The sequence below is a fragment of the Acanthochromis polyacanthus genome, chromosome 9 (assembly GCF_021347895.1).
Source record: "Acanthochromis polyacanthus isolate Apoly-LR-REF ecotype Palm Island chromosome 9, KAUST_Apoly_ChrSc, whole genome shotgun sequence".
NCBI classification, from domain to species: Eukaryota; Metazoa; Chordata; class Actinopteri; family Pomacentridae; genus Acanthochromis; species Acanthochromis polyacanthus.
The window spans coordinates 31,570,135-31,624,676 of record NC_067121.1 but is presented as its reverse complement, the minus strand read 5'-3'; the positions used below and the strand labels follow the sequence as shown (position 1 = coordinate 31,624,676).

Genomic DNA, 54,542 nt, shown 5'->3' with positions numbered 1-54,542 from the left:
CTGTTCCACTGTCATCATGAACAGACATTAAATGAGACCTGAATAATGCTCCTTTCAGTGATTTATCAATTATTTGCTAATTAAAGTTCCTGCCCAGAACTCAAAGTACTATTTAATGTTAAAGTGATGTAAAATCCATGTTTCAATCACGATGTTCCAGTTTGCAACCTTCTAGAATATGTGAAACTGACTGCCAAGACTACAGATTGTCTAAAATGGGCTCTTTTTGTGCATTTGTGTGTATTTGTGTGTACTCAGCAAGGAAAACACAACAGCAACAGCAGCTCCCCAAAAACAGCTTAATCCATGTGTAGTTTTTGGTGAAACAAATTCATTAAATCTCTTTTTATATAGAGCATACTGCATATATTCACATAACAGCTTGTTGTTCTGAACTTCTTTCACTTTCCTCCGACATCTCATTGCGACATTTTGGGCTCGTTTAGTGGGCGGCAGAAGGCATTTTTCTTTCTCATTTCCTCCTCACTCACCACTGCTATATTTGCTTTATGACTAGGCTGAGGAACAACACAGACATTGTCTGAGCTTTCTCAGACTGACAGTGGTTTCTGGAGGCTAAAAGGGACAAGGAAGTTAAATTGACACTTTACAGGAAATCTATTAATCATTTAAAAAAATGGACTTCATTAACTGGCTTTTATTATATATCTTTAATTTATTTTGTTTAGTTTAGTTTCATTTTTTCCTATATTTTGGTTTATATAAGTATATTATTATTTACTTTTTTCAATTTAATTATATTTTTCTCATTTTATTATACATATATAATTTTAGTTTTATTTTATTTTGTTGCAAATTTTTTCTACATTTGGGTTTTTAGATAGATAGATAGATAGATAGATAGATAGATAGATAGATAGATAGATAGATAGATAGATAGATAGATAGATAGATAGATAGATAGGAGAAAAATGAGCAAAAAATATAATAAAACTGAAAAAAGTACATAATAATATATAAACTCAAATACAGAAAAAATATAATAAAAACATATATATATATATTATTTATATGATGTATTTATATTTTATATATATTTAAATGTATATTTTTAAGTATATTATTATTTATTTTTTCAGTTTAATTATATTTTTCTCATATATATATATATATATATATATATATATATATATATATATATATATATATATATATATTTGTTTTATTTATTTATTTGCTGCTCATTTTTTTCTACATCTGGGTCTTACAGGGTTAAATACATGAATAGGTAGTGCGTTCTAATTCATGTGCATTATAAAGGCTCCTCCTGTTTAATGACTGGCTGTATGATCTGATGTCACACTCAGAGGTGTTATTATATTACATTATATTAGTTGACTCTGTGGGACAGTTGTTAAGATGCAGGAGAGTCATGTGCACAGTGAAGGGGCTAATCTAAATTACACCTAAGCCTAAAATGTGACATAAAGTCTTATGTGTGAGATTTACTATTCTCAAAAGAGAACAAACAATATAAGGGAACTGCAGTTGTTTTATGTCCCATTAATTCATGGTGGATCTAATCTACTACATAAAATTATCTTTTTATGTAAACCCTAGTGCCAATTTAAGATTTAATAGCCGAACCTGCTAATTCAGCTGCTTAAAAATCAACCATCTGAGTGCATCTTCAGGACAAAAAGCTCGACATATGTTTTTCAGATAGCATTTATTCACCTAAGACCATTTAACCGGTATTGACAGACTCTGTTGTCGCCTCAAACAGCTTCCCTCCATCCTACCTCTTTTCTGTGCTGTCTTTGGACACCGTTGCCATGACGCTGAAATGAGGGCCAGATAAGAAGGGGGCATTCAATAACCTCCTGTTAGAAGCACCGCGGTGGGCTACTGATCAAACGCAGGCCAGTGTTCATCTCCTGTCTCACAATATGCCTATAATTAGTGCATCTGCTCCGCTAACGCTTCCAGAGCAACTGGATGTTTGAAGGGCACTTGTGCAGCTATCGGTCTGGTTGTATTGATGCGAGCAGAAAAACAAAAACGGTTGTCACAGTCACAGATGAGATGGTGGATTGAGAGTGGTTTAAAAATAGTCACACTTAAATCGGTGCTGTTTTATGAGCATCCACATGCAGGTATAATGAGGTTTCGGTCTTCATATATTGTCTGGACAGTACCTGACTGCTCTATGTGGTATTTATTATGTACGTATTGATCGTCAGCTGTGAAAAACAAGAGATATTGACTGGGACAAGACTGGAAACTGGTGAAAATCTTTAGTAATCTCAGTTTATTCAGTCTACATTTATTTAAGAAACCAAACAAGCATTTATCAGCTATTAAATGTGCAAATGTAAATTTTTTAAACAGATTTATATTTTATTGTGGCACTCCTGTGACTCCATAATACTGCTTTGTCAAACAGCATGAAATCTGTAACCCAGTGAACCCTGTCATGTAGTCAGGTGTAGATTTCGCTGGGAGTTATACCTGTTAAATCTCATAACTGTAATGATGTGAGAGGGTGGGGCGTTGAGCAGGACCGTCTCAGTGTGACGCTGATCGGGTGCCAGGTCCAGACTTGTATTAATGAGACAGCGACACGTGGAGTCAGCAGGAGGAGCTCAGAGGGGAGCTGGACAATCCTCATCCTTCACAGCAGGAAATGACAGCAGGATGTACTGCACTTAAACCAACACACTGAGGCCAATATAAACACACACACACTTACACCACTACCTTGTGTATTATGGCAGTTATTTTCATACTAAACAAACAGTGAAGTCCATAAGTCTGTTTTTCTTTCACAGTACCATCATCCCTGTTGTCGTTTTAGTCATAAAAATTGATTCTCATTGTTATACAGAAAGAACCAGTTATGTTGCTGGCTGTCTGCTCATTCAGATTAAATCAGCAGTTGGTTACAAAAACTGGCTCTGATCTCATCGTCCTCCTGAGCAAAACTGGATTAAACATGTAATGATTCTCGTAGAAACTTGTTTCATTAGACTTAGACTGACTTTATTAATCCTCAGAGGGAGATTCAGTTGAAGAAAAAGTAGCATTAGAAACATTAGAAGTAGAAGCAGCAGAGTTGACAGTAGTACTCCTTGTAGTATTAGTAGAAGTAGTAGTAGCAGTAGTATTTATTTATTTAATTTATTTTTATTTCACCTTTATTTTACGAGGTAAGTTAGTTGAGAACTAGTTCTCATTTTTAATAACCCCCGGTTAAGAGGTGGTACACAACAAGATGAATAACAAAAGTAGTAGTAGTAGTAGTAACAGCAGAAGTAGTGATGATACTACAGCAGTAGTAGTAGCAGTAGCTGTAATAGTAGCAGTAGTAGTCGCAGTTGAAGTAGTACCAGCAGTAGTAGTAGCATTAGTGGTTGAAGCGGTAGTAGCAGTAACAGTAGCAATTGTAGCAGCAGTAGTAGTGGTGATGGTTGTCGTAGTGGTAGTGGTAGCAGTAGTAGTGATGACAGTAGCAGTGGTAGTAGTAGTAGTAGTAGTACTAGGACTAGTAGTAGCAGTAGTAGTGGTGGCGGTGGTAGTGGTAGTGGTAGTAGTAGTAGTAATAGTAGTAGCAGTAGTAGTGGTGGTTGCAGGAGTCCTAGTCGTAGCAATAGTAGTGGTGGTAGTAGTAACAGTAGGAGTAATTGTGGGGGTAGTAGTAGTGGTGATAATAGTAGTAAGAACAGCAGGAACAGCAGGGACAGCAGTAAGAGCAGTAGTAGTAGTAGTAGTGGTGGTCGTTGTAGTAATAACAAGATGACATGGTCATCAATATCCCCCGCGACATGTGATGTCTATGAGTCTATATCCAAAATAGTGATCAAGGGCCATAACTCTGTTAAATATTATCGCACAGGTCTCATTTTCGAACTTGATCAAGGTGTCCATGGTGTGAAGTTACACACTAAATTTCGTAATCCTAGCTGTAATAGTTTCCGAGAAAAGCTGTCCCCTTCATCTCGGACGGACGGACGGACGGACGGATGGAGGCCAAACCCCTATTATCCCCCTTTTCCACTTCGTGGAGGCGGGAGATAATAATAAAAGCAGTGCTGGCTCTGTACCTTTAAGGATTCTCCCGCGCTGCTCTTCAAACCCGGAAATGACGGGGAAGTGCTGAAATATTCGCGCCAAATTGAAACGTCAAAGCATCAGTCTGAGCAGCAGGAGGCACGAGCTGAGGCAGCGTCACCACCAGGCTCCACTTCAGACCATCACGGTTCCTCACACAAGTGTGTTCATTAATTTCACATTAACATGTAAACAACTTGAACGTTTCGTTTATGTGAGAAGCTTCAAGCTGAACTCAGCCGCCCAAACTGTTTTTTTTTTTATTTCCAGTATTTGAACGAACATGGAGGAGGCCAACAAGCTCATCTTGGCAGGCAAGGAGCACCTGGTGATGGGGAAGGCGGTGGAGGCGGTGGGCGCCCTGCAGGAGGCCTGTGGCATGCTGTGAGTTAAACTACCACACAGCAGCAGCTGCTAATTGGATTTAATTAGTCAGTAATTCAGTCTTGTTTTGAATTTGATGTACATAGAGGTACAGGAGCCTCATTCATTTTTATTTTATGTAGCTTTTAAAGTCGTAGGCGTCCACATGATTTTATTTTATTACATACAACAGAAAATCAGCACAAAGGGAATAAGAAAAGTAAATTATATAGAAGCTAATAACCCAGAAAACAAAACTGTTAACTTGAGGACTTTAATTTTATTAAAGCTGATTGTCAACATGTGTGCAGGTTGATGCAATTAAAACCATGATTGCAGCAAGTGTTGGGTTCTTGGTGTTGAAAATTAATAAAACTGGCACTTTCAATTGAAATTAAAGTGCTTCACAAGCAAAGGTCAGAATCTTAGAAAGTGATTTTTACGGCTAATATGCACTGAAACTGTTTTACAAGACGACATAAGGGATGTGCAGTTTTGCTGATAAATACAAATGTGTGTGTTTTAAAGTGACTGCTATGCTGACCGAACTATCCTAAATTATTATACACATTTGAGAAAATGAGACCAAAAGGAACAAAAGTTCCTATTAACTGTCATAAAAATAATGTGAAATATTACCCACAATACAGGGATCTTGGTAAAACAGTAAAATTGGAATAAATAAATGAAGAGAAACTATTTTAAATACTGGAGCCATGAAATTAGCCACTGACGAGATGAATTTACGGTTAAAATATTAGAATTTTTAGCCGTTCTAGCGTCCTCTGGAAACCTGTTCCAGCAGCTTGCAGTGTTAATGGCTTAAAAGTTGTTGTTTTTTTTTTTGTGTTGTAACCCTCAAGAGAATAAATGCAGGATCTGAGGGGCTTTCCTGGTTCGTAGACTTAACATTTTAGAGGTAGTCTGGTGCAAAGTTATGCAGAGCCTCACAAACTAATGAAAGAATTGTAACATCAACAGAAAAACTGAAGTTTTACTGGACTTCAAAATGGGCATAATGTGTGCTTTAGTAGGAGTTTCGGTTGTAATATGCAAATAATGGGAACTGAATGCCTTTTTGCAAATATGCAAAGAACAAAATGCAGTAGCTTCCCCTGAAGAAGCACCGCTGAAGAAGAGGCGTCTGCTGTCACACTGATCTGATGTCTTATTTCAGAGCTAAAGAATATGGAGACACCGCAGATGAGTGTGGAGAGGCTTTCTTCTGGTGCGGCAAAGCGCTGCTGGATTTGGCACGGTACGCTTGTTAATGTCAGCTTTACTTTTTAAACTCCATCAGCCTTGGGTCATTAGTTTATAAAAATATACTGTTTAGTCCTTTCCAGTGGCACATTGTGGATTTAACTTTAGGAAAGAGGGCACTGATAACCGATAGTGCTGTTGCAGGATGGAGAACTCAGTCCTGGGTAACGCTCTGGAAGGAGTCCCTGTGGAGGATGAAGATGAACCCGAAGATTCCAACTGTGAGAGCACAGAAGATGTTGATGGTAAGGAAACTGTCGTATTCTACTTCATTGTTTGTTTGTTTTTTGACTTTATAAGGCTGGTTGTTAGCATGGCTTCTCTTTTATAGAGAAGACCAGAGATGAGCTGAGGGTTCAGGTGTATGACGCCATGGCAGAGAAGAAAACTGAAGAAAAGGCTGAAGAGAAGCAGAGCGAAGATGCAGAGATGATGGAGACAGCTGATGAACAACAGGAGACAGAAAATGGAGAGGAGGTTGATGGAAGCAAACCTGCAGCAACTGAAGACAAGGAGGCTGAGAAAGAACCAGCTGATGAGGACAAAGCAGCCGAAAAGGAAGAATCGGGCGACCAGAAGGGGGAATCGGCGGACAAAAAGGGAGAATCGGGCGACCAGAAGGGGGAATCGGCGGACAAAAAGGGAGAATCGGGCGACCAGAAGGGGGAATCGGCGGACAAAAAGGGAGAATCGGGCGACCAGAAGCGGGAATCTGTGGACAAAAAGGGAGAATCGGGCAACCAGAAGGGGGAATCTGTGGACAAAAAGGGAGAATCGGGCGACCAGAAGGGGCAATCGGCGGACAAAAAGGGAGAATCGGGCGACCAGAAGGGGCAATCGGCGGACAAAAAGGGAGAATCGGGCGACCAGAAGGGGCAATCGGCGGACAAAAAGGGAGAATCGGGCGACCAGAAGGGGCAATCGGCAGATAAAAAGGGAGAATCGGCAGACAATAAGGAAGAATCAGAAGACAAGTCAGAAGCAGAAGGTGACTTTTCCCTTCTCTCCATCAACAGATCTTGATTATAATAGCTGCTCTAAGTGACAGTTTATCTAAATACATGGAATTTACTTGATGCTAGATGGTGAGGAAGGTGAGGAGGAGGAAGAAGGTGAAGATGTAGAAATGGAGGGCGAGGCTGAAGGTGAAGGAGCTGCCACTGCTGAGAAGGTACAAAACAATCGGCTGAAGTCCACTTCAGGATGACTTTGGTGTGATTTAAGTGTCTATTTTAAAGTCTGCTGGTGTGTTTTCAGGACAGTGAGGATGAGGTGGGAAACCTGCAGCTGGCCTGGGAGATGCTGGAAGTAGCTAAAATCATCTACAAAAGGTGATCAACGCTGACGTGTCGCGATTGTTGGGGTGTGAAGTTTATATACGTGGAGGTGTAACTTTTTCTTTTTTTAATTATTAGGAAAGAGACAAAGGAGGGTCAGCTGATGATGGCTCAGACTCACCTGAAACTGGGAGAAGTTTCTGTTGAATCAGGTACTATGAAGCTGCACAATATGGCTGCTTGTCATTCTACTGTATTCTTTCTCCTGCGATCTGGAGACCATTCTTGTCTGCCACCATGGAGGATCTTCCAATTATTTAAACGCACCTCGAGAAGCTTAGCACGAGGAGAACAGGTGTATCAATGCAGAAGTTTTTATGAAGTGGTGTCGTGTATAAATGTGTCTGTTCGATTTGATGAGTGAAACAACCGAGCAACGCTTTAAGTACCGTGTGTGAAAAGATGAAAAAATAAATAATGAAGGGAGTTCCTGCTCCTGTCATGAGTCTTCACCTCCTCACTGGTTAGAACAGAGATGTGGAAAAAAGCAAGGACACAAGTTAGCATAATGAAAAGGGCCCAGTCTGTATATAAAAACCCCTCAGTTCACCAATCTTTGAGGCAGTTAGAAATGGATCTAGTTTATTTTTGTGCGACTTAAGTGATTAGTAGTTTGGTTAAAAGCAAATGACATGGATTCATAAATGTGATTTTTAATTGTAAAACCTACAAGCTCAAGTCTTCTTTTGGCCACTTGGGGGCAGCCTAAATGTGTTGTCAACACAACATTGCCACAGCATCACCAATAAGGTTGAATTTTTAAGCAAACAGCTGCTAATTATTTGAAAGTTGTACAGCAGCATAATCATTGAGGTGGTGCATCTGTTCCCCCTCTTATCTGTTCTCTCCTCATAATGGGGAAATATCAGACTCACTGTCCAGCAGCTAGGCTGTCTGTTCACTATTTAGTGGGTGTACTGTGGGATATTTAGAGCTTCCTCACTGCAAACAGCTGCCTGTTGCAAATCAGAGTGCAGTAAAACTCTCTGGGAACATTTTCCACCTAAAACTGTCTCGTTTTAAAATATTGAGTGTCGAGTTTCTCGCCTTCTCTTCTCAGGAAATTACACACAAGCTCTGGAGGATTTCCAGGAGTGTCTGCAGCTGCAGGTGAATCACTTGGAGCCGGACAGCCGCCTGCTGGCTGAGACTCACTACCAGCTCGGTCTGACCTACAGCCTGAACCTGCAGTACAGTGAGGCCATCGAGTCGCTCAGCAGCTCCATCGCCGTCATAAAGAGCAGGCTGGGTAAGAGCTGGCTGCTGCACTGACTCCTCACTTAACCCACTTTTTTGTGTTTTAGATTCCTTGTTTTTGTTTCACATTTCTGCTTTGTGTCTTTCAGAGAAACTGCAGGAGGTGCTGGACAAAGCCGAGGGTCCAGATGATCTGCCAGAAGAGAGGAAGGAGATGGAGGAGCTGAAGGCTCTGCTGCCAGAGATCCAGGAGAAGGTGGAGGACGCCAAAGAAAATCTGAAATCAGCGAGCACCACTGCTGAGACTGTGAAGGACGGGATGGTGAGTTAGAGATGAGGATGCAATATTCTGTACAAAAACACACCTAGTAGTCGACTTGATATTGGTGGTATATTTGTGGTATTGCTAATGGCTGTGAAATGGGGCTTTATGCTGAAAATGGGTCTTCTGGTAGAACAAAAACCTGCAGTGAGGCAGCATTTTCTTATTGTACGGCCCACATCTCTGGAGCAGCTTAGAGCAGTGTTTGTAGCCTAGCCGCGCTACGCAACCCACGGCAACGAATTTAATTCTCTGCCAGGGTGGGTCTAGTTACCCTCCATAAGGCTCGAGGCTGGATTCTCCTAAAACTGGCCGGACCAATCACCATGAAGTGTAGAGTCAGAAGGCGGGCATAACGACAGAGGCGTGACGATTCTGACAGAAACAACCGGCGCACAATAAACAGTTATCTTTTGACTCGGCTTTGGCCACAGCCCTTAAAGATTTGAAGCTAAAATTCAACTTGAAAGATAAACAAAGGACGGCACTGAAGTGTTTCATTGAGAAGAAAGACGTATTTGGACTTATGCCGACGGGATATGGCAAATCCTTAATATACCAGTTGGCTCTGCTGGTTGGGAAGCTAATGGGACTTAGCCACAATCCGCCGGTGCTCTCGGAACTACGTCAGCCTATTTGTTGCGTTGATTGGTTGTATACCTACCCAATTGCTGCAGAGGGATTTGAAAGACAACCTTTTAGCCCGCCTCCCTCCCTGTCGAGCTTCCCTAGACCCTTGTGCCGTCAGAAACATGGGTGTAGCATGGCTAGGCTACAGTGTTGGTATTTTTAAAAGTAAACTGAAGACATACCTTTTAAATCAGGTTTTTATTGATTTGCCACATAGTTTTCTAATTAAAATATTCACATCATTTACAGTTATAAGTTTTTATGTTCCTCATTGTGCTAAATTAAAACAACCTGCCTGCGATCGGTTCATTTTGTGCAGAAAACGAGTCAAATGATGCCTTAAACTCTCCTGTTTGTGTAGATGAGCTTGAAGCAGAAAGCCCGATTTAACAAACTTGAAAACTGCCTTCATACCTGTTAACTCTGACTGCGGTTTTAGTTTTTGTTGAGTGGATTCACACAGAAAACGTCAAACTGTCTTCATTGTTCATCCTCTGCTCTGCTAAATGCCGTAGACACGAGAAAAGCTGCGCCGGTTGAAATGGAAGTGTCCTGTCAAATTTAAAATCCTCTTATAATTTGTTGACTATAGGTCCAAGCCAGTAAAGGATGAAGTCTGGGTCTGGACTCAAACCACCAGTTAGTGACCTGGGTCTTGTATGTAGTGGATTAAATGACGCCTAGATTCAGACAATTTTGCCTCAAGGAATAACTCAAATCATTTCAGCCCTGAGCTCAGAGCATTTGTACATTTCAACTACCTCTGTGGATAACTAGGGTCACAAGCTTTGGGGCAGAAAGAAGAGCTCCAGTATAGGGGACCTCCACTCATGAAAGTAATCACTGGACTTCACCAGCATAGATATACTATATAGTTCCAACATTGTGCCAAGTTCAGGGTTTCTGCTCCATTTTTGCCACCTGTTCACTCCATTTGTCTTCATGCAGTGAGAAAACACTTTAAGACAGTCAGCTGTGAGCTCCATATTCAAACTTGATGTTCTTTCAGGATCGAGGCTCCACTGGTTCCACTCCACAGATCAAGTCCTCATCTAGTTTAGCAGTCAGTTTGCATGGTGTACGCATTGTTGTTGTTTTTTCGTCTGTTGCTGCTCGTACAGACATGACTCCCTGGTTAATTTTTTGGTTTTGCTGTGTACTAGACTAAAGACACGTCAAGAACTGAAGTCATCCCCACCAAAGGACAAATCTCCACTTCTCCAGCCTCAGACATCTCCCACCTGGTCAGAAAGAAGGTAAGAGAGCAACGAATTTTCATAGTTTAATAAAAAACAAAACTGATCTGTTGAAATTACACTATAGTTCTGTCATTTCAATGAACCTGTGGTCTGTATTTCAGAGGAAACCGGAGAGTCCAGTGAAGGAGGACGCGAAGAAAGCGAAGCAGGACAACACTCTGATGGATGAAGTGAAGGAAACTAACACGCACGCCGACAAAATGGACACTGATGGGTAAGGTGTTCGCTGAGCACTACCTCTGGCTAATATACAGGGTGTCCCAAAAAAATTGACTTCATTTTGCAGGCCAGTAATTTTGGCAATTCTAGTTGAAATAACCTCAAATTTTCACAGAATGTACAGAAACAGATCAAGATAGTATATTTAATGTTTTGTTTTTGTTCTGCTTTCAGGTTGAGCCGTGCCGTTCACTCCCAAACAGAAGTCACTTTGCATCTTGGAATAAACTGATGTTGATGTCTACCAAATCCTTTAGCTCTGCATGAGCAGCCTTCCTCTTTAAATTTCTGTTATCAAGTCCAAATGTGTTTGCCATTTGAAGTTTTTCCAAATTTTGTCTTGAAGACACGCTGCACAGTCTTGGGTGACTGTTTTCCAAGACGCAAAGTGACTTCTGTTTGGGAGTGAACGGCATGGCTCAACCTGAAAACAGAACAAAAACAAAACATTAAATATACAATCTTGATCTGTTTCTATACATTCTGTGAAAATTTGAGGTTATTTCAACAAGAGTTGCCAAAATTATTGGCCTTTGAAATGATCTCCAATTTTTTGGGACACCCTGTTAAAGTGATATTTGATAAACTGACTCGTTTAAACGTCAAACTCTTCTCGTCTCTTTCAGTCCATGAAGCCAGACTGCTGCCTCAGTTCAAGGAAGGATTCACCAACGTGCCAAACTCTTCCTCTTGATAAGCTCCTGTTTGCTGTTGTAAATATGTGTATCTTTTTCTATGCCTGTTTTTGTCACTGTTTGTACACATATGTAACCTATGAAGTTGAATAAAGATACTATGGATAGACCTTTTTGTCTAGGAGAGCTTCGAAAGCAACGGCAGCAGGGACAAACTGAAATCAGCAGCTCCAGGTCTTTAGCTGTGGGCATAAAACTAACCTTGTGCAAAGTAGTTCTTCCAAAGCTTTTTTTCATCATTATTTAAATGACTTCACTGATCAGTTCATTTGTGGAGGAGGTGGACAAGCTTTCCTGGCTGTTTTGAACTGATCCTAGTGGGAATTTTCACCATTTCAGAGCCAAGAGTCACTGCTCTCAGGACAGCAGACGAGCATGCCCATGAACCGCCTCATAGTCGTAATGGGATTCATGGCTCAACCCCAGATTGACCCTGTTCAATGAGCTAAGAACCAAGGAGAACTGGAGGTACAGGAAAAGGTGCTCTAGACACTAGAAGTTGGTGAAACAGAAGGATCAGGAAAACCTCCAGCTCCTTAACTTGCTGTTGCAGGATTTACAGGCTGAATAACTGCCTCTGAAGAAAAGAGGAGCAGAGCAAAAGGCTCGGGCTGGTTTCTATGATCAGCTGTAAGAGGTTCTACAGAGATGAGCTGCACTAACCCGGCTGGAGTTCCGCCAACTCCTCCTGAGGCCAAACATACTTCACCTCAGGAGCCATGAGCTTAGCATGATGTGTACTAGACCCTGTTTAAGCTTTAAATATAGAATTATATGTTACTCAAGCACACTACAGCAGGGGTCGGCAATTAAGTTTGGCCTCGGGCCAGATTTTTTCCAAGCCATTACATGACGAGCCACAGCCAAAACAATTGTTAATTTATTGAGTTAATAGGGGAGGATGAAAATGATAGGCGCTCGTGAAATGACACAACAGACGTACTGAGACATTCAAGGTGGCTGATGTAGGTTAAATTTGCTGACTGGCCATTGGGGGCACTATTAATTATCTGCACGTTTGTTAAAAAACAACAACCACCCCACACACACATTTCCACGTGTTGCTATTAGCTGTGGAAAAAATGGCACTATCAAAAAATCTAAAGAGAAAAGTTAGCAGTGAAAACAGGATCTTTCATGACGAATGGACAGAGAACTATGCATTCATCCTGGCCAGTTTTATTAATGCAAAGTCCACCTGCCTGATCTGGAACCAAGTTGTCTCGGTATGCAAAGAATACAATATTAGACGGCACCACGGACACAGCAACAGGATCTTGGTGCGATGTCTCACATCCCAACAGAAGGTAACTAGCGCATCTCTAAAAGCGTCCTGGGTGCTCGCAAAGCACAACAAGCCATTCACTGACGCAGAGGTCTTTAAGGAGATGATGGTGACAGTTTTGGAGGAACTTGATGCCAACAAGTCGATGGATGGTGTGATCCAGTCAGTGAAACAGATGTCGCTCTCTGCCAGGTCAGCTGCCCGCCGCATAGAAGCGCTGTCTGATGCGGTGCAGGGTGTAATTATTGACGGTGTCAGTCACGCAAACTACTTTTCCTTAGCCATTGATGAGAGCACTGACAACTCGGATGTAGCCCAGTTGTGCGTCTACGTGAGATATTTTGATGGGAAGGATTTCAAGTTCCCTTCCACCTACAGGTGCGAGTCGTCCTTCTCAGCAATGAATGCAATAAAGACGCACCAGAGAAATAGATTGACTAACCAAAACCTCGAGAACTGCCTGAAGATTAAAGTGACGTCTATTTCACCAGATATAGTGACCAGCGGGAAATGACACTTTTCACACTAGACGAGTTATTGTGTCTGAAATCTGAACTGTATTTTTAATGAATGTGGCTGGACATAATTCAGGGCTACTGTAAGCATTTCTGCTCTGTCGTTTCCGGGCCGAGCCCGGCAGCCCACGGTCGAGTGGATTCAGCCTTTTTGCTCTGATTTGCTTCCGACAGTGCAATGCATTGTTAACGGTTTATATTTGTTGTGCCATCACAGTCATATAAAGGCCTAAATAACACGCATGTTATGTTTGAAACTCGTGCCACTCACATTTCTGTTCCTACACCTATGTTTGATGTCTGACCTGTTTGAAAGAAGTGTTTTAATTTTCAGAATAATATGACGCCTATGTCCGTTGTTTGAGTGACAACTTGTGTTCTAGAGACTATTAGAATTTCAGCACCCGGCGCTGTCCGCTGACGTCATTTGTTTTTGCATGTTGAGCGTCCACGCTTCACCTCGCTGATGCGCTTATTCACCCTCATATCACAAATAAGAATTTAGATAGATTGAAATGTTTCTGTTCTGAAAAATTAAGTTTCCAAATAAAGAGCTTTTTGAGACTGTTAGTCCGATTTTTAAAAAGTATAATTTATTTTGTTATTTTCATTCCCTAGTTCAAACAATCTCACGGGCCAGATGTTTTTGCTTGCGGGCCGCTAATTGCCGACCTATGCACTACAGGCATCTTGACTCCACCTGGTTAAATCCCAGACAGGGTGGAGTCCCCTACTGTGTCCCCACTGGCACAGACGGTTGGACGTACAATCACTGGATCAACTAAATAACATGAAGCATATCTGCAACTGTACCTGAAACCTGCATTACTGGTGGCAGCAGAGGGATGTTGTGCTGTTATGGTGATGACTGTTAAAGCACGTGTAAATCTACAGTTTAAACACTTGAGTCCAATCACTGGATATAGCCTGAAATACATTTATGTGACTGTGCATGAAATCTGTATTACTTGAAATATAATAATACATCTTTTAAAAACAACAAAAAAGTGAGAAATGCGTGAAAAAACAGTGTCAAAGGTCAAAAAGCCTTTCAGAGAAATCCAACAATTTGAGCTGTCAGTTGCCATTTGACGAATTAAACCTTTTTTCACCAGATTAAAGAGCTTTATTTTGAAAAACGTCACTGCTCATTTCTGAAGTTCACTTGTTGAATCTGGAGACAAGTTTCACGCCCTGGATGAGTGTGGCGGAGGTTTCCCTGGCTGTTTTGAGTTGATCATAATGGGAATTTTTTGCCACTTCAAACACAGATGTAAACAGATACAGCTTTGAGCTTTTCCTTCTATTAAAAGTCAAAACATCTGCTGCAAAAGCTGCATGAGCACATTTAACTTTCAAATAAGATTTAATAGGTTTTGTTTGATTGTAGGATTGGACACATGAGCTCCAGGGATCTTTTTCTAGAAAAAAAAATTGTATCAAATGCTGAGTTTTCTGCATTCTGGTCATCTTTTCTTGCACCAATTTGTGCTTTCTGTGCATGTATCTGTCTTGTAAGTCATTTTATGCTGTATTTAAGGGGGAAAAACACGTGAAATCTCACCATATGGGCACATAGGTCCCTGAGCAGCAGGTCCCAGGCTCACTTCCAAGCTGGTTGAACCACATTTTGCATGTTCTCGCTCCTGGGTTCTTCTGTCAAATAAAGGCAAAAAAGCTCCAACACAAATCCTTTTTTCTTGCACCTTTACAGGCATTATTTTCCAAAATCTGAATCTGACTCACAGCTAAAAAGAACATGATTACTGGCAGAGTTTTCTCCAAAATAAAAGTGCATCTTCACGTAAAAGATGCAATTTTGTCTCTTTATACGACACAAAATGTACAAAACTAATCAGCTTTCAATCTAAAATTAAAGCTAGCATTCCACAGTGATTCCAAAACCCCTCGCAGTGCTACATTTCTATTCCTGGTTGGAGAGGACGGAGCTGCTGCATAATTTGTTGAGAATAAAGACGGCAAAGTGGCATCATTTTGTGAGTGAAATGACACTTAAATTTAAAACACCACAGTAGCCAGATTCATATTGAAACATATCAGCTTGTCAGGAACCAATTTTTATTAATATCATTAATAATGTGTCATCAGCATCATCAATGAAATGAGTTAGTCTGTTTAAAGCAGAATCAAGTGTGCATTCATTGCCCTTCTTTCCTTGATGAACACTTCAGTTCCACAAAGCGAGGAAGAAAAAGGAAGGGGGGAGGAGGAGGGGGAGGAGGGTCAAACAGGGCTAAGGACTGCAGTGAAGGAGGAAACGCAGGGAAAACGACGTCTGGCGGAGCAGGAATCTCCCCCTTCACTGGGATATGATTGGTTTTTCCCTTGTGCAAGAACGACAACAAAAAAAAATAATCAAAAAAATTCAAAATGGTGCTCTAAAAACAAAGATGAGAGAGGAAGAGGGGGGATTGCTTGCTGGGATGTGGTGTTGGCTGTTGTGTTGTTGTTTTTCATTTTATTTTTGTTCCGTAAAGCCACGTTAGGATTTGATGCAGTCGTCGTCATCAGAGGTCTGGCTGCTGCTACTGGTTTCGGACTCGGAGCCCTCCTCGACATGCGCCTCCGCCACACTCCTCCAGGGGGTGAAGTGGAGGGTCACACCCCGCGTCCTCGGGAGAACCCCGTTTCTTTGCATGCCGTTCCTCTTCAGCTGCTCGAAGCACACAGACACGCGGTGAGGAAATGAGGCGCGTTCAATTATTTTCTCATCAAAATAGCAAGCGATGCCGCACCTAGTTGGACTAAAAGGGGAAATCTATTCCGGGATTTCCTCTGAGATCTCACCTGTTCAGTTTTAGTCTGGAACTCTCTCAGCTCGTCCTCTGTCAGAGGCAGGAAGTTGTCATCGTTTTCTGGGTACTCCTGCCAGCCCATGGCCTTCAGCAACCTGGATAAGCACAGTGATTTTCGGCTTAGCTGATGGTGTGTGTGTTTGTGTGAATGTTTAAGGCTGTTAGAGTCCTACCTGTGCTCTGCCTCCAGGGAGCTGGACAGGTGTTCGGTGTCTGAGTCACTGAGGGAGTAGGACAGACCATTCTCGTGGCAGACTTCCTCGCTGTAGGCTTTGGGCTCTGGGGTGCTGCTTTCACCCTGATGGAATTCACACAAACAGTCAGAAAGCTGAAGAAAATACAGCATATAATTGTGGGACATTTTGTAACAGTTTTTGCTGTTTTCAGGACAAAAATCAACATGGCCGCCTATAACGAAACACCACATGGCATTTTTAGAGAGAGAGATTCTTCCAAGTATTATTAATACAACTGAGTAAAATTGAAATTAAAGGTTATTTATAAAGACATTGTCGTAAACCTGTTGACATGCCATAAATCCACACTTGACTCTCACACTACTTTATATTAAAGAACTCAGAAAGCCTTGGAGTCTTCCAGTCTTTTCTTCAGGAGGAAATGACATCATGTGGAGCAGGTCATGTGATCTGGAATTAACACACTTCCTTCAGAGGTGTTTTTGTAATGGGTAACTTAGTAGAAAGTGATTTCTCAGACTCCGATACAATTTTTTATTTTCCATACAAAATTTGAAATATTGCCAAAAAATAAATATCTGTCATGATTATCTTAACTTAATAAAAAGAAGACAATCAAAGCTATTTCTGAATAAGCTCATTTTATTATTGTTTAGCTGATTGGAAGGTGATTGTTGTTAAATTCAGACGGTTATTTAGTTGATATTTTTGTAATATCCAGTCATTTTTTATGAACAAGTGATTGTTTCCATAATAAATAATTATGGGATTTGTAAAGACATGATAATAAAGAACATAAAAACATTAGTTTATTTACTTTATTATTACTATTTTATTTAAGATATATCCTATGGACTTCAAAAGTACCTCAATTATATATTGACCCAAAAATGACATTGCAAAGACTTTTCTAATGATGACTTAAAAAATACTGGACAATACATAATCGGTCGAGATCCTTTCTTTAGGGGATAGACCATAACAACCACCCAACAAGACGCTGAGCTACTAGGGGATAAAACCGAACTGAACCGGGAATAAAAAATGGTTTTGGTTTACTTTTTAGTCAAGGCAAATGCTGAAAAAAAAAAAAAAAATCGATGGAAAGTTGATGCAAGTGAGAATTCATGCATATCAGGGATCAAATGTGGATGTTGAGCCGTGAGTAATGAACAGAGTTGGAATAAGAAGGTGTTGAGCTGCTGAAATTGTCCGTATAACCGACTAGTGGTGCATGATTATGTCAAAAATGATAATGATTCAGTTGATTCACACTGAAACCACAATTTTAATCCTTTTAACAGCAACTATCCACTGGTTTTTAAGATAAAATGTATTATATTGCACTTTGACCTGTGAATAAACAGCACCACTTTCACTTCCATGTTTCTACAGTCCTGTTAATGCACAAATCTGCATCAAAATAAGACTTTTTCACCCAAATTCAGTGCATCTTTCATCGAGGCAACAAATAAATACAACTGTACTCAAAACTCTTCACTTGTTGAGCAGCTCCTTATAGACAGACGCTACAATTTCCTGATAATCCCTAAACGTCTCACGATTCCTTAATTAAAGCATAACTCAGACATGTTTCTGACCAAAATGTGATTTCATGTACAGAGGCTGATTTCTGAGTCACATTTTGAAACAATATCGCAGTTGATCTCATTCGTTTAATTTTGAGAAGCCAGATTCGTGATTCATATTCCCACAAGTTTCTATTTCTGAAACCCTGTCTTCTATTTTTTAGTGTTTCTTTCCTGATCATGGCTCATTTTCAAGTAAGAAAATAAAACCCTTAAATCAGGCTAAATCATGTTGTATTAGACTTTTCTTACAGACTAGCCATGTAAAAGAATTATTGTGCGAGTTTTCTCTTTATATCAAGCAGCAAATGAAGTTTTGACATGACGTTTTTGAGTTCATTTGCCTGATTTTACTTTGCAGGAATACTTTGGGGGAGACTTATCTCAAAATAAAGCTCCTTCATGTGCTGACAGAAACTATGGCTCCCAACCAGGATGATAAAAACTAAATGACACACGCAGAAAACAACCAGGCCATAAACTGACAGTACTTTCTTGCCCATCATTAGCTGAAACAACAGAGCAGTTCTGTGGGAAAGTTTCCAAACATCTGCCTACCTCTCCTGATGTTCCCGGGCTGCTGCTCGTTGTCAGCTCTCCAGTGCCCTCGTCCTTCAGAGCTCGCAGGAACTCGCTCTTACGATCCGGACCACGGCGCATCAGCTTCAGCCTTGACGGAGCGATATCTATGGGAGGAGTCGTGCTGGAAGGGTGCTGCATGTATGGAAAAGAGGAAAAACAACTTAATGGAATTAGTTTTTTCAATTGAGACATCAACGCTGGAGGAGGAAATACAATCTGCCATATTAACCCTTTAAGCTTCAGTCAATTCCAGCCGTTTTCAGTACAAAAAAAAATCGCTAATATTCTATTTTTAAATTAAAAAAATTACGAAAAATACAGGGAATATTGGAGGGGCATCGCGAGGTGCATTTCCTTGAAAATGACCGATTCGGGGATTTTATACCGACTTCAGGACATGTTTTGGATAAAATAGTTTACTGGCTTGTGTCATCTGGATGTAAAAGGTTGGATTATGGCCGTTTTTTGTGGAATATTTTTTTTTGTGTGTAATAATAAACCCGGAAATGTGAGTCGCGCTGTGTGCGTTGAAGCCGTGTATAGAGAACGGATGGATGAATATTCGTTTTTGTCGGACAAATGTGTTTTTCTCACCCGCTGTGGTAATCGCATCTGAAAGTGGTTTATACCGGGGGATTCATGAGAATCTAAGCTTTCCATCGGTGTATAGTGTTTGTATAATCGTGTTTGCAGCCGTCGGACATTCTTGAAATTCCTATGCAAATTAGTAGGTGTACCGCCGGCGGTACACTGAAGCTTAAGGGGTTAAAAAGCAGCGCTAAATGTACGCTTTAATGAAGATATGTGGAGCATGTTGTGAGTTTATGGTAACAGATTACAAAATTTTAACACACTGGAGGATGACAGAAAGCATCTTCTTCACCAACCACATTCATTTGGTGATTTACCGACACAGTGTAAGGCCAGCTACATAAGTCGCACATGCAGTAACAGTATCAGAAAGGAAGATACCAGTTTGCTTGCTGTGAAGTTTATGTTGGCACATGGCCGAGTACATTTGTTTTGGGTTAGAATACTCCTTAACTGTCGGTTACAGTAATAAACATGAGGATATTTGTCTTTTTCTGCTGCCCTCACCTCTTTCGGGGTGTTGTGCTGTGGTGCACTGACTGGGGTGCTGGGTTTGGCTGCAGAGATGGGGCTGGTGAAGACTGAATCTCGGCCTGGCATGTGAAGGCCCGACTTTGTGATCTCTCTACCACCGGATTTCCACTGGGTGCTCTGGAAGGCAGAACATCGGTTACAAAAAGAGGCAGCCCGACACATAGATAACCGGTGCTGACCAGTGCCAGGCTCATTATCTAGTTTACGTGAATGTCTTTTGCATGTCTGCTGAATGGAATCACACAAGCAGCTGTAGCTAACTTGACACATAACCGGGTGTCATACTTTGGTGGGGGCCACGGCCGGCTTTGGGACCAGGTTCTTGTAGACGCTGGAGCCTGTGATGGGAGTTTTGCTGCCGTTTGTGGGCAGGGCGCCAGCGGTGGCAAACCCCGCAGAGAAGGCAGTACTGGGGTCCTCCTTGGAAACTTTCTTGATAACCAGCATCTTGGACACCATTTGTTTGCCACTAGGGGGATTTTCTGGAACAAAATCAGGAAAATCAATAAGCAAAAACGTCATGGGTAACGATGAGGAGCAGAGCAGAGCAAAGCTTAAACCATGAACAATCTTTATATTTAAGAATGTAGATCCAGTCTTACCCCACACTCCAGCATGGGGAGCAACTGCTCGCATCTGAGTCGCAGGCTTTCCAGTTGTTTCAGGATTGAGGGAAGGCTGAAAAGACAAACACAGAAATAAAATATCTCTGCATGCAATTGTTTTTACTTTAAAGTTATGTTTACATGTAAGATCAGAGCATGCTGTTCCTGACATGATTAAATCACAATATAAATATGGAGAGATGACGAATAAAAATCAAAAACGCAAAGTGAAAATGTTTCAGGTGCAATATTCTCCACCTGTCTTCTAAAAATAGAGTCCCTTTCATAGCTGGTTGAACATTTATTCAACAGTTGAAACAGCTTTGCCACTAACTCAAGGTATTTTATCTTTAAACAGAGCTTAGTCAGGGAAGAACTATGACAAGGTCAGTGGTGCTCTTTTGAAACAAAATAACAGTGTTATCTACTCACAAAGTCCTCCTCCACAAACTTCAGCTTGTCGTCCTTGCTGTCTTTGCGTTCCTCGTTAGGAAACTTGTCCTGGTACGAGGTGCCCTTGCGGGGATGGAAGTTACCATTGCGCTGCCGGTGCCCCCCCTGCCTGTCCCTGTCGCCTCCTCCCCGTTTGGGGTGGCGTCCCTGGTGGTGGTGGCTGTCCTGGGCACCCCGCGGAGCTCCGTGCCAGCTGGGTGTTTCCTTCCAACAGGAGCCCCCAGCCAGCCCACCATGCCCTCCTTTGGCCACCCCCGAGTCGACCGAGTCATGCCTCAGAAGCAGAGAGGGCTGCTGCCATCCATCACCTCCAGAAATCACAAACACACAGTATACGTAAATATAATGTAATTATACTGTAAGAAGAGCCAAACACCAGTGAAATGTGGCGTCGACAGCAAAGGTTCCCTCACAACCTTCGTCTGAATGTCATAAATCTTTGTCAGTGCTTCAGTGACATCAGTAATCCCTGATGACTCATGCGGTGCACATACTTGAAAGTTTTGGTACAACCACTTATATTTTTGTGTTTGAGGAGCTGGTGTTCCCATTTAGAAATGCTTTGCTGGTTGTGATTTAGTTCATTTAATCCGAGAACTGAAGAATTCTTGTGGATGAATGCCATTGTTTTATTTTAACAACCATATCATTACACAGACATACTGCCACACATCTGGCAAGACGAGCATTAAGCTGCTTCACTAAGTAGAGGCTTTCAGAGTACAAGAATAGAGGGACAACGGAGAAGACAACATTTAAATATTCTTCTGGGTAAAATAATTATTCACCATTACTAACAACTTCGCAAAAATTGAAATGAAACAACAACAAAAGCAAGATTCAACAAAACCCCGGCGACTCTGTGAATCCTTAGCAACGACTTCACAAGGAGGTAAACTAACAATTTAAAAATGCCATCACACCACACTTATTCTTAGTTCACACAAACAGCAGCGTGACTAAACATCGGCACACAGACGCTGTAAGTGCAGTTTACGAAAAGTGAGCTGCAGATGAGTGAAACCCAACAACATTACGGAGACAAAGAACAGACGTGTAAAGGAGGCTATAAGTGACATGGAGACAGCGCTGCCTCAAACGGTGTCTTCAGAGCACATGTCCTCGATTATGTCCTGTTTTCACTCTCAGCTTCACACAATGCAGCTCCAGCAGATGCAAAAATGGAAGTCATTTAACTTCCTAAGTGCTTCAGTCGACACAACTGGGCATTTCATTTTGTTCAGTTCAGTTGTGACGTGAGGAAGCCTCTTGGAGAAAAGGTGAAATGTCGTGAACTTTAGTTGGTTTCTATTGAATAACTTAGCATTTCAATGACTGAAAATCCAGACATACTTTATCCCAATACTCCCCCATCACCTCCTCCACGCTGCCTATGTAGAGTAGGTGATACATGGACCAATTCTGACTCTGTCCTTTGACATAATGAAGAGCAACTTTACATTTCTGTGCAAAAAAAATCCTGTTAGCAAGGTTAGCATCAGCACTACTGTCGCCATGTCCTCTATGGGACAAAATTACATCATGTAAACAAATGAAAGAACTCCAAAAACTCCCCATCTTAGCATCAAAAGTACAAATCCTGTTTCTGAATACTTCCACCCTGCAGCAGCTCCACTTTCGGTGACCTAAACTGTATTTGCGTGTGGACGAAAACCAAAACGTGAGGACAGATCCTGATATGCTGGGCAGCAGATTGCAATCAAACAATGAATTTAAAGCATCCATGCAGGTGTGCTCATTGTCTGACTCCATCTCTTTTCTCCGATATGCACAAACTGACATCTCCCTCCTCTCTCATTTCCACCGTTTTCATTCTTACTAATCCATACAATTTGATATCAAGCACAACTCGCAGCACAGCTTCATTCAACTTCCAACTGACGAGATGAATAAAATAAAAAAACCTGCCGGTGTTTGTTTTCTAATTTTAAACAACTCTGTGCTACACTGACACTAAAGTGCAAGAAGATTCAGTTCCTGAGTTCATGACGGTTTCTTTCGTTTTGCTCATATTCTCACAGTTACTTCCCCTCACACAGCTAAGCCCTGCAATGACCACAGAAGGTTTAATAACCAAGAGGGTATCTGCTGTGTGGAGATTTTTTTACCTGCAGGAGCACGCAGGGAGCCGTTGTTGAAGAAACCATCGGAGGAGTTGTGGCGGCGGCGGCTCACAGCGGTTCTGCCGTCTCTGTGGTGGGGCTCACCTTGTTTGTCAAGGTTGGCAGCAGGGGACTGCAGAAGGAAAGAAAGCAGACACACTACTGATTAAATGGCCTCTTTTTGAGACAAACTGTCGAAAAAAACAACAACAAACAGAAACAGCAATTTCACAGGACATTTCTTTTTTGTCTGTACTTTATTTCTGTCTTCGCGCAGAAACATAGATTAGCATAAAAAGTGTCCATACTTCAGTTTCTCTCCCTCTCCATCTCATAGAACTTAAATAACCCTGAGTGAAAATGTCACTGTAGGAATCTATTCTTAGCGGAGGAAAGTGAGCAAAAACCAAAGACATCACAGCCGCAATCTTGGAATGCTTCATCACAAGAAATGTGCTGCTGTGGAAGCCAGTAACATCAGAGACACAGTGTGCATAATTCTCAGTGGTAAATCCTGAAGTTACTGCACTGACACAGCTGCGTGTGTTGGATGGTGTGCAGACTGCGAGCGCTCGGCTCCATCTGAATCACATCTCAGTCATCAGATGAGGCTCAAAGATCAAATAAGACTGTGTTCTTCAGCATATCCCTGCAAGCATCAGTGAGGATTTTTTTTTAGACGAAAAAAATCGAGAGGATGAGTATAAACTGTGGCTCCAACGCTGCCAGTTGTATGCAGACTAATCCCTGAAGACAGATGACACCGAGGTGAAGCCATGTGTCAGCAGGACGGTGATTGTGCGCTTGTTTCTGTCTTGACTCTTGATTTCACAGACAGGCCCATCAGCTGAGTAACTTCCTGGCTCACAGATTACACCGACCTCTGAGAAGTCTAACAGAAAGTCGGGCAGCTCGCACAATATTTGATCTAAACTAAATGCTGGAGATGTAAAGCCAGAGCCAAAAGTAAATATGACCACCAGAAGCACGTATTTTTAATGAAGTTTGTTACTTGGGGTATGCTTTACTGAAACATAATAGAAGTTTTTGTTTATCAAAAAATAAAGAGGAAAATGCAAAGATTTCTGTCAAATAAGGCAACACAGACTCATTGCCTTTACTTTTCCGACATACTTTACCCGCTACAGGCCTGTTGTGAGCCAGCACCCTGGTTTTAGACCTCTGAATTGGATCCACATCCCAAATTAAGTACAGCAATTATAAAAGCTCTGGTCATCTGAATGGCCTTTGTTGGAGGAAATAAAAAGTTTGTGACATTACCATGCTGTGTCTGACAATTTCAGGAACGTCTAATGGCTTAAATGTCCGACACTCGTAAAAGAAACTATGGAAGCCAACTTGGCTTCCTTAACTAGCGAACAAATATTCTTCAGACTATCCTTTCTCTCCTGTTAGCCACAGCCTGCTGAATGGAGAACACAACAGTCAGGCTCAAATCTTCATTGACTCAAATATTTGTCTTGAGTCGACTAAATACAGCTTCTTCTTTGTTTCGGTGTTCGTAATAGTGATACTTCTATCTGAGATGTCCTGGCAGGGAAAACCGATGGAATGAGAGGAAGAAACTCTTACTTGTGCTGCCGGGCCATCGGGACCCAACATTATGTAATAAAAACTATTAGGTAACTATTAGTTACCTAATAGTAACCTAAATAGGTAACTATTAGGTAAATGAAAGTTAAAACAGCTAAGCATCAATGTTACCTTAAGCATGAGCATTTAAACCTTGTCAAGTTAGGTCCCTTTTTCTTTATGCAGCCTAATATCACAGCATAAATTAAGAGATCTATCAATTCACTATAGAAAATTTAGGAAATTTGATTCTCAAATTACAAAAAATTCAACTCCAGCTCCTCCAGAAAATATCATAATCCTTCATGTTCATCATCCAATGAGCAAAAAACAGCATGAATCCATGCAAATTTTGTAAATTATGGATAAAAAAAGCAGAAAAACTCAGTCACATCTTATTCTAGTTCCTTGAGTGGTTACTTCAGGGTATTTTATCTTTTTCATGAGAGAAAAAACACATCTTGGTGACCCTCTGCTGAACCATGCACTGTCTTTCCCCGAGGGCGATTTGTCACTGACCACACAAACACACTCAGGTGTACAAACACTTGCACTAGAAAGTGAGAGCTACACTTTCAAGCTCTGTCTGCTGCTGTTTCTTTCTGCGGTCGGCTCACAAACAAAGTGTAACACGCAATCACACAGCCCTACCTTGGCAGGCTGGGGTGTGGAGAAGTTAAGCCAGGCAGGGACAAAGTCATGCTGCGCCATTTAGGTCCAGTGTTTCCGGTCAGTGGATCGAGGCATCAAACCTCATGGCCAGGATCTGACAAAAAGAAAGGACAACAGGAAAGACATTTTGAATATTCGCATTCTGCAATTCAGAGCACAGAAGCATGAATCTCTGACATGGAATCAAAAGCCCTTTCCATTCCCACCCTTCTTTGGTTACATGTCTTTCAAGTAGTTTGTCTACCGTCAGTAATTTAGAAATTCACTGTGTGATAGTGTCCCACAAGACGAGTCAAAAAGAGTCCTATTCTTAGCAGAAAACAACAAAGCTCGACTCGCTGCAGCTGTGCCTGTGAAGATGATAGCTGGTTGACAGCCCGTATGGAAAATATCTTGTGCAGCAGAATACAAGTACTATTTTGCAGTACGTCTTTGTGATACATTTATGCAGCTCATTGTGCTAGGTTTTGGTGAAATTTCTAATTTGACTTCCATGTATGACACAGAGAATTCACATTTTTTTTTTCCCCACACAAAATGCTAAATAAAACTACACCACAGCAGCTAATTTCATGGCTATTGAGCACAACCATGCATGCTTATCAGTGAGGCGAAGCTTCAGCATTACCCCAGAGTCTGTGGCTCTGAAGTCCTCTGCCTCCTCTCTCGGTCCGGCTGGGCTCGGTTCCTCAGGCCTGTTGGCACTGATCACAGAGTGTGTGCACTGACAGATGGGGAGCAGCACACCGACCACCCCTTCTCCACCTCCGCCAGGACAGCGCAGCCCCTTTCCCCAGAGGCGGATCCCTTCGTCCAGGGTGAAACACTTGAAGATCTGTCAAACGGTTGCAGGAATGATCTGGAATGGCGATCCAGAGAACCGGCCAAGCAGGAAGCAGATTTTGACGCTGAAGCACAGAGGACTACGAGGCAGAGATTTTCCTTCTCCGACCAGAATCCAGGCAGTTCTTGTGACGGTCTCCGATGAATTCTGCTGTTTCCAGTATGGGGAACTTTATTCCAGTCAGATTGGATACTTCAATATATTTGAACCATTTGCTCTTACTGACATGAGTGAGACACAAAACCTGATTGGACTTTATGCTGATTGGCTAAGATGAATTTATCTGACAGGTGATTTGTCTCAGTGGCGAGGAAGAGCCAGGTTGTCTTATTGTGAATATTAGGAAACAGTCTGTGAAAGTTGTCTGCCCTGAAACATGGACAGCAGTTTGTGCAGCAGTTCCACTTTGACACCAGATGGGGGAGAGAGACAGGTGTTGTCCTGCCACACTGCGTGCCAGTATGCTTTTGTGTCGACTCACCTTTTATCGAATCATTTTAAGATCTGCCTAAACGCATGCAAAAAGAAAAATAAATTCAGAGACAGTCTTTTGTTGGCAATGGAGCTCACTGAAAACCACTGCTCACCTCATTAAACTGGTGAAAAGACTGTCTTAGCTTGAAGAAAATAATGCTCAAATATTCAAAGTCACATGACAATGAAGGAAGGAAGGCCTATGTTACATTGCCATCATTTTCAGTTTTGGTTAGTGAAATAGAGATGCAACTGGATGATGCATTATAATGCTAATTCTATCTTTATATGTTTTACTATCACATTTGTAAGATGCACATTTAATTATCTGCACGTTTTTGACTGGAGCAGATTTAGTACGAAGGTCTGATTTCATAGATATGGAAGATTTAAAGTCTAAGTGAGAGTCCTTTCACAACCACCTAACTTGTCCAAAAAGAAATCCTCAAGACAGCTCGATCAACTTCTTTTTCTCAGGCGGGAAAAAAAAGAAGAAGAAAAAAACAAGCTTTAATCAGCATGCATCCAAAATTTTCTTTCCTTCTCGAATGTGTTATTTCGCACACAGAAAATTTTAGTGCAGTTTTTGGTTTTCTTGCAGACAATTCACTGGCGTTCTCACAGGAAAAGACTGGACCTGGAATAAATAAAACCAGTGTTAGCCTTCATTCAGAACACTCATCTCCAGGTTCAAAAATAAACACAGTACTTAAACTCACTTGGCAGTGGATTGAGTAAACATTGTTTAACTAATACGGAAACCTACTTTAACAAAGACGCAATGATCAATTTTGGGTGAAACTGCATGTGTAGTTTGGAGGCTGTATGTTGTGATGCTGTTTGGTTAGACTCCCCATATTGATAAGATTGGGGACAGTTCAAACAGTTAGCAATATGACACCACTCCTTCCAAAACAATCTTGAAGTTGAATCAATACTTCCCTGAAGCGATTTACTGCAGGGCTGCTGCATCAACACTTTTGCAAAAAAGGTAGAATTGGGCTTCCAAAATAAAATAATTAAGCAAAACCAACTTCCCCTTCATATCTACACATCTGTGTTACTGTAAATAGCTAAAGCATAGAGCAACCATTATGAAATTGCACTCCTCCATCACTGAATACCCTTATCAGAGCCCTAAAATAGCATCCAATTCATGAGACAACCAAACGCCTACAAGGAAACTGCTTTTGACACTTCAAACACATTTTGAAAGGTATGAGAGAAGAACCATGAGTCGATGATCTCAGCCCCACTTCGTGCTGAAAACTGGCTTTTTAAATAAAATTGCAGTGGCTTTTCTGAGTGAAATATTTATATCAGTATAAAAATAACACGAACACTATCTTCCTCAGCACTTCTCCCCAGACTGTTACACATCTCAACAGGCCCAGCAGTGGCTGTACTACTGAATGACGTTATAATCCTAAATAACAATTATTTTCTTCCTACACTTCCTTCAGACACGTGTTATAATGCGGCTGGATACCACAACAAAAATAAACCTTCTATGCACAAACTCAGAGCTACCGTGGGCTCCTTAATGTATTCCCACTGAACTATTACGTAACAGCTCAACATCAATGAGTTTGCCACGGACACGGGCTACAGTGTGCAGCAGACATTTACTTCACTGTGAAACAATACCCACATGAATGATGGCAGCACAAATACTGCCAGGTCTGTACAGAACTCCCTTTAACACTACTACACAGTGAGGGGAACCACCGTGTCCACAAACACTGCCGCAGACCGATTCAACACAGCAACGTTACACGCACGTTTCGACAAGCTAACAAGCACAATAACGTTATGGATTAAAGTGCACGAAAGTGATTTTAAAAGCAACGTGGCCGCTAACAAGTCAACACTAATCTCTAAGTAATAACGCCGTCAGAGCTTGTCCTAACTCCGCTGCTAGCTAACTCTGCCTAGTTAACTATGGCTCACGTTAGCAACTGTTAGCTAATAGCTGGCGTTACCTAGCCTGTTAAGTCCCCTGAGATAACCATTTGGCATGTGAAATAAAGTAGCACGGTTAGTTGGCTTAGCTTAGTAAAAACGCATTTAGTGCGCTAACGGTGCCTCAAAATGCCTATTTAAGCAACTGTCACGGATATACAATAGAGGTAAACAGACCTGGCTTCGTTGGAACAACACAGTTTCAAAATGGCTACCTTAGCAGCGGCAGCACACATTCATTAGCCTGCTAAGTGCTAGCCAGCTAACTTGCACTGTTTCATGACGATACGGCTACCTTGTGATGAAGAAGATAGTCGTAGATGGAGAATCGTTCAAATATACACAAACTCTACAAAACTCTAGTAAAATTACACCTTCTCGCAATTATAAGCCCCTTTAATAAAAGGGCTATCGATGTTTGTTTGGGTTTTCGGTGCGCTTACCACTGGCGGTGGCACTGAGGGATTCGAACAGCCTCAATTGTGCTGCGTTTAAGAGCTGTCGTGATTATGCAACTCAGTGAGGTTCCGAAGTGTTTTTAAATCCCAACTGGCTGCTAATGAAGCTTCAGTTAAACTCACTTTGATCTAAATATACTCATATATATATAACTGAAATTATAACGTGATGTTTTTCAGTGTTTTACAAATTACTTTAAGAGCAAGGTGCTGATAGAGAAGGATTTTGTCACATTGAACACAACTTAATACCTGCCCGCCACCGACAGGCAAACCAGTCGATATCAGAACGTGTCTGGTTCAGCTCAGGATTAGAAGGAGACAGGCGTTTAATAGAGCACCGATAAAATGGCAGCAAGCAAACGACCTCTAGTTTAGGCGTTTATCGTTAAATTTGCTGCTATAAACTATATGTTATTGTACGTGCAGTGGCCTGGGTGCACCGTTGGATGAGTAAAAGTTACAGGATAACGCTTAGGTAACTGTATCATCTGTGTTTTGTTGGCTGTTACAGTAGGTTAGCTATGGATTGCATCAGGTTGAGCAAATGGCTAGTAGAGGTTGAGTGCTAGCTGGTTATATCATAGTTAAAACTCTAAAGTTCATGTGCTAGGGTGGTGATGTTTTACGCATATTATTAACTAACAATGTGTTTTTTCCAGATTTAAAATGATTAGATTCGCATCTGGAAGACGTTTAATGTCTGGGGTAAGAAGAAGAGAAAAGTTCACTTAGATTAAACAGCTCAGTGGGGCTGTGCCTAAGCACTAATGCCTTTTCCTGTGATTGTTGTGGTCTCAGGTTCCACTATGGGGATGTCTTCAGCAAATACACAGAGCACCAAACTACTGCACAAAAGCTCAGCTGCTGTTTCATCCTCAAGCCTCCTGTATGTTTATGGCATCCAGACCGGCCTCCACCGCCAACAGGTTGTGGAGCATCATCAGACCTGTGAGCTGGCATGCCTCTCGTCTCTGTCACGGGGATTCACGAGGCACCTCAGAGAGCCACGACAGCAAGGAGGGTTTTAGCTTGAGGGCCCTCACCAAGGCTCCCAAACCGGCTCTGTACCTCGGTTTCTCTGGGCTCATCCCCTTCCTGTCTGCCCCCCTCCTGATGGCTGCCACTCAGTCCTTCTACCCTGAAGTGGCGTATGCTCAAATGGTGTACGGAGCCTCTATCGTGTCCTTCCTTGGAGGGGCGCGTTGGGGGTTTGCCATCCCTGAAGGCAGTCCCGCTCAGCCGGACTGGATGAACTTGGGCAACAGCGTGGTGCCCTCACTGGTGGCCTGGCTGGCTCTGCTCTGCAGGGACAATATCGCTGAAGGTGCACTCGTAGTGATCATGGGACTGGGTTTGTCGCTGCATTACGACCTGACCCTGCTGCCTGGCTACCCCGCCTGGTTCAAAGCCATGCGAACAATCCTCACTCTTGTTGCCACCTTCTCACTGGTGGCTACACTGGCACTAAAGGAATTCTGTCCTGAGAAGAAAATCAAAGAGATACAGAAGTAATTTAGCTTAGTACTTCAAGCCACATGAAGTTTTGCAGACAGTTCTTGCTGTGCTGGAGTTGATACAACCAATTTTGCTACTTATGCAATAAAAAATATATAAAACCAGAATTTTGAAAATGAATAATATCAGTTTTTGTGAGTTGCAAAAAGGGAAAAGCAATTTCGATTTCACAAGGATATACAGAGTTATTCAGAAAGAATGAACTGATTTCATTCCGCCATATTTGAATATGGAAAAGCACTAGAAAACTCCAACTCAGTCACAAGTATTCTAGTCACAATCAACTTTAATTTGATGTTTAAGGTCATCAAATGACATCGAATAACTGCAGCGATCAACTCAGTGGATTGTGATATGGTGATACGTGTCTGGGAGGAATTCTCTTACTGCATTGATGTTGGTATTGTGCTGCAGGTATTGTCCACTTTGAACACTTGTTTGACAGCAAATAAAAGTTGATTGTGAGTAGAATATTTGTGACTTGGCTGCAGTTTTATATAGATTTTCCTTATTAAAATATTGCATAATGAAATCACTTCATTCTTTTTGAAAAATCCTGTACATTAAAGTAACCAAATGTGGGCATAAACAGACTTTGAGGTCGAACATTATTAATTATCAGAGTATCACATTCTTTGCTTTTTAAATACTGAAATTTTACATGTGCAAATTTGACATAACAGATGAATGGTGGGATGATTTGCATACTTTCATTGGTATTGAGCTCCAGACTGATAGACGTCAAAACAGCAGCTAAAAAAAACGGTCGTCCGTTGGTTCATATTTGTTTCAAGCTGCTGTTTTAGTTTGCTATAAATGTTAAGAGTTGTGTTATTAGTGGTAGCAGCTCCATAATATTTCCCTCCAGCTCTCATGTACAGATGTTACATCTTATCACAAACTGTGAGGGCCGAATTTTGTGCAGCAAACCTGCAAGAAACGACTCCTAAAATCCAATTATTGAGATGGATCTAAACAGTCGTGAATCAAAATCGTTTTTACTGGACAGTCAGTGTAAAACTATGAGGATGGAGTTTTGGCGGCAAAGCTACAAGCCTGCATTTTTTATGGTCTTGGAAGTTTGCCACATCAATACCAAACAACCTTGGTGCTTTGGAGAAGCAAACTTCAGCCAAATGGATAAACTGAGAGCCTCATAGAAAGCATTAGGGAGTTGACAATAGATGGACTGCACTCAGGATGGCACTTTTTAATTTAACGAGGAGCTGCAGATCCACCGAGATGTCCAATGTGATATCACAGCAAATGTTGCTACTATAGTTTGCATAGTGCAGAAAGTCTTTTCTACTGCAAGCTCACAGTTTTTGTCATGTGCTTTAAGTGCAATCTCAGGAGACACTCCTTTGTCCTGCGATTCATCGTCCTTCTTCCAGGGCCAAAGAATGTTATTGTATCATATCAGCCATAACAGACACAACATGCCATCAGTAAGTCACAGAGGAATGTAAAAAACTAAGTAGCAGTGATGCTTCCCCAGAACTACTGGAGGAGTTATTGAAATTTTACCTTTACTGAAGGAGGGGTTGTAGGTTAACAATAAACCCAACACACACAAACACTTAAGTGAAGTTTATTAAGTCTAAAAAGCAAACAAACATGTTGCTGTTGTGTAACATTATGCTGTTTGCAAAGAGATAACCACACAAGTTAGAAAACCCTAACTGTGGCACTGCTGTTGTATTTCATCATCATCATAAGAAGAAGCATGACACTTTACAGTAAAGATGGTAAACATACTTCTTTGAATCATTAGACTGAGTATGTTAACATCAAAAAGTGCCTCTGGAGTGAAATGATAAATCAGTCTGTACTTGGGTGAATTAAAGAGGAAATGGTGACAAAGAGGCACTGGTATTTACACTGATATATATACAAAAGTCATCCAGTGGAGACACCGTACTGATCACTGTACTGCTGTCATAATAGTAGCATGTTGTTCAAGTTTACAGAAATCACTAACCATGAAACTTAAAAAGCCATAAGTTTCATTTGGTTCCATTGTTAACCAGGCTCAAGTGGTTTGATAAAGTAGTAATGCAAACGTCTCAAGCATTTCATTGAGGAAAAATCCAAGTAAACAAACAAAAACAAAACAAAACAAAACAGTGCTTTCACATCATAGCCAAGAACATTACTGTCAGTCCACACAGGACTCTGACACTTATCAAAAAACATCTCAGTTCATCAAAAATAGAAGTCCTCCATTGTGAAAAACTATCATCATCATCAGGATAGGCTTGTCTTCAGATATAAATAAGTCAGGAAAATAAACGTGTTGTCACTCAGAGTAAGCGGAGGCCGTTTTGGCAGTTTCCAGTACTGTCATATTCATGTATCAAACATCCACGTATAAATAACATAATAATGTAAAAGCCTATTTGAGACTTAAACACATCTTTTCTATGTGTTCCTTAAGGTGCAGCTTTACTGCAGGTTATGCAGTTCTGGGATGATTCAGGTGCTGATACTGAGGTTCACAGTTTGACTGTCAGAGCACAGCCAGTCCGCCGTCGCAGCGGCTGGTGATCATGTTTCCGATCTCGGTCCAGGTATCCAGGTGAGGGTCGTAGATCTCCACTGAATCCACCGTCACAGGTGCAGAGAAATCCCTGCTGGCAGCTCTTCCTCCGACTGCGTACAGCAGCCCGTTAACTGCTGACACTGACACACCCGCACGAGCAGTGGACATAGGGGCCACCTCCACCCATTTCTCCTGTGGGGAGAATGTTACAGTTTAGATCAGGGGTGTCAAACATGCGACCCGCGGGCCAAAACCGGCCCACCAGAAGGTCCAGTCTGGCCCACAGGACAACTTTGTAAAGTGTAAAATGACAGAGAGGACATTAAAACTCTAAATTTCAAATCATTTCTAGATCTTGACAAATTGTTTTGATCATGAAGTAAAATACTAGATTGCTCATTGTTCTTTTGTCATTCTGTGTCACGTTTTGGTAATATTTTATCTTTTTTTTTGTCTCATGTCTGTCATTTGGTTTCTCGCTTTTGTCACTTTGTGTTTCATTTTTGTCTCACTTGTGTTGTCTTTTTTGTCATTTTGTTTCTTTTTTTGTCAATTGTGTATTTTTTTGTCTTGCTTTTGTTGCTTTCTATTTTTATCTCTTGTTTTGTTTCATGCAGTTTGTCTCCTTTTTTTGTCATTTTGTTTCTTGCTTTTGTCATTCTGTCATTTTTCTAATATTTTGTTTTGTTTTTTGTCTGACTTTTGTTGTTTTGATCATAAAGTAAAATACTGTATCATTCAGTTCCAGATACCTGTGACTAAATGCTTTGTTCCTTTGTAGATCCGCTGTGATCTGGAAGTTGTAATGTGTTAATGATAAACTGAAGCATAATATTATTGAAATTTAATTTATTTTTCTTAAGAAATTTCTGGTTGTTCATAATATTTTGTCAAAAGATAATTCCTTAAATGTGAACATTTTCAGAGGGTACTTTTTGGAACTAAAACAAAGGAAAAACTTGGAGTTGTGGTTATTTATAGTTTATTATGCTCTGATTTTGCTGGTCCCGCCCACTTGACATCACTTGACTGTGGTCCTTGAACTAAAATGAGTTTGACTATTTGTATGAGTCAGTGAAAATTATGTTACAACATCGTGAAAGATAATTTCCTCATCTTTAACAGCTTTACCTCTTCAGGACAGTATTTCTCTACAGTCTCCAAAGCGCCCAGTGCCTCATTCCAGCCGCCCACAGCGTAAATGCAGTTATTCAGACAGGCGACACCCACGTAGGCCCGACGTGTGACCATGACGGGCAGAGCGCTCCATCGCCGGGAGATGGGATCATATACCTCTGCTGAACGTAGCTCCATTCCTTCATCACTGATCCCTCCAATCACATAAATAAATCCTGGACAGAGAAAACTGCATTTAGAGTGTTCATGTACTAAGAGAAATACAGATACTACTAGCATTTGCAGTTCTACTTTTTGCTGTATTCTCACTGCTACATGATAAATCTGAGCAAAGTCCTTACAAGCTGCACCTGATTTTATAGATAGATAGATAGATAGATAGATAGATAGATAGATAGATAGATAGATAGATAGGAGGAGCTCACCTTGTAGCTCACAGCAGCCAAAGTAATAGCGAGGAACTGCCATGCTGCCAATGACCTCCCACTTGTTCTCCTCTGGGTCGTATCGTTCCATCGTCTTCCCAATCTCAGAGCCGATCCAACCACCTGCAGCAGCAGCAGGCAACAATCAGACGACATTTTTTCTCTCAAGTATTCCTAAGATGCTGGATATGAATTATTGATTTAACTGCACTCACTAAAATAAAGTCGCATTACAGAGCATTACGTAACCTCTCCAAAGACAACCCTGGTGTGGCTGAGTCAGTAAACTTGCCATTTTGAGTTTTTCTGTTATCATTCCTATAATTTCTTTAAACACATTGAGATTGTGTTATGTCACTGCATGTAAAACTGCTTGTTTTAATATAATAGTAGCTGCGGGCTTTACCAAGAGCATACAAAGCGCCATGGCAGGGGCAGACGCCGACTCCACAGCGAGGAAAATTCAGAGACGCCACAGCAGCCCACTGCTTTGTAACTGGGTCATATCTCTCTGTGCAGTCAAAAATCATCGAGTCTTTCTCCCCTAATGAAAAAACAAAGCATCATTTCTCGTCATACTGTTAGTCACTGAAGTTATTCTTTTCATTTAAAATCAAAAATCAAGCACAGTCCCAGCTTTCTCACCTCCCACTACATAGATCATGCCTTCCAGGACTGCAACTCCCAGCCCACTGCGGGCCTGATGCAGTGACGACACGGTGGTCCAGTACTGGTTGAAGGTGTCAAAACGCTCCACGCAGCTTAACGCCCGGCTGTCGCTCCAACGGCCGCCCTGCAGCCGAGTGTAGCCTCCTGATAAGAGGACACAAGAAAGAGTCTGTCATCAGTCTCATGAATGAAAGTTACACGGCTTAGATTTAGAATAAAGAATTTATTTGGCATTTCTATTATAAAATTTCTCATGCCGTCTTCATTTATGTCTTTCAGTATTAGATATGTGTTACAGCACCTATGGCATAAAGGTATTTCCTGGCTTTTCTTCTGGGTCTCATCTTGGCTGGTTGCAGCTGACTGTACATCTTATTTTCTTTGGGAGACTTTGTGACTTCAGTGTATTCCTTCAGCAGAGTCTGCAGCGCCACCCGCAGGCTGAAGTCAGTAATACCTGTGTTGAGAGACAAAATGGCAAAAAAAAGGTTTACTGTTTGTTCTTTACAATGTGTAACAATTTAAAAAAAACCCGCATCATTTTTACCCTCTATGTACTTGAACAGCCTCTGTGGAGAAAGCAGAGGAAAGCGGACCGGTTCCAACACCTCCACAACATGTTTTTTCCTCTTCGCCACATCTTGGAGAACCCAGTCCATTGCTGCAGTAAACACCTGGTACTCATCCTCGATCCTTAGCTCCTCGCTTCTTAAAAGTCTCACCAACTGATCCTTTGACAGGCCCCTGAATTCATCTGTGACGCACACCTAAAAAGAACCAGTTCATGGAACAATCTGTAAACTTGAAAACTACATAAATTATACAAATACAGCACTATTATGCACTGATCAGTAAGTATATTTGGGGAAACAGGAAGTGTTAAAAGCAAATCTAGAGTCTTGGCAAATATATACAGAGTGAAAAATAAGCCTTGTGCATAGATACCTCCAAGAAATGAACATGGATATAATTCTCAGTAAATTCCAGCATTTCCAAGCAGGCAATCTGCTCCAAGAACTGAAAGATGCCCACACAGTTGGATGGGTCCATGTGGCCCTTAAGAAACTCCCCACAGATGGACACCACCTCGTTCAGCTGAAGCATGTCCGCCGCCACCATCAGCTCCTGAACGTTCTCCACTGTGACGCTGATCACTCCTGTTCGGAAAGAGCACACAAAATGCCACAAAGCTACATTTGTTTTTAAAGAATACGATGACAGAAATAACAGGATTGATACAGACCTGTGTATATGAAGTCCAGCAAAACCTCAAACACTTCAGTGTCCACCCCGAGGATCTGCACTTCATCTTTGTCCGCCTCCCTCATCCCACCAGAGAACAAAGCAGAGAAGTAGGGACTGCTGGCGGCAAGCACTAATCGATGGACCATGAAGACCTGACCGCCGACCTTCAGCCCCACATCGCAGAAGTCAGTGCGGAGTCGCATCTTGTTCATCTGGGCCAGGATGAGTCTGGCGTAGCGGTCTGATGCCAGCAGGGCCTGCTCAGACGCCTGGGTTGCCATGGCAGCTGCAGCATCCCCACCACTACTACCAGTGGATGTTGACACAGACATGGAGGACATGGCAGCTGAGGCAGGTCTGCGTTACCATGGAGGCCAGTATCCTCACACCCTCCTCTCTAATGAGTCTCAGCATGAGACATCTGAAAGAGAACACAAGCATGAAAACACAGGGTCTCTGTGAAGTGTTGTGTAACACCAAACTTGAGCTTGATCTGCAAGAAATACAATATAAACATGCAAAGGCTGTTCTTTTTCGTTGTCAAACAGTAAGGCATGCTGAAACGTTTAAATAAACGTTTTTGTTTATTTCACCGTCGCTGTATTAGCTGTGAAAACATACCTGCCCCCGCTGTTAGCCAGGCATGCTAGCTCTCATGCAGCTCGCCAGGACGGATTCAAATATTATATTGAACGGTAAGAAGGCCAGCTGATATAAGACAGCTGTACTGCTCGACTATTCCCTACACAAGCTGTCAACTCACGGAGAATTGAGGATATTTAGAGAAAAACGGCACATTGTTTTGCTGTTTTTAGCTGCGACTTACCCGTAAGTTTACTGTTGAGGATGCGAGCAACTTCCGTCGCTCTGCAGGCTGTCAATCCTTTTTTCCAGATCGACTACACCAGTCTGGCGTTGAACCTCCAGTCATGACTAATAGGTCCCCGTTGACATGCTAGCATTTCTGTGTTTTGGTATCATCGATATAATGAGCCTCGTTGCCCTTCTAGAGCAGCATTTTGTTTAAATTCCACAAAGTTGGGCTTCTTTCTCGATTATTTTTGCTTGTTTTCTCATTTTTGGTCATTTCTCACAAATTCACTGCTGGTTTGGCCTTACACACGACGCCAGGTGGCAGTGCTGCCTTTAAAAAAGCTGCTACCTAAATGGAAGTCCTTGACAACAAGCCACAGAAGCCTAACATGTAAGTTATCATAGCGTTCTTACCATTTTTGCCTCCGGCAAAATGGTAATTTTAGATGGAGTTATCCCCCAGTGTTGCCTGTAACCTCTTACACTGGAGATTTGACCAACCTTACATCCTAGCCTACTCTTAGACACTGTTACTGGGCAGTCCAGCTAGTTTTAATCAGTAGCTTGGGATCAAATTAGTTTAAATATTATGTTGGAAACCTGTTATTACACTGAGGAAACCTTGACCCTTTAAACCTGTCTCGTGAAAAACGCCTCTAAATTGCAGCACAATATCTGGGTTACTAACTGTAACAGTCACTAAGATTACCTGCCACACACCTGAAATACAAGTCCTGCCACTTGGCCTGTATTTCCAGCTATTTCAATGTGTCACTGAGCAGCCAGTGGTGCTCAAGAGACTCTGTGGTGACACCAACGCTGGCCAATTGAAACTCAAAGGTAGTCATGTGCCACCCTGTAGTCTACACCCTTGGCTGGGTTTCCCCTGTTGCTGGCCTGTACCGTTAGATTTCTCGTGTCTCTAGTCGCCCCAAAGGCCATCTACCGTGGCCATTATCTCTGCTGAACAATTAGCTTATTGGATACAGCTTAAATGGACTTTTAGTCTCTTTATATACAGTCTATGCTCTTGATAAGCCAATATAAAGAAAAGCTTACCCTTTGAACTATGTGAGCTTTGGAAAAGAAGATCCATGTCACACTAATGCTTTCTCTCTTTGCAGTGAAACATCTTTGGAGGTATTTGAATCAAAGTCTAGACTTTACTGAAGTCACATTGTGTTATCTTGAACAAATTCATAGATTTTACTGATCAAAAACCAAATCCATCATATTCATTTCTTGTTCTACTCAGAAAATGCTTTTACCTGTTATTTCTGCCAAGTAATGTGGCATCTTTTTACATTTAAATACAGCCTTAAGTTGCCTACATGTTTATCAGCAAACAAAACATATGAACACCAAAAAGACTAACATATTCTTCATCCTCCAATTGTTTAAGAAAATAAAAAAGTGGCACAATTACTTTGCGGTTTCTGCACAAGCCTAAGTTATGTGTTAATCACATTATGTATTTTTAGCAGTCGTGTGGCAATCTGCTGTTTTGCAATTCAAGAGCCTCATTAGTGTTTTATTGAAGCGTGACAACAACCTCAATCAACAGATGGTACATACATGTTCACTACAAGTTCAGCATGATAATATGCCCATCACAAGTTGATTGTCAGAAGTTTAGATTCTTCATTTTGATGCCATCACTAGTGGCAGAAAATAAGTTTCTGCGAAAAACACTAATTTAACCTAAAAGACAGAATTTTGTGTATTATTATTATGCTGTATGTATTTAATTAGTCACATGGAAATGTTCACGTTTCTTTGTCTTTTGTTCTTCGTGCTGTTGCCTGGGGAGGTGTCTCTTGTAAAACTGGTTTTAGGGTTTTTACAAGTAGGTGAGACGCTAAAATGAATATGAATATGGTGACACAGACTTTTGTGGATTCTGTTGTAGTGTGATTATGCTTTTTTTATCTTGACTGTAATCGCTCAGTTTTCTCCTATAGTCAGTGCTTTTGCTTGTTGTGAGCATCATCATTATTTTCACTGATCGTCATGTCTCGCCACTGTGGTGAGTGTTGCTCCCAGAGTTTCCCACGTAGTGGGAGAAAAAGTAAATAGTGTGAGGGTCATCCTATGGAAAGTGGTCACCATAATTACCATTCTGTTTTAAGCGCAGGGTATGTCTGACTTTTTCATCAGGGTTGTAGACGTCACTTTTACCAAGAAAGAAAAACATTGTGAGATGAAACTGACAGATTACGGGTTCAGATGGGAGTACATAGTGTTCTGATTTTACTGATTGAATCTAACACAAAACAAGTAATTACTCCATGGTGGTAGTATTTCTGTAATGTTGCTAGAAATTATACTGTAAAATCCCTGTTGAATGGTGAAGTATGTGTATTTTATGTCAATAATGCGCATTCACTTTTGTAAAAAAAAAAAAAGAAAGTACTGCAAATGTTATCTTGTCTACATGTTTGCTTTGACGTTGGCAGACAAGGCTCCTGTCCTTACCTGATAGGACATGTGAACAGTGTAACCCTTCCTTAACTTGTCTAAGTTCACCACCTACAGTGTGTATACAGTATTAGCCGTTTCTGATTTGAACTCTGAAGCTTCTTTGCCATCTGCACTTTATCTGGTGTCTGCCCATCCTGTGCCACATTAGTTTGCTGGCCGCGTGCCTGCTGGTTCTTTTTTAATCTATTTGAGAGCCGAACTCCTGCAATGAGATTGTCCTTAGAGCTTGAGGGACGTTGAGGTGCTTTGGGGAGGATTTTTCTTTCCTTGTGAAATGGCACAACATTAGATGCTATGTTAAGGTATGGTAGTGTTGTGCAATTATCCACAAAGGGGAGTTATTATATTAGAGTGGTGTCAGCAGCCTGCTCTACCTGTTTAAAAAAGGTGGGATTATCGTCCATCCCTGCCTAAGCTGGTATCTACAAATCTGATTTGGTGGTGGATCTGGATTGACATTTCTCCTGAATGGTTTGTCAACAAGCAGTAGTATGTTATCCCTAAGCAGGCTCAGTGTCACCTCCAGTCTCAGTGTGATCTGAGATCTGCACTTAGATTACTGATAGGCCAAATATGCCAATAAATTATCATTTTCAAGAAGTAGTGGTGTGCTGCATTTGTTTTTTGCAAAAACAGCAGTGAATGCTACGTCTTATCATTAACTTTTGTTTAGTAAAATCTGAGTTTTTGGTGGCTCAGGATGAGACTTTGAGCGATGAGAACACACACCAGTAAGCTTAATCGAACATACAGTCAAGACAATGAGACTTTGTTGCTTTGTTTGATAGAAATCCATGCATTTTCCTGCCACCTCTGATCACTTGATTGAAAAAAGCCTCCTATGCTTAAGTGAATGTAACCCAAATTAACTAAACTGGTTAAAAGCAAAAACATGAAAGCAGCAAATTACTTTTATTTGAAAGAAAACACGAGAATATTGACTTGTGTGTAAAATTAGTGTTTTCTAACATAACTAGATGTAAAAAAAGACACATTGGTACATAAAAAGGGCACCAGCGTGCAGAAAATTAAGTATACACACGTGGACAAAATTGTTGGTACCCCTCAGTTAAAGAAGGAAAAACCCACAATTCTCACTGAAATCACTTGAAACTCACAAAAGTAACAATAAATAAAAATTTATTGAAAATTAAATAATCCAAAACAGCCATTACTTTTGAATTGTTGATTAACATAATTACTAAAAAAAACAAACTAATGAAACAGGCCTGGACAAAAATGATGGTACCTCTATAAAAGATTGAAAACTATTTGACCAGAGTGACATGATTAACTCAGGTGTGTCATTTAATTGACATCACAGGTGTTTCCAAACTCATAATCAGTCAGTCTGCCTATTTAAAGGGAGACAAGTAGTCATCCTGCTGTTTGGTGAAAAGGTGTGTACCACACTGAACATGGACAACAGAAAGCGAAGGAGAGAATTGTCCCAGGACATCCGAAAAAAAAATGATAGACAAACATCTTAAAGGTAAAGGCTATAAGACCATCTCTAAACAGCTTGAAGTTCCTGTGACAACAGTGGCTCATATTATTCAGAAGTTCAAGACCCACGGGACAGTAGCCAACCTCCCTGGACGTGGCCGCAAGAGGAAAATTGATGACAAATTGAAGAGACGGATCGTTGGAATTGTATCCAAAGAGCCCAGAGCAACCTCCAAAGAAATTAAAGGTGAACTCCAAGGCCAAGGTACATCAGTGTCAGATCGCACCATTCGTCGTTGTTTGAGCCAAAGTGGACTTCATGGGAGACGACCAAGGAGGACACCACTGCTGAAAAAAACTCATAAAAAAGCCAGACTGGAATTTGCAAAAATGCATGTTGACAAGCCACAAAGCTTCTGGGAGAATGTCCTTTGGACAGATGAGACCAAACTGGAGCTTTTTGGTAAGGCACATCAACTCTATGTTCATAGACTCAAAAACCAAGCATACGAAGAAAAGAACACTGTCCCTACGGTGAAACATGGAGGAGGCTCAGTAATGTTTTGGGGCTGCTTTGCTGCATCTGGCACAGGGTGTCTTGAAAGTGTGCAAGGTACGATGAAATCTGAAGACTATCAAGGCATTCTGGAGAGAAATGTGCTGCCTAGTGTCAGAAAGCTTGGTCTCAGTCGCAGGTCATGGGTCTTCCAACAGGACAACGATCCAAAACACACAGCCACAAACACCCAAGAATGGCTGAGAGAAAAGCGTTGGACTATTCTAAAGTGGCCTTCTATGAGCCCAGATCTGAATCCCATTGAACATATGTGGAAGGAGCTGAAACATGCCATTTGGAGAAGACACCCATCAAACCTGAGACAACTGGAGCTGTTTGCTCATGAGGAGTGGGCCAAAATACCTGTTGACAGCTGCAGAACGCTCATTGACAAATACAGAAATCATTTAATTGCAGTGATTGCCTCAAAAGGTTGTGCAACAAAATATTAAGTTATGGGTACCATCATTTTTGTCCAGCCCTATTTCATTAGTTTGTTTTTTAAATAATTATGTTAATCAACAATTCAAAAGTGATGGCTGTTTTTGATTATTTAATTTTCAATAAATTTTTATTTATTGTTACTTTTGTGAGTTTCAAGTGATTTCAGTGAGAAGTGTGGGTTTTTCCTTCTTTAACTGAGGGGTACCAACAATTTTGTCCACGTGTGTACATGCCTTCCCCAATGTTCCAATGAAATTTACCCACACAGATTGCACCTTATTCTAAACTGATTAGATTCTGAATGCACCGTAGAACCATAATCTTCTGTTTTGATTTCATTAGACGACACAGAGCAGTAAAAGCAACAGACCTCGGGGCAGTGTTAAAATAGGCCACAGCTTGGACATATGGCTTAACAATCCCATTATTATCCTTAGTATTTTGATGAATCTGTTATTGACTATAGCATTTGTGGTCTTGTTAAGCTACTGCCACACAATTAATTTACTCTAAGTAATCTTGCATACTGTGGTTTGATATTTTATTTTATGGAGGATTTAAGGATATTAAGGGAAAAGGTGCATGAAGAAGTTTATATATTGAAGCTGTAACATTTACATACAAATAAACTTGGTAAATCCAGAAGCACATTGGTCACACTACTGTTTTACAGTGCTCTAAATGCACCATATAAGCTACTCTGACAACAATAACCTATATAACTATTCTCATAGTATTTTAGTATTTTTTGAATTTACACAGTTTATATTTTACTTTCTAAAAGTTGTCTGAGTCAATGCACCAATGGGGATTGCTGCAATGACAACAGAAGAATTCTATCTACAAACTTTCACAACATAATTTTTCAGACAGAAAAGTGCATAGCCATTATTCCTCCACGCTTAGAAACTATTTCTGCCTTTTCCATGACCTTAGCAGTGACCTGTGAACCTGATTTCTAAGGTAGCTCATTGGATATATACGTGTATATACACAGCAACGATGTGTAGTTTGTGGTGGTGTCAAAGAAAATGCAGTTCTGGAGTGTTTAATGGTTCAGTCTGTAGCCTACACGTTGGTTGGCAGGCAACAGGATATCTTGCCTTCAGCCTATAAGCCAGCTATAATGTGAGCTAGTAAAAAAGAGAACAGGAAAAAAAAATCCTGCTCTTATCGATTCTGCCTCCAACATAGCAACTGATCACTGATTGGCTGACGCGCGGCACGTTCCCGGCCTCTGATTGGCTGTCCGGCTAGCGTGAAGCTGCGGAGTCGGACGGAGACAGAGGGGAGGAGAGACGTGATTGGCTGCCGCAAACTGAAAGCGAAAACCTCTTTTTCTGAAAGCCTACGAAACAGTTGATGGTGTGTGTATATTAGGCGTGACTCCAAAGGTAATTCGTCCTGCCCCCCCCCCCCCCCTTCACCTCCTCCTTCTCCTCCTCTAGTCAGGACTTATTTAAATTGAGAACTATAAAGCAAAAATGAGATGAAGTGGAACGAGGGAGTGACTGAGGTGTGCTGACATGGAAAGAGAAAGGAGAGGGGGGTCTGTGACTGACAAAAAAAAATAGAGATGTAAGGGGGTTGGGATTTTACATAGATTAAAACTGCTGGGAGCTGAGGTAGCCAGAAGTGAGCAGAAACTGCAATAAAAGCAAATAGCTCTTAGGAAATTGCCAGGTGGGAGCATGTTCCAACTTAGAGGGAAATGTAGGAAAAGGCCAGAGTTGACCTTTTCCAGCCTTCATTTTACATACCATCCTGCACAGGAGGGAGAGAAATGCACTTTCTGAGCACTCTTTCCTGTGCCTCCTCTTTTCCTGCCTTGTCTACCCCACACATTTTCTCTACCCACTCTCTCCCAGTATTTCGGACAGCCTCAGGGTGACTCAGCTCTGTCCTGTCTATCTATCTATCGTAGCCACACTGCATCTGGTCAATCCTGGCAGAGCACGCATGCCGGCCTGTCCAACGGCTCTCCATGCTGACACAGGTAAGAGGGAGTAATCCGTGGCCTGGAACTGAGGCTCTCCCCCAGTACATCCCTGCCCTCTGCACTTCATTAATCCTTACCTAACACAGACCTTATGTGATGCTCGAAAGAGGCCACCTGTTGCTCTGGTCACGGAGCGTCATGCTTGGTCGTCATTGCACTGAAACATCCTAGCTGAGGTTGCTTCTTTGCAAACAAGAGTAAAGTTTGCAAATTTAGAAGCTCATTAATTCCGTGTCATTATCACCTAACAATGGTGGTGCCTGTGTGACAAACTTTGCGGGACTAAACTCAAGCAAATGTTGAACCACTTTCCTTTTCAGAGGCATCAATATACCGTTTTTTTTTTCTTGGTGAAACAGTTTCTATGCATTTTTTACCAGTGACTAAACGGCGGCCAGGGAAAGAGCCTGCGCATATCCTGCCATTGTCTTCATCGCTTCCTTTCTCTCTTCCATCTGTCCACAGCTCGTCCTGCAGTGCCCTCGCTGCCTCCTATCTCTGCCTGACTCAAGAATAAGCTCATTGGACTACACAGTATAATGGATCCACTTGAGACATACGGTAAAGTTGTTAACTTGCTTTACAGGTTGTTTCTGGTCACTTTCCCTGCCATTCCTTTAACTTTTTTTTTTTTTTTTTTTACCATTAATGATAGCACACTGCATTGCTTGCTTGAGGGAGACAGTGAATAAAACACCCGGCAATGGATTGCGTAAGTTGACAAAACCCTCATCAGTTTATTGTCTTTCAGCAAGAAAAAGGTCAGGATCTCACATTGCTCAGCTTCACCCGAGGAGTTTCCTCAATCCCCCAGTGGAGTTATATTTTTTTTAAAGAGGCTTAATCAACCTCCTTCCATAAACCAACCTCAGAAATACATTTTACGGTTTCTCTGTACAGAGTATCTATTGTCCTCAAACTTGAAAAATGTGCCAAGTTCAACATGGATTCCTTTCCTCTTAAGCTATGTAGGCTGCATGTCATGAAAAACATTCATAGCTCGAGCAATGCCACAGTTCAAGTAATGGAGGCAGGATACTTCCGGACCTCTGGCAGTTCACACAAACATTGGAGGCCACATCATACCGACACCACCAAAGAGAGTGCATTTTTGTGGCAAATGTCAACCTCTCATAACAGCATTACCTTCACCACCACTACCATCATCATACATTGCAACAATAGAAATACTGTTGGATTGCACTTTCTTCAAGCTTTCATCTTGTGGCATGTTTATAGAAAAAATATATATAGAATACAAAAAGCTTATACTTCTTTGAGTAACAGAATATAACATACAGTACTTCAGATTATGTTTGATCAGCACATCAGCAGGTGTACATAAATTGCCCTACCCTTGCCCAAATGCAATTACCGGACTAAACAGGGATGTAGTTTTGCTCACTATTAAGTGCTTTGGTCAGTGGGTATAACATTGAGTATGCTTTTACTATGGTATTCTACAGGATGTTAATGCTACATAATTAGCCGTCTTATATGAATGTCTATCAAGAAAGGGGCAAATAGTCAAGATGCACCACGACTTTTCACATATTCACACGTGGCATTTTACACAAAAATGGTTTGGTCCACCAAACAGAAGATGGAATCAGCCTGCATACAGCACCATTTTTTTTTATACTCTCACAAATGCACTTTGTAGTAGTAACTCTATATATATATATCTAACATATTGGTCAAATTTTCCAAACTGAATACATTTTAATTTGGGAAATGGACATCTCAAGCAACGCCAACTAAACGAAGGTGCAGCACCCGATGTCAGTGAGCAAATTTCAGGTTGTCGACATCCCTACCGAAACGGAGTCCATTCGAACAATCAGCGATAAACGAAGTACAAAAAAAATTTGTCTGAAAGCATAAAGAGTCTCTTTGAAAACTAAAAATAAAAAAAAAGTTCAAGCTGACATTCAAGTTCCGACCCACTTCAATCTGAAATCCCATTCACAAAAAAACCGATGGAATCACTGTAGTGCAAAATTTTTTACACATTGCACCTCGATGCAGTCATTCTCGCAGGATACAGTAAACATGTCCTTTTTTCTCTGTCTCTCTCTCTCCACTGGATTACATTTCTGGAGCGGCAGGCGGGAGCCCCGACGTGTGTTTAGGAGTCTGTAACAGTTTGTGTTCGTCTGCGTGTTGCGAAGGCGTGGCTGCGGCTTTGGCGTGTACTGGATGCGACAGCCGAACATCCAGGGCGTCATTGTGTTGCGCTAAAGAGTGCAGGCGGTAGTGCAGGACAAGGTCTTTCAGTGAGCAGTGGACATCGTAGGGCTCAGCGAAGCCATATCCGTGCGGTGTGCTGTAGATCATGCAATGCTTGACTTCTTCATTCACTCTGTAATAAATGAAAAAAAAAAGCACATAAATGAGCGTCACGCAGCTACACCATAAAAATATGAGTTATCTCCGATGCTGCTCTCAATAGTGTACTTACACAACAGAGCAGGCGTAGCATCCCTGTTTGCTGCTTTCACGGATCAGGAATGTTCCAGGATCTTTGCCTTGAAGCATCTCCTCAGCCTGCGTCCGACTCAGTTCACCAACAAACCAACTCGTCTCCTCCTGATGTGGCAAATTCTTCTCGTCTCCCTTCAACACATAGGTGCTGAAAGGAAAAAAAAAGTGCTATTACAACCCGTGTGAAACTACTCTCAATTTAATTTATTAGTTAAAAGTTGCATATTGTACTGTATTGTAAAGAAACTGTCGAAACTTACTCATCAAGGCTGTCACTGTGTATCCCCAGCCAGTCATTTATGCGTTTCTGTCGTACGCCTTTGTGATTAAGCCAGCTACAAAAACACATGCAAAGAGATTTTTAGTTTTCGCATAAAACGATAATACATAACAGAGCAGCTACAGTAAGTTTTTACCCTGAATGACCAATATTTTCATGCTGCTTACTTCAGATATTGGTCTCTGATGTTGCGTAGCTCGATGAGATCTGGCCGCAAGCTGTTCATTTTCCTGTCCGTCTCTCGGTAGTCCTCCACCTGCGTCCTCAAGTCTTCCTCCAGGTGGATTTTGCTGTCATAGATCTCCCCCAGACGGCACTTCAGCTTCTCATAATTTATCAGAAAGCTAATGAGGAAGAAGTAAAGGTTACAGGTCTGAATAGAGTTCGAGGAATATGGGCTAAATGCGCCCGAATTAAACCACATTTTAAGGCCACGGTGTTATGAAGTACCTCTCCAGATCTTTGTCGGCTCCCTCCGAAAGACTACTCCTCTCAAACTCCTCTCCGTAACGCTCCTGCTCACGACACTGCTCCTCGAAGATCAGCATCGTCTCATTAAAGGCCTCTATTGCCGTACGCTTCATCTGGATCTCCTGCATTAGAAAATAGATCCAATTAGAAAATGCTCTGGGATATGTTGAATGTAAATTCTGGTCTTTGTGGAAAATGAAAATGAGTTATTATTAACCTGTGAAGTCTTTGTGAAGGCTTCGTATAGACGATCAAACTCTTTCGATTTCTCTTGGTACTGACAGTGAACTTCCTTTAGTTTTCTTCCAGCAACATCGACGTTGTCCTCTTTCACCTAAAGTCAGAAATTGCACTTAGTTTCATTCGTGTAATCTGCATCAAATAAAAATCTCATTATTAATTTAACAGTTTTAAAAAGAACATCAAAAACTAAAATCCCTGACCTGCTGGAAGCGGGACACTGGATGGGTGAGCATCAGGTCCAGTGTAGCGTTATATTCCACCAATGGATGGTGCTGGTAGTGCCAGATGAGCTCCACCACTGAAGTAAACGTGAGGGGGTCCGAGAAGCCGTACTTCCCATCGCGGTGGTAAATCTTGATCAGCTTGTTGTGCCCGTCTTTCCTAAAAGAGTGACGCAGCAGAATTAGACAAGTGTAAAATTTAACCTAAACCCCACTGACGATATTTGGGCTTCGTTGTGAATGACGGCTCTCTTTGTCCGTGGCTCACCTTAATGTCAGCGTAAAGTCTCCTTGCAGCTTTGTGGATGCGTCACGCACCAGAAAGGAGCCGTCAGGTGTGTCTCGGAGCTTCTCGTTTACTTCATCCCTGAGGGCAGAATCAGTTAACGCTTAACGGATCTAGCATGCCAGCATGTTAAGTAATCAAACGACACTTAAGATCTGCGTGTGAATAATGCTATGGATCGTGACCGTTGGGATTCCTTACCTAGTTACGTCTCCCCAATACCATTCCGCGTCCTCCAGCGAATACGCGGGTGGCGAAGGACAGTTGTTGTTCATGCTGGAAGGCACTGGCTTTGTTGACCTGGGAGGGAGAGCTGCAAGGAATAGACAGAGAAGGATGATGAAATAAAATGCAAAGGTTCCTAGAAAGAAACCTGTTAACCATTAATCTGTCACAAGATCCTCAGGGCAGCACTGTAAACATGACCCCTTCAATATTATGACCCCCACAGCACAGACACTTTGTCACACCCCGGGCTTGATGGAGCCTGTCAAGATGTGAGGACAAGCCCAGGCATGTTTCCAACAGATATCAGCTGCCTGCCAGATCATTACTAAGACTGTAAGTGTGGTCAGTGCTAAAAATGGGATTGTGGTTCTCATTTCTGATCAGTGAACAACTATGAAATATGTTTTTTTTTAAATCAGTAATAGTCATTTAATTACCTGCAACTCTTGCAAAGTAAAAATTCACTTTCAAAACTTTACCTTTGGCACCTTACTGAATTGCATGACTGGCGTTAAGTAGACCATACATTTTATTTAGAGACTTCTAGGACCATCCCTCCCATTTTATAATCATTCCAAGCTTCGGCTACAGATCATAAGTTTTCCATCAACCTTGGAGAGCAAAAAAATAAATCTGTGACTCTGGCCCGAACGACTAAGCGTTTTCCTCAAAATGAAAAAAAGAGGGCAAACCGCATCAAGAGGAGGTGAAGGGCGATATATTTCACTGTAGGACAAAAGTGCCTTTCATGAGGCAGTTAGTGAGAATACAAGAGCACCTTCAGAGAGGAGAAAATGTGGCTTTCTCCCACCATCCGCTCTCCTCTTTTTCTGACCTTAAAATAAACAAAAGGCAGGTGCAGCAGCAGGCACAAAACGAAACGCTGCGGCTCCTGAGCTCCGCAAAAAAATTAAATCTGCACACCTTCCCCCCTCTGCTGCTCTGCTGCCAAAAAAACTCCACTGGCTTCCAAAACCCACATGCTTAAACTAGTACAGGATGGAGCCACGTAATTTAAGAATTGAATAATAAAAGATGCTAAATTAGTAGCCAGAAACGCACGTAAAAACACATAATAGGTAAGCTAACCGCTAGCTTTTAACCACACAGGAATTGCCATAAAGCTCGTCTGGGAACAATACAGGCTATCTGTATTGTTCTTATTGTGTGTCAACATTATCCACAACAACTTTTGGCACCAATTTAGTTTTTTCACTGCACTTTTAATAGCCAATCTTAAAATAATTGATGTACGAGAGCTAACATTTTGAAGCGATTTTTGAAGAGAATTTTAGCTAGCTGCTCGTTACTTTTAGCACCACTCCGATGTAAAGCTTTGTTATGACAGTGTAATAACGCGGCGGTCGAATGACAAATTCAGGCAAAAAAAACAACAACTGAATTTTGGGTTAGTTTTGTCGGAGTTCATTCATGAGACGAGCTGTCTAGTCTACTGCCTGTAGCCTACTTTCAGAGCTAGCGCACAAATTAAGCACGGCTGGCTGCAGAGGAGAACAAAGCGATCGTTTCATGCGGCGCTCATTAGCGCAGCCTCAACTAAACTCCCCTCAAAATGCACCCTGCGCCGATGTGCACATTTGTCAAAACCGTCTTTCGGTCTTGCAAAGAGATGCAGAAAGCCCGTGCATTCTCCTGTAAGTTTGTCATAGGCGCTGGGACAAAAGAAAAAAAGGGGCAAGCCACTGCGCCTGGTCCTCCGAAAGGTATTACGTAATTGGCAAGTGAATTGCGCTATGCATGCCTGGGCAAAGCCAGTGGGGGAGCGCAGCACCGAAGACCTGCACATTATAACGTTTTTACCGACACCTGCACAGCCTTTGTCACATGTCAGCTTCATTACAGACCTCTTATAAAATGATGCCAGCCAGATAACAAAGCAGAAAATAAATTAAACGTTCTCCGACCCCCCGCAGATCAGACAATGGCTGCCTTTAACCCTAACTTACCTGGTGGTGCTTGATCCATTTCGATGTAGAATAAACCTTCGGGAGGATAAACCATTCCTGTATTACAATAGTAGTCCAGGTTGCAGTTGTCTCTTTTTTGCGCGTGATAAAAAAGTCTTTTGCCGCAGATAAATTTAGGCAATTTCAGTGCAGTCGCAGACGCCACGTCCTACATAGATTTGCACGAAAGGAAAACTCCACAGATTCCGTGTCCTTAAACATCCCAGAGTCCAAATGTGTCGTGTCAACATAGCCTGTCTAAGTGGGGACTTTGTTTTACAGACGCAGAATGTCGGCCCTTGCCTTCTAGCTGTGCGGCGTCGCTCTACTTTACTTCATCTCGGAAGTGGAGCGACTTTAAAGGGCTGCTCCTCACATCATCTTGGCACGATCCAACCTACTGTTACTGCAGGGGGACTCTGTTTCTGGACGAATCCATTCTCAAGCAAAACACTCCTAGCAAGCTTTATATTACAAGCGTACACGAGAGTGCTAACTTGTAATGATTATCATATAAAGTGTTTTTTATTTGACGAATTCCATGCAGAGATATTTAGATTATTTCTACGCCGTCATCCCCTGAATTGAAATGGTACATTCCAGACCGTTTCATTCAACTCTTCTCCAGCCTCCCTGTAACAGCTGAAAAATTCTTTGCAGGGCATGAATGGAAAAAAATAGTTTGAATCATTAAATTAACATGATTTAACCCATACTTATTACGTGATCTTTAAAAAAAAAAAAAAAAAGCTAGCTAGGAATTATATAATTTCATGCCACTTTTGCCTTGCCCTGATTTCCTCATGAGCAAATACATAGTAATAAAATGACATCATGCTACAGGTTTTAACATAATTAAAGTATCTTTAACAGTGTGGCATCCAGACAGCACTAGGTTTAAACCCTTTTTGTCTGAGACAAAAACCGAACAACCTCCCGAGTTGGCAAGTGATAGCCTATTATATTCTGGTTTAGCTTGTCAAACACGTTCAGCAGCAAAAATTGCATCTTGTCTGTCACGACTCATAATTATCGCTGCTATGACATCATCCTGTTGGAGACACAATGGCAGGTGTGTTAACACCTGTATACATAAGTGAATGAAAGCCTCAAAAAATGTATTATTTTACCCACGAGACATTCCAGCCTTTCTTGATTGAAATGGTCGGAGTATTAACATTACTGTTTTCATGTGTTGGATGAATACTTTCATTGTTGTTTGCTCATGACACAGAATGACATTGTGCTGTAAATTTAAACAACCAGGGCCTCTTCCACCAGCTGACATTAGTGGCTGCAGAGAGAGTGAAACAAGGCCTGCTTGGTCAGAGGTCTGTCTCTGTTGGTGTCCAGGCGTTTATGGCCAGTCCCCTTTTGACCCAAGCACAGAGAGTCAGCGGAGGTAATTGTCTCCAGCATTCCTTTTTTCCATGAGTAAGACGATTCTTTCCTGTGTCCAGTTTGTGCCCATGAAACGTCCTAAACAAACTGCCCTGATGAAGCTTAGTATGGCAAGAAAACACAACCAAGCTCGAGACACATTTGGATGCACGCTCACATATGAATGTGAGTAATGTAAGAAAGCACAGATTGAGGCTATGAACATTATTAGGGTTTTTTTTTGCATCAGTGAATCATTTGCATGTTGGATGCAAATGCTGTTTAACTTACCAAATGGTACTCGTGGGATGTTGGCAAGTCTCTTTTTAAGCATTTGATCCATCATTTGACAGGTATGTAATTGCGTGGGCGTGTGCCCACATTGGGTGAATGTGCTCACATTTGTCTGTGTATTTGTGGGTGATGTATGATGTCTGAGTGTTTGCTACATGTGCCGTCCATGCCTTCCTAGTTTAAGAAGCCTTGAAGCCTGTCACGGCATGTCACTTGGCTGCTACCCAATCCCCTCCCCCTGTCTCCTACCCCTGGTGTCAGAGGAGCACAGAATTTGCCCCTTTAACTTCTGGGTCTGACCTCTGTGACACATTTCATGACCGCTACCCTCTTGAAACGGAGCAGTGCTGGGGCTCCAGATATGTCAGTCAGTGGGGGACAGTGAGGCATGGGCATGATGAGCGTCAGTCTTTGGGCTTCACATTGAGAACATGTGTTGCTTCTCCGATCAGCATCGGAGCAAGTTATTACTTGAGGTATGCTACGCTTTTACTGTGTGTGCAACACATGTGCTGTGTGCGTGTAGCGGTCAGGGTGAAAGAGGCCTGACATGCAGGATAAACCATTAGGCTCTGCACCCCAGATCCAGGCAGTCCTGATGAGATCAGAGAAGGCTAATCGTAAGATTAACAAGATAGGCTGATACTGCAACCCTGCCAGCTGCCTGCTAGCTGATGTGACTCATCTTGATATCCACCACCGCAATGTGCCCTCGGACTGTGGTGGTGCTGGGAAACTTTGTAAGAGTCCTAAATTAATATACAGCTGTTTGGCTGTGCTGCATACAGATAATAGTGAAAGTCTAACTCTGTTAGTTACATTTTTTGACACCGATCCGTCAAGCAACTTGGAATGAGTACAGAAGGATCAATACAACACCAAATAATAAAGAAAGTAGGTGATACTTAGAGTTTGGACATTTTTCACGTTAGCATAAGAGGTACAACAACAATTAATCGATTACTTGTTGGCTCATAAATTATTTGCTAACTGTTTGAATAAGAGATTAATAGGTAAGGGGGAAAAAAGCACAAAATCCTTCGATTCCAGCATCTTAAATCTAAATATTTTCCAGTTTAATTACTTTGCTACAACCATAAACTCAAATACTCTGGGTTTGGATTTTCTAAATGATCAATCAACAGATTAGTTTTAATTTAATCACTAGTTCTGGCCTTGTTGGCGGTGACAGGAAGACAAATACAAATAAAAAGTGCTCAAAGGACTGGCAAACCCGATTGGTTTCGAGATTATTGGGTTACTGTAGTTCAGAATGTTGTATGTAAAGTCTGTGGTGAAATTGTGGAACAAGCGTTAATCCTCGTATTTAAGAGTGTTAAATGTGTACATGACAGACCTCCTGCTGGGACTGGCTCATCCACAGTAAGTGAGAATGACAGATATTTGACTCAGTGAACTAATCTCTGGGCTTTATAGAGTAATGCTCATTTAGATTTAGTTCATTAACTGTGTCAAGGGACATTTATTCATCAGTTGTTTTCATATTTCCTGTATGGTTCAATGTAGGGCACATTTTATCTTGTTTTGTTTTGTTGCTGTCCATCGGAAAAAGACTCACAGACACAATATGGTGGAGCCATGTCAGGGATTAGTTTAGTTCACCAATGTCAGTATCTGTGTCATGGTCTTGCGTTGTAGCCCTGAGCGAATTGCACGTCTCTCAAATCTTCTGTACTGTAGTGTGCTACTATTCACGGCCATTGAAGGGATGCATAATGGTCTTGGCAGGGCGTTCGACATTCACCATGGAGAGACTGTGGGGTTTCCCTGATCGGCAGCCAGAACCAGCACACAAAGCACGCAGCGGTCCTGCCAGAGGCAACTCAACTGTGGGCAGAGTGTAGGGCGGCTATGGTCTGGACCCCAGGACCCTGCCATTGTGGAAATGTAAGTGGGGACAGTGTCTGAACGGCTTGAGTTGGAACAGAAAAACTTGGATGACCAAAACTATGAGCTTCAAATAGCTGGGCCCTGGGAAACATAGCTTGTTCTTTTAAGGAGGTCAAAGAAAAGCCAAAGAGAGAAGAAAAAAAAACAGAAAACCAACGTTCGATGGAGGGAATGTCAAATTGGAGGCTACTGTTACTATAGGCATCAGCAAAACGGACATACCGCTTTTCCAAACGCTGTAGTGTCTGTCTGCCTGCGTTTCTGTTGGTCAGGTTCAGGCCTCTGCCTCTTTTTCTCTGTCTGAATTAGCACCCAGTGGTCATACCCACCACTCATCATCTGTCACTCCATTCTGCCAGACCCTAATCTTACTAACAGAGGTGACAACTGAGGTACTCGTGGCATGCCACCACATTAACGTCCGCCAGCTGAGTGTCTGAGTTATGCTGAGGATGATGATCCTGTGGTATCAGCAGCCTGTGTTTCTCCTGAGGCTTTCCCCACCTCTCTGCTTAAGTGGCGTGCCAAATAAATCCCGATCATGGAGAGCATAAGCAGAGCATATCCACGAGATGCTGTCAGTTCTTATAGATCTTGTATCATTAAGTATGGATCAAAGTCGGATGGGGAGCTTTACTGTTAAATAATCTGTGCTTTAAATGTCAGACTTAATATAACCATCCCCATTACAATCTTCCAGAGCCGTCAGTGGCATCTTTAAATAGTTTGTTTTGTCTGGCAAACAGTCCAAACCCTAAAGATATGTTCAGTTTATAATGATAAAATACAGAAAAAGGCAAGTGAATACAGCTGTGCTAAAAACTAATGCAGTATTATTCTTTATCCAGTGTGA

The 54,542-nt window shown here is 41.6% G+C and overlaps 5 protein-coding genes across 6 annotated transcripts; 2 read left to right on the top strand and 3 right to left on the bottom strand.

The window, feature by feature from the left end:
* The first annotated feature begins 4,104 nt into the window (after positions 1–4,104).
* Positions 4,105–11,466, top strand: LOC110964055 (histone-binding protein N1/N2-like). Its single transcript, XM_051953712.1, has 13 exons — positions 4,105–4,232; positions 4,342–4,455; positions 5,612–5,692; positions 5,842–5,942; positions 6,029–6,685; positions 6,780–6,868; positions 6,955–7,028; positions 7,113–7,186; positions 8,095–8,283; positions 8,381–8,553; positions 10,347–10,439; positions 10,544–10,656; positions 11,288–11,466. The coding sequence occupies exons 2-13, from the start codon at positions 4,355–4,357 to the stop codon at positions 11,292–11,294; spliced, it is 1,752 nt and encodes a 583-aa protein (XP_051809672.1). The 5' UTR covers positions 4,105–4,232; positions 4,342–4,354; the 3' UTR covers positions 11,295–11,466.
* A 3,731-nt stretch (positions 11,467–15,197) lies between these two features.
* On the bottom strand, positions 15,198–26,882 carry gpbp1l1 (GC-rich promoter binding protein 1-like 1). The gene is made up of 11 exons (XM_022212864.2): positions 25,540–26,882; positions 24,891–25,005; positions 22,653–22,779; positions 20,503–20,831; positions 20,068–20,143; positions 19,751–19,947; positions 19,439–19,582; positions 18,317–18,472; positions 16,146–16,270; positions 15,965–16,067; positions 15,198–15,830 (listed from the first exon to the last, which is right to left on the bottom strand). Exons 2-11 carry the CDS (start codon positions 24,948–24,950, stop codon positions 15,660–15,662), a joined length of 1,488 nt encoding a protein of 495 aa, XP_022068556.1. The 5' UTR covers positions 24,951–25,005; positions 25,540–26,882; the 3' UTR covers positions 15,198–15,659.
* Positions 26,883–28,953: 2,071 nt separating this feature from the next.
* LOC110964237 (transmembrane protein 69-like) lies at positions 28,954–30,274 on the top strand. Its single transcript, XM_022212915.2, has 3 exons — positions 28,954–29,127; positions 29,312–29,357; positions 29,451–30,274. The coding sequence occupies exons 1-3, from the start codon at positions 29,099–29,101 to the stop codon at positions 30,162–30,164; spliced, it is 789 nt and encodes a 262-aa protein (XP_022068607.1). The 5' UTR covers positions 28,954–29,098; the 3' UTR covers positions 30,165–30,274.
* Positions 30,275–31,742: 1,468 nt separating this feature from the next.
* ipp (intracisternal A particle-promoted polypeptide) lies at positions 31,743–37,131 on the bottom strand. 2 transcript variants are annotated; one of them, XM_022212892.2, is made up of 10 exons: positions 37,012–37,131; positions 36,184–36,606; positions 35,886–36,097; positions 35,488–35,707; positions 35,242–35,397; positions 34,917–35,084; positions 34,678–34,815; positions 34,272–34,394; positions 33,841–34,061; positions 31,743–32,901 (listed from the first exon to the last, which is right to left on the bottom strand). In XM_022212892.2, exons 2-10 carry the CDS (start codon positions 36,524–36,526, stop codon positions 32,677–32,679), a joined length of 1,806 nt encoding a protein of 601 aa, XP_022068584.1. In that variant the 5' UTR covers positions 36,527–36,606; positions 37,012–37,131; the 3' UTR covers positions 31,743–32,676. The 2 variants fall into 2 exon arrangements, with proteins under 2 accessions (XP_022068584.1, XP_022068592.1); XM_022212900.2 differs by lacking the exon at positions 37,012–37,131 and adding an exon at positions 36,807–36,987.
* Positions 37,132–44,637: 7,506 nt separating this feature from the next.
* LOC110964244 (phosphatidylinositol 3-kinase regulatory subunit gamma-like) lies at positions 44,638–50,463 on the bottom strand. Its single transcript, XM_022212927.2, has 10 exons — positions 50,105–50,463; positions 48,111–48,222; positions 47,892–47,990; positions 47,603–47,783; positions 47,377–47,493; positions 47,139–47,281; positions 46,856–47,032; positions 46,669–46,743; positions 46,386–46,556; positions 44,638–46,286 (listed from the first exon to the last, which is right to left on the bottom strand). Exons 1-10 carry the CDS (start codon positions 50,157–50,159, stop codon positions 46,013–46,015), a joined length of 1,404 nt encoding a protein of 467 aa, XP_022068619.1. The 5' UTR covers positions 50,160–50,463; the 3' UTR covers positions 44,638–46,012.
* Between the last annotated feature and the right edge of the window lie 4,079 nt (positions 50,464–54,542).

Excerpts from the sequence above, each read along its gene's own strand:
- ipp (XM_022212892.2), bottom strand. The coding sequence starts at position 36,526 with ATGTCCTCCATGTCTGTGTCAACATCCACTGGTAGTAGTGGTGGGGAT. Across the intron at positions 35,708-35,885 it reads TCCATGTTCATTTCTTGGAG|GTGTGCGTCACAGATGAATT; the intron begins GTATCTATGCAC and ends GGTTCTTTTTAG. Across the intron at positions 32,902-33,840 it reads AGAAATACTGTCCTGAAGAG|GAGAAATGGGTGGAGGTGGC; the intron begins GTAAAGCTGTTA and ends TTCTCCCCACAG.
- gpbp1l1 (XM_022212864.2), bottom strand. The coding sequence starts at position 24,950 with ATGGCGCAGCATGACTTTGTCCCTGCCTGGCTTAACTTCTCCACACCC. Across the intron at positions 19,583-19,750 it reads CGGCCGTGGCCCCCACCAAA|AGCACCCAGTGGAAATCCGG; the intron begins GTATGACACCCG and ends TCTGCCTTCCAG. Across the intron at positions 16,068-16,145 it reads TCCCTGGAGGCAGAGCACAG|GTTGCTGAAGGCCATGGGCT; the intron begins GTAGGACTCTAA and ends GTGCTTATCCAG.
- LOC110964237 (XM_022212915.2), top strand. The coding sequence starts at position 29,099 with ATGAGTAAAAGTTACAGGATAACGCTTAG. Across the intron at positions 29,128-29,311 it reads AGTTACAGGATAACGCTTAG|ATTTAAAATGATTAGATTCG; the intron begins GTAACTGTATCA and ends TGTTTTTTCCAG. Across the intron at positions 29,358-29,450 it reads GAAGACGTTTAATGTCTGGG|GTTCCACTATGGGGATGTCT; the intron begins GTAAGAAGAAGA and ends TTGTGGTCTCAG.
- LOC110964055 (XM_051953712.1), top strand. The coding sequence starts at position 4,355 with ATGGAGGAGGCCAACAAGCTCATCTTGGCAGGCAAGGAGCACCTGGTG. Across the intron at positions 5,943-6,028 it reads GAGCACAGAAGATGTTGATG|AGAAGACCAGAGATGAGCTG; the intron begins GTAAGGAAACTG and ends TCTCTTTTATAG. Across the intron at positions 6,869-6,954 it reads GAGCTGCCACTGCTGAGAAG|GACAGTGAGGATGAGGTGGG; the intron begins GTACAAAACAAT and ends GTGTGTTTTCAG.
- LOC110964244 (XM_022212927.2), bottom strand. The coding sequence starts at position 50,159 with ATGGTTTATCCTCCCGAAGGTTTATTCTACATCGAAATGGATCAAGCA. Across the intron at positions 46,744-46,855 it reads ATCAGAGACCAATATCTGAA|CTGGCTTAATCACAAAGGCG; the intron begins GTAAGCAGCATG and ends GTGTTTTTGTAG. Across the intron at positions 46,287-46,385 it reads TGCTACGCCTGCTCTGTTGT|AGTGAATGAAGAAGTCAAGC; the intron begins GTAAGTACACTA and ends CATTTATTACAG.